The 60,948-nt window shown below is 40.6% G+C and overlaps 1 long non-coding RNA gene across 1 annotated transcript; it reads left to right on the forward strand.

Moving 5' to 3' along the window:
- The first annotated feature begins 33,838 nt into the window (after positions 1 to 33,838).
- LOC121075461 lies at positions 33,839 to 37,638 on the forward strand. Its single transcript, XR_005822974.1, has 3 exons — positions 33,839 to 34,604; positions 34,930 to 35,029; positions 37,602 to 37,638. It is a non-coding gene; the product is annotated as an uncharacterized LOC121075461 (long non-coding RNA).
- Positions 37,639 to 60,948: the final 23,310 nt, after the last annotated feature.

Raw genomic sequence — 60,948 nt, forward strand, 5'->3', positions numbered from 1 at the left:
TACTCTTTTATATAACTTTTTTGCAGGAAAAAGTCCTCCAGGGTTACTGGAAGAAAGCAGTCCTGAGCTAGATGTGTCCAGTGCAGAGACTGGGGACCATCTTTACAATGCTAGAGTGATTTTCAAAAGGGATAATGTAACCAAGCCAAAACACACATTTTCAAAATTTCTTTGCCTTGTATTCAGAAAGAAAAGGATCTTATTTCTATTAAATTAGATTTTTTTTATTATATAGTTTAGAAAATCAAAGGTTGTAATTGATTTGTACAGCAGATTGTAATAATACAATGGAATGCAAATAATTCACTATGGGATTTGTCCATTCTTTATGTCTAAAAAAAATTCTGAATTTCTGAGTTATCCTTACAAGATCCGTTAATTGTGTCCTTGGAGATTTTCTCTTAGGATTGATGCTGACTTCTGCAGGACATGTGATAACTTACTGATACAGCAGAAACAGAAACTTATTTAAGAAAGTACATAACATTTATTTTCCTCAGCTATTAGATCGTCAGTGCCCTTGCTTGTTTGTTTTATTGCAAAACTATTATTGCAAGCAGTGGAAATCTGTGCTTGTTCAGTTGTGCAGTGCAGACATTTTCTGTAGTGAATGGTGTCCTTTCTCCTTCTACCTGTTGATAATAACATTTTTATTTCAGTTTGTAACTGTATTTCTTTACCTTTATTTCTTGAATCCACTTCAATTGCCAATAAAGCCCACAGTCAGTAGCTGGAAAAGCTATTTTCACAGCAGAAAACATTCTGCCCAAACATGTTGTAAAATTAGGACAAATGCATTGAAATACTCGGATATGAAATTTGATGGTAGCACTTCAAGCTTCACTCTTTTCATTCCAGGCTCTGATAAAAGTGGCATTAATGGAAAATGTTTTCAGAGCAGTTTTCTTCCCTGTTTCAGTGGGAGCAGTGTCAGAGCCTGGAACAGGAGGCACAGGGAAGAGGGAGGTAATGCCTCTGCCCTGCTGGGCCTGTCACCTGCTGGCACCGAACGAGGCCGTTTAATGTGGGCCACGAGACATACGGAGTATTTACCAATATTTTTTGTCTCTCTTCAAAGAGCCTGCCAGATCTCAGGGTTTGTATGTGCCGTGCCACGTACCCACACAGAGAAATCCCCAAAGTGTACAGCTTTCTGAAGTTCTTTGATTTAGCCATGGGACTTGAGGCCAGGAAAGGAAAACGCCGATCTCCGGGGACTCAGGCTGGGGGAGGTCAAAGCCTTTTACAAGTCATGCACACCGTGAACTCACACAGAAGCTAACAGGTTTCAAGGGTCTCACCAGTGTAAGGGTGGTTTAAGCACTTCACAAAATTGGTCTCAAGATTGTTATAAGCTAATATATGATGCAAGCAATTTACCCCCCTGCAAAGACTCCAGCTGAAGGCTGGCAGTAGTAAACATAATTGTGTTTACCATTCCCAGTTTTGCAGAAGAGTTTGTTGATTTCCAGAACAGTTAAATTGATTTTATACCTTTATGAGCACACAAAATAGCAATTAGTCAATGGTGTATATTGGATTTTTGACAGGTATAAAATTATAGTGCCAATTATTTCACCCAAGTCAATGAACAACATTCATTTCAAACAGCAGAGGTTTTTGAACAATCTTTAGAACAGTGCTGACAGTAGAAATACAGCAGTTCACTAAATGTTTTAAAGGTATGACTGCCTTTAAACTGAATAGCAACTTTTGTTGTGTGTGTGTACCGTGTGTCCGGTACAATTTCTGCTATTATGGTGGCCAGTTCCTTACAAACATATACTTAAATTTGTTAAATCTTAACTATTTAACAGTAATGTAGTAGTATGTGAGGTCTCTTTGGTCTTCATACTTCCCAGAGGCATAATGGAAAGAGCACTGAGCTTCCTCCTTAAAAGAAATAAATTTGTATCATCTGAGCACAGAAGCTCTCTACACATTTGTAGCAGTTATTTGGTCTTTTGGGTAGCTGCAACATCACATTTTACTCCAAGGCAAGTGAAATTTCACACCTCCAGAAAGGTTGGTGACTGCATAAAGGTTTGGTCTAATTGATATTTAATTTCAATTATTTCATCTATCTGCTTGTCAAATGAGAAAATGACAAGTTCAACAAGCTCTGCAACTTGGCCCTGCCACTTGCTTGACTTGGGTTGTTGATGAAAGACAGCTTATTAACTATGCTCCATTATATTCAAGAGAAGATAGCATTTTTAAAACAGAAATGCATTATATAGGAAGCTTCTGAACTTATACACCTCTCAATATAACAGTTACATCAATTACAGTAATTTTGTAAATTACATATTTCAGAGATTGCCTTCAAAGTTTGCTTCTCTGAAAGCAGAATTTTAAAGGAACACGGTGTTCTTCATTGGTGTTATTCTTGTTCTAATAAAAGCATGCAAATAATAGAAACTTGTTATAAACATGATTCCTATGTAATTTGGAAGCCTGGCTGAAGTGAATTGGTTTTATTACTCATGGGGAAGGGATGCACAATTGGTCACGATGAGTACAGGAGGATATATTTTCAGAAAAAAAACGCCAGAGAAAGTTCCTGAGATCTTTCTGCTGCAAAGCTGTCCAAACACATGGCAATGAAACGTCCCCACAGTGCTGACAGCCCGAAGTGGAAAGGGAAATCCTGCCATGCTCATGGGATGGCTTTGTCTTACCTAGAGGGGGAAAGGTATAGGTGGTACTCCGGCGGTTTTAAGGATTTGATTGCTGAGGACTTTTATTCACCCTGGTGCTACAGCTCGTGGCTCTGGGGGGGTCTCCAGAGCAGGAGAATCTGGCTCTCGTGTGCAGCGGTGACATGCAGCAGCGTGGTGGCTTCTCTCCAGTGCCAGGCTGGGGGGCGGTGTATGTTCATACAAACATCCTTCGTGGAAAACACATTGCCCCTGCACTTTCTAATTTCAACATTTCAAGTGAGGAGTTTATAAACTCTTCCCTGACTCTGAACACGTCTCTATCACTATCTTATCATTTATTCTCCTATTTTTCTGTGCAATATAATCAATAAATCCATGGCTTCTAACAGCTTTTCTAGCACTTTAAAAAAATCTCTGTTTATCTTTTGAAAACTTCCATTCATTTCCAAACATTCTCAGCAACATTTGTTAGTGTTTCTCAGATTTCACTGTATTTTTTCAGCTCTGCTATGGAGCAGCATCTTCTGGCAGAGGCTGCAGGCAGCGCATCTGTGACTCCTGTGGACATGGGGGTCTGAGAGGAAGGTGAAATGTGCCAGTTCATAGACAAAATACATCGCAGGACAGTGGTACTTACAAAGTTGGCAGTCTTTGAACTCCAGCAATGCAAGGTACAAGGATGATTTTTTTTCCCCAGCTCTTTTTATTGTGATGCCAACTGAGATTGAAGAGCCTGTTCAGGCAAACCGTGATCCAGCTGCACATTTGCCTCAGGATACACATTTTACTTACCTGTGCATACAGCAGATTTAATTTGAAAGGTCTTCCCTTCCTAACATAGCTTTAATTAAATAGTAATTCCATTTCTTAGCTTTGTGACATAGGGATTAGGGGAGGAAGAAATGATCTGGCAAATATCTTTGGAAAAAATACAGAATATATATTTTTTTATTAATCGTTTATCTCCTAAGGTTAAGCTGGCTTTACCAGCATAAATGTTAAAAAGCAGAGAATTTCATTGCCTTTAAAAGTTTCATTTTTTTTATTACTGCAGCTTTGACTGATCAAGATTGAACTATCCCAACTAATGGCATCAATTCTTTTTTTTGTAAACAAACGAGGACATTAGAGGCATGATTTATCAGTATTCCAGAGAGTTTTCCTAGTCAGTGTTTCTAACCACATCGCCTGATTTTTATAAACTTCATTACATTATAATCAATGCATGTGTGAGGCTGAGGGAGATGAGAAGTATGATTTCTTATTCTTAACTGCCATAGTAAGCGTTTATTAAGGCACACTTTTCCTGGCTTGGCGTTACAAGACAGAAATATTGAAAAACAGCAGGCATCCCACAGGGCAGAGTTTGGTAATCAAGATTGCATTAATGCTAATGACAGTGGCTGCACAGCTTATTTCCTGAGAGGTAGAAGTTATTTTAACCAACAGCTTTTGTGATAGAGGTGGAAACTGGGAAAATTTAGGCTGCTTCAGGCTTGTGCACGGACTCTGGCATAGCATACGGGAAAAGAATCCACCCAGAAAGAGGAGCACTGCTGGGACAGCCTCGGGGTTATCAGACTTGGAGGATGCAACGCCATCTGCTTGGGGCGAGCATGGGTTTCCTGCCCTGTTGGCCAGCATTTAGGAGGATTTGTCCCCTCTGGGGCTGCCTGGGCTCCAGCACTGTGGTGAGAGCAGGGGTGCCCATGTCCCCTCGCCCCCATGGGGGCCACCTCTGGGCGCAGAGCAGGATGGAGGAGCACCACCCAGGAGCATCCTCCTGGCACGAAGCCTCTCCTGTTAGCGAGGTGCTGAGCTGAGCCCAGCTGAGCCCCCAGGTCTCATGCGTGCAGACAGGGAGGAATGCTTTCTGCAGCCCCTCCACGCAGAGCTCCTGTGCCCGCAGTCAGCACCTTTGATTGTTCTTCCCCGGTACACAGTACTGCTGTCTCTTGTCTCGTTTGTGATCCACAGTGATCCCAAGATCTTTTCTGCAGCACTGCTACTTAACCTTATTCTTATGTTCCTTATTCTGTATTTCTATTTTATGAGACTCTAAATGGAGGATTTTGCAATCATTTTGATTGAATTTTATGTTTTTCATGTTTTTTCTCTCTCTTTTTTTTTTTTTTTTCCCTCCCTTCAGGCTGTTTTTCATCTTTGGCAAGGTCACTTTGAATTCTGATCTTGTCTTTCAATGTATTTGCAGTCTCTCTTAGCCTGCTATCATTGGGAGATTTAATAAGCATACTCTCTGTTCCATCACCCAAATCACTAGTGAAAACGTGGAGTAGTGGTGGATGCTTTGCAAACCCTGCAGGCTTCTTCTGATAGGTGCTTGCACATCAGCAGTGGGCTGCTCGTAATTGCTCTTTGTGTGTCCTGAAGACAGGTTCCTGCTGCTTGCCTGTAACAACATGATGTGGAACAGGGTCAAGGTTCCCGTCACAGCTGCTCTGCCCACCCATCCTATTGCCTGGCCGCAGAAGGAGGCCAGGTGGGCTCAATGTGGTTTGTTTGCGACAAAGCCATGTCAGCTGTTGCTCATCCCTTGTTTTTGCTGGAGGCTTGTTAGCTGATTTTTCCTAGCTATTCCAGAAGCAGAGGCTGAGCTGGCTGATATATATAATGTCCCACGGCCTGCTAGTTTTGCTCTGTCTCAGCAGGGGGGTGTTGTTTGATTTTTCTTTGCAGCTGGGGCTCCTGAGCAGGCTTCCAGGGATAGCTAAGGCCCTAAGGCTGTATCATTGCTTACCCAAGTGCTAGGGATGGATTTTATCTGACCCAAGCTGAATGAAAGCATTTAACTTAGTTACCCTCTGAATTTTCCTTTCTGTATTGTTGTCCAATATTTAGTTGCTTTTGTTACCTATGCTAGCAGCTATGTGGTTGTAGTTTGCCCTTTAGTGAAGGGAAAAAAAAAGAGGACTTAAACTTTTCTTCTTTCTTGATAATTGGAGTTTTAATAATTTGATAAACCTTGTCAGGTGGGAATTTGGACTGAAGATACAAATGTGTGAATTAATGCTGTAATGGTAAATATAAGAGAAAGGCTAAGGTCCTTCACTTAACCATCATCTTTCTGGTTGAGAGAGGGAGTCTGTGCTTCTGCTAAGAAAACCCAGTGTCTTTTTATACATTTCACCTTCTCCGCACTTAATTTAGGGTAGTAGTTTGCTGAGTCTTCTTGAAATCTGTCGTTATTATTTTATGATTCTTTTACTCTTTCTTGAATGTTGGAAGTTGTGGGGCTGAATGGGGACCGGTGGCTGGAATGAGGAAACGCAATCATAACAGCTCCTGGTGGCTTCAGTTTGTGTCCTGTGCCAAGCCTGAATTTAGCACACAGTTGCACGTTCAGAGCTGCCGATGCCCTAGGTTGAGCCCCTTAGTTGTCTCTGCAGGGGAAGCTGGGCATCCCTTTAGCTGATGTGCCTCCGTGGCTGCCTGAGGGTGTCAGCTAAGGGGAATGCTCCTTTGCAGCGGCTTACGGTGTGGCTGGCCGGTGTGCCGCATGTCCCTGTGGCCAAGCAGCACCACGAGGAACTGCCAGGCTGCCAGGCAAGGCCTTGCAGGTCAGGAGGGTGAACAAGAAAAAGGTGCATGCAAAGCAGCTGAAAACTAAATCAGCAATGGCCAGCGGTGGCAATAATTGTTTGGAAATAAATGACATTCTGACTTGGGCTGCCATTTGACTGCTTCACTGGGAAGGTGATGCTTGATCTAATATAAGCTTTAGCAGCTATTGTTTTTCAGATCAACTTTTAGTTTTAATGAAGTGGAATAAATGAGATTGAATTAGTTATCATGCTAAAAAGAAGAAAGAACATGAAAGTAGTCACTTAATTTGACGGGTCAGGCAAAATATTTCACAAATTAGCAGCGCGTTTAACTCTAATGAGATGTGATGATTTAAATTTCTCTGTGTAATGCTATCAGCAGGAATGGGATTACACCAGACTCTGTTTGGCAGGATAACTTGGCTAAAACTGCAGTCTTAAGTTGTTCCAGAAGCATAATGGGATATAAAACCCAGGTGCGGAGATGCTTTTTTTCTGAATTAAAAATGAATCTGATCAGTCTGGGACATCTTAAAACATCTGGGTTTAAAATGGCTTGAAGCTGTATCTGAGCTTGGTGGGTGCAATGTTTGATTCCTGTTCATTTGCAGTGCTACCACTGCAACAGCAGTAAGGGAATTCAGGTTGTGCTGTTAAACGTTTCGTTAACTTGAGCAATTTTCAAGTGCAGCCACTGGGGGCTGTGTGTGGCTCCTGCATGAAACCTTATTACTTAGCTGTACTTTTGCGTTTACTGTGAAGAAGTTAGTCACTTAACTTTATTCTTACGGCTTTTGCCAAGACAAAGCATTGGTTTTCTGTTTCACTTAAAATATTCATTTGTTCATCGTGTGTATACAAAACAGTCTGTGGCAAGAAAAAATAAGACACCTGCTCCCCACCTATCCCTGCAAAAACGTTTTGAACCCTGGTGGCTTGGATCGTTTTGGACCACAGAGCTGAGGAGCACCCCTGCTGCTGCCCCTGGAGCAGGCTACGTGTGCGGGCTTCTCCCCGCCCGGTCTGTAAATCCGAGAAGTCCTCGGGGCTGATGTCAAGAGATGTGACTGAGCCAGGGCTGGTGAGGGGCCTGCCTCCAGCCCCGCACTGGGGGATGCCCCATGCAGGGGGGTCCTCACTGCCCTGTTCCCTCTGGGCTGGAATGGAGCCCAGTGGAATTGGACCTGGTGTGGTGTGTGTTTGTGCTGGGCTTCCTCACAGCCACCTGGTGGCTTCCGCTTCAGGAAGAGTGGCTTTCCTTTCATGTTCTGTGTCCCAGCAGGTGAATGTAAACGGCCTGTTCTTGTTTTCCTAACAGAACCAATTCAAGGCATTTCTCAGTCAATAGATATCATGAATAATTAAAGAAATTTTGCCTTTTTTTTTTTTTTTTCAGAAAGCACAGAGAATTTGAAATGGTTAGAAAAACACTTGAATCTAATTAAGGAACAATTCAGTGAAGAAAACCTTGACACTTATTTTTAGTATTTGATTCCATACCATACAAATTTAAATGTAAATTGTGCTTTGGAGAAGAATGCTTCCATGAAAAGCTGAGAGCATGTGTTGTATGCTTAGTGTTTTACAAATGGATTATCTCAGGCCTGGATTTGTAGTTCCGGCCTGTGGGCAAAATTCCACCTCAGTGCTTGCATTACTGTTAGTCATACAGCTGTATGTATATTCTCTGTTCTACATGTTGTTGATAGAATTGTGTGATTAAATAGGAAATATTTTTTTATGCAAGAGATTGTGATCAGTATATTTAGGTTTGAGTTTGGATATAAGATTTGAAATAGGCTGAGAACAGTAGGCTAAGAATTGTTTCAGTCACACATTGCTGGCAGGATTGGAGTGTCAGCGATCTTGACTATTCTAAAGCCAAGGGATTAGTGATGTCTTCAGCAGTCTTGAACAGTGGCCTGCAGGTGAGGTAACAGAATGCGAGCTGCCTCTGCTGTTAGCCCCAGCAGTGCCCGAGTCCAGCAGCTCACAGCCAGGCCAATGCAGTGCTGAGGTTTTTTGCTTTAAAAAAGGCATTATATGGTAATTGTATTATTCTCTGCTTTACTTAATTATGAACTGAAATGAGCGAGTTCTTCAGCTCCCTAAACACCTCAATGTATTTCACAGAACTTAAATCTCTGCAGTCAGTAAAATTGGATTCAGTTCACCAGCTCGGCAAGATTTATGCGGGGTGGCTCTGATGCTCTGATGAGATCCTTCATCCTTGTCTGGGGAAGATTTAAGGTTCTCTCCTCCCTGTGCCAGGTGGACCTGGCTGTGCTGCCTGAAGAGGTTCCCCTCTGTAGTGGGGGAGGCAGCTGGGCAGGTGGTGGGGCAGCTTTCTGGTGGGCTGTGAGTGGCAGCGACTTTGGTTTCAGCTGCAGTGATGGCTCGGAGAGCTGGAGGCTCTTGCTTGTGTCTGTGGTTCTCAGGTGGTCACCTCCTGATGGCTGCTGCTGTGCCCGGGGGATGGTGTGAGCCAAAGCACAGTGCGTCCTGCAGGATGGGTCCAGGTGCATGCTGTGGTGGATGCTGGGGACTCGGGTGGAAAACAGTGTCAGCCTGAACTCAGCTTCCTGCCTCTCTGGTTTAACTGTCCCCATGAGTTCTGTGATTATTGTTATTTTTTAAAGTGGAAGATACCTGTTCTTCTGAGAACTGTGGGAGCTGGAAAAACTTGAACAAACAAAACACTTAAAAATACACTGCTTTCAATGCTTCCAGATTTACGTGCCAAATTTCACTGGCAGCCTGACTACGGAGGCTTTGTAAGGATTCTTATAATTTTTTTGAAAACTGGCTTCACTTCTACAGGTTTCCCCCCCTTTTTAAGCAGTGCTTTAACCCAAGTTTGTACTTTCCTGCACAGCTACGAGAACTTTCTTGCATGTGAAGGCTGTGATTTGAGGACTGAACTCAATGCCCTCTGAGCTGGAAGCACGTTCTTCCCTGGCTCAAAGCAAAGCTGTGTTCCTCTGGCAGAATCATGTAGCTGATCTGTGGCAACACCACTTTCAGTGAGGTGTTATCTCTATTTTGCACTCCAGAGTAACTGGAAACATCAGACCTATAGCACACACGTGTGGCTGCAGTAAGCTTAATGAGTGTGAAGCTGGGGAAAAGCCTTTCTGAGCTTGTGACTTGCAAACTCTGCAACCCCTTCCCACATTTGCAATCAAATGAAGGGGTTGCCCCTCCTCTAAGAGATTTCCCTAATCAGAAATACACGGTTAGGCAGAGGGATTTAGGGAAGTGTTATACTCTGTGGTGTTATGGTAGAGGGCAGCTTTCTGCTTCAGGGTGGAGTGCCTGGTCCCAGCAAGAGCTGGAGATTTAACCCGGAATGGCCACTGCTGGGGGGCGGGAGCTGCGAGCCAGGAGCGCTGCATTCCTCCCCTCTCTAGGGTCCAGACATTGTGAAGCTTCTGCTCTCCGCAGTCTTGAAGTATTTAAGGATTGGACTATAAAGTCAGTTTGTTTCTGTTAATGAATATTTAACAAAGCCACACATCCTTATGTTGCCCTGCAAATGTGTGTTTGTCCTTATTTTTAATGTGTTTGTTATGCCTCAATTGTGTAGGTGTATAAGATTGTCTTCTACTTCCATAAACTTTAAATCCTGGTGTTTGGCTATCTATTTCTTCAGCTTTGTTGTTATACTCTGGTAATATTTCTAAAGGATGTGTTCTACATCCAGAAAATAAATTCAGTGGTGGAGGGCACTCATGTGAAACAGCCCTGCATCTGAGGTGTCAAAGGTAGATAAAATATGTATCAGCTACCGACAAGCATTAGATTTTGTCACTGTGTTAATGCTGGTTACATATCACTCAGATAGGAGAAACATTTGCTTCTTGATTTATGTTCACTGACAATGAAATGTCCAGGATGATTAATTACAGCCCTAAATGATAGTGCCCTTACTCGTACCTCCCTGGCCTGAATGATTGAAATTAATAAATATATTTGTATTGCCGTGGAATTTGCTATTAGCTGTTAAAATATTTGCACAATTGACATGCTGTGAAGGGATTTAGTTAAGACTTATTTTTGTAATTGGTAACTTGCTACTTTTTCATAGCAGTTTATTGCAGGGAAAGAAGTAGGGGATTTTGAAACTGATTATAAGGTTAAGGATAACAATTTTTCTGATAATACTTTCATCTTATTATGACATCTTTAGGAATTTGTGAGTCCCTAAATCATCACTTTCTGTAAGCATTTTAAAGGCTTTTACCTTTATATTTTGTCATAATTAAGTCTATAAATTACTTTGCGAATCTGTACTTTCAAAAGATCAGACCCAGGCACATACCTGGACTAAGTCATGTAGAGGAGATCACAGATAGCAAAGCGTTCAGAAATATCTCTGTTACTTGCAGACACAAGTCACCTACACTTACCCATCATTTGGGGAATTTTTTATTAAATTTGTTCTGATAAATCTTTGTGTGTGGGGAACAAAACAAAGAAAGCAATGACCCTTAGTCATATTTGACTTATCTGCTCAATGGAAATGCAATATTTTCTGTTTAGACTGGAACGACCATCTTTTCACTCTGAACCTTGTTTGCCCTGAGCCTGTGCTTCTTGTTTAGTTTTCCTTTAAATGTTTTGCTCAAATGTAATGCTTTATTTATTTATTTATTTATTTTATTTGAACTAAAACGCTTTTATAAAGTTTCTGGCTAGCTTCAGTTTTGACTTTAACTTCTCTGTGCCTCAGTACCCCGTGTGTAAACTGGAGATAATGCTGCTGCCTTACCTTGTCAGTTTAATTAATGTTGTGAAGCACTCAGATAGTGACAAATAGCAAAGAAAAGCCCAAAGGAAATGAAAAATTCTTTATTCAGAGTAGTGTTTGGACAGTATGCAGGAGATAAGGCCTCAGACATGCTGAAAAATGAGGCGAACACAAAATATTAAATACATGCTCATTAAGTAAAAGGGATCCATCCTATGTGCAGGAAGGCAGGAGCACATAGGAAAATGCTGATGATGCAATTAAAGATGTAAATAAACAAGATTCATGAGATGAATGAGGTGAGATCGGAAGCAATTTCTGCATTTCTGTAATCCTTATGTGACTTGCTGTAAAGAGTAAATGTATTAAAATGACCTTAAAATCAAAGCACTTATCAAAAATATTGACCTTTTCAACTGCAATTAGAAAAATATTTCTGTCAAGATCAATGTATTTTCTTATTACTTCTGAGTAATTTCTGATAGTGAAATATATTATGGGTTACAGGACCATATATCCTATGAGGGAAAATATTTTTTTCTGGATTTCATTTGTAAGGGAAAAAAAAGTAGACATGCATTATAGGTGGGGGTGATTTTTTTTATTAATGCAAGAAGCTTCCCCTGACATGCCTGGAAAGGTACGAGCTTCAAGATGAATTAGTTTTGCCACGCATACAATTTTGTCAGTGACATCAGGGAAATGATATTCAGTGCTTTGGGGCTTCCAGAAGGATTTCAGAAGTCAGAAGGAGAAGGAATGAGTGGCTGCCACATATATTAATTCATTACTTTTATTGTCTGCTGGAGCATCTACAAGCAGATAACAAGTTCCTTTAGATCTTATTGTAAGAAACCTCATATATTGGTGTGCTAGCTGAGACTGGGAGAGAACTTGAAGTGAAGGTCCTTTAAGAAAATGTAGCTAGTGCATGTTTGGCTCTTTTGTGTGTTAGAGGAAATACCAGACAAATGTTAAATATTTACTACCACCCCTCCCCAGCACTCTGCTAGGTCAGGTCTCAGTAACTTTCTCTGCACAGAAATTTTGCAGCCATCTACTCACTTGTTTGGCTATGTTAACCCAAACCAAATGTGTGGTTCACAAGAGCAGGCAGTTTAAGGGATAATTTCCTAAACAATAAACTGAATTGATTAGAAAGCTCCTGGCTTGCAGTCAAGACATTTACCACCTGTGACTTCTCTGAAGCACTGGTATGCTTTGTACATGCACGTGAGCCTTCTCCTATTTCTTCAGTGGTCCTTTCTGGGTGGCTTCCAGTTATGCTTGTCCAGTGTGATTGTTTATTCTGAGTGTAGGCCGCTTTGACATCGCGTTACGTTGTGCCACGTACAGTCTGACATCCCCTATGATCTCAGAGGATCTGAGGGTGGAGGGTCCTGTGGCAATAAAATAAATGTCTGTGGTTTTGTTTTTTTGACAGTAGCAAATGCCTGTGAACCTTCCATCATTCTTGCCGGCTCTTTCCTATTTGCATCAAGGAACATGAAAAGTGATAAATGCTGAGAGCAAGAACCCGTGTGATAGGAGTGTGGTATTGCTGTCACTGGAGAAAGAAAACTTTGCGTTTAGAGAATAGATCTGAAATGTTAACCAGAAAGCCCATATAAATCTATACCTGTTTAAAATGCCTAATTGTAAAGGCATTGTCACAGATGGCAAAGAAAATAATTTAGGTACTGTATATATGCATAGCAGTGTGTTCATTTACATGGCTTTCTGCAGTAATAGATTCTTACAGCACTTCTAGTTTCACTGGCTTTCGGTATTTGCAATCAGATCAAAATAAATTAATATAGCAGCCTCTGAATTGCCTTAAAGGAGAGATTTATGGCCCTTATTGAAATGAGAAAATCATTTAGGAGGGACTAACAAATAGTTGATTGTGGTGCCAAACATCTCTGGCAAATAGCAAATGCTTCTGATGTTTGTTGAATGAATTTTCTTCATCTCTTTAGATCTTGTGATCAGCCAGATCTGCTATTTCAATGGGATTTGTGAATGGGACAAAGTCTAAGCCAGCAGGCTTGTTTTCCTTTGATGCCTAGGAAATGCTGAATCTTTCCCTTATGCAGATATTCATCCTTTTGTATATAATTGTAGGGGAGAGAACTGGTTTCCAGGATTGCTGTAGTGGCTTCCTACAGCCAGATGCTGAGGCCTTGCTGCAGATGCATGAGGATGCTGGTGAAAAGGCGCGAGGTGAGCTCCTGAGCACGCCTCTCCCTGGGGATGTGCCTGGACAAATTGCTTAATTGGTTCTCAATGAATTTGCTGTGTGCTATTACTCTCCTTTCACATACATTCTTACAGGGGCGTTGAGAGCTGTAGCTGATCAGCTGTCTGTAAGTTGTCAGCACACCAGGGCTCTTGGCTCAGCAGCTCTGTAAATACAGAGTATTGTTAGGAGAGATCTTGCAGCGAGTCTGAAAGCAGCGGATGTATTAACTGTGCATCTCATTAGAGCTGCCTGGCTCTGGGTGCATTAACTCTTATCCCTTTCCTGAATAAGTGCACTGCCAGTTTTGGTGGCCCTTCCGAGAGGCCATTGTGATGGTGGCTTGTTTGAGCAAGGGTTTGTGCCAGGACTGGGTCCCTACTTCTGTGCACTGTCTGCTTTTACTTGTTGGCTTGCTTGGGGTTCCCAAAGATTGCCAGGAAAAAAATAAAAATAGAGAAGAAAATGAAGTGGCTGCATGCTCCAGAGAAGCACAGGACCAGTGGAGACGATGCAGTTTGTGTAGCTCCCTGGAGATGGGAATAAATTGATTTTCATGGCTACAGTGGAAAATTGTATTGAAAGAGGACTGGAAGAATGCGTCTTGCTTAATTCCTACCCAACAGAGTACTGTGAATTGCGAGCTAGGAAAGGAATTCAAGCTATTCTTGTAGATATTGCTTTTTGACTTTGTGTTCTCCAGCAAAGCATCACCTGCTGCTCTGCATCTATGGCACTGGACTTGGAGCAGCCAGGGCTTGCCCCCAGCTGTGTGCCAGCCTGCCCCTGTGGTCAGAAAATTTCAGGTGAAATCTAGCAAGCTGCGTGCTTGGATCGTCATCTTTCTATATTCTTTTCCTTAGGCTCTGTGAAATGGATGCTGTTATTTTCTTTAGTTGTACTTTTATGTTGTAAACTCTTCAAAGTAGATTATTTTCCTTATAATATGGATGCACGGTCACCCGTTAAGTCTCCAACAATGGGTTTTTGATTTCAGTTGTGGTCTCTTAGTGCCACTGTAATCCAGGTGCTGATACCAGTGGCTGTGGATGTGCCCCCTGCTGCCCCTCGAAAGCCCATCACACATCCTGCACGCCCCATGTGCTGCGAGGCTCTGCCTGGTGCAGGAGCCCTCACCCTGCGATTCTCGTGGCTATGGGGAGCTTGATGAGAAATGAATTCCCACAAAGGCTGTGGCAAGGCAATGGGTAACTCTTCCGTACAGTCAGCTTACCCGGCATATTTTTAGGCTTTCTGCCACGCTGTAAAATCTCATGTTTGTAGAGTACAGCGCGTTTCTTGCTTGCATGTGAACCTGTTGTGAGCTTGAACTGGGAGCTTGGAGGGAAGATACTGTGGTCAGCTGCTGCCCTGCTCTGTGTTCAGGAACTGTTGGGGAAGTAAGCCATGGATTCTGACTTTCACCAGGGTTTGAAAGCATAGGGGATGCATTTTCTAGTAACTTCTGTTTTCAGATTAAGCATTCTTGACAAGCAGCTCAGCACCCCGAGTTTTACAGTTCACTGCTGTTTGCTACAGACAGCTTCCCCGTCTCTCCCCGTGTTTATATTGACCCTTTCATTGATTTATTGTGATCGTTCTTCAAATTCCTTGTGCAAGAACCGACTACCTCTTGGCATTGAACATAGAAACCTTTCCATTACAGATAAGTTTCAGAATGGCAAATCCTGTAGGAGTTGGAAAATAACTAGTTACATCTCCTATAAGAGATTTTGTTCAAAATTAATTGAAAAGAGGAGGAAATGATTCTAGAGGTGTTATGATGGAATTTACTTTGACTTTTTAATTCTTCTCTGTCCCTGCTGTGTCAGTGAAACTGTACTTGCCATCTTTATGACTATCCTAGCTTGTTTGAGACACATGCCTATAAAATTCTTGGTGTGTTGTATAAGGAACATAACTCATGTTCTGAAAGTTTTTTTCATTCTCTGGTTCCTTTGTTACAAACCGGCATCACCTGTGGCTGTTTGTATGTGTGCATGCGCCTCAAGAGGGAGATGTGAATCCGGAGCCAAGCTCTAAGGGTGGAACTGCATCAAGGACGTAACTGAGACACGTGAGTGCCTCGTGTTGAGGAGGATGAGCGGTTACATTGCATGAAAGTAAGATCAACAGTACATTTGTATGACAGTCTTTAACTAATGTGCTAGGGGCTTGACATACTGCTGGTAACTAAATGCTATTATGAATTCTGTTAGTCTCTAATTACAAAATATGGTTCGGTGCTACTCACATTGCTTCAAATTGGCTGTGCTACAGGACATGTAAGGCTCCTGCCTGCTGAGACAACACTGAGCCCTTCAAATTGAACTTAAACAAATTTTTCTCATTGTTATTCACCAATACTCACAGTTACCCTATGCAAATTCATGAATGGGTATGAATTCTCCTGGCTCAGTATGATATTCATTGTTAGATTAGCACCTGCTCTTTTTACTTCAGGGAAATCATAGAAATTGTAACTCTCATGATTGATAACAAATATTCTTTTCTGAAAAAAAGAACCACAACACATTAAGATAAAAAAGATCCCTTTTATACCTAGTCAAAGGGTGCCCCACAGAATTTCTAGAACCTCTTTATTTCTTCAGGAATTTATTCTACAAGGAAGCTCTGTTAGCTGAAATTCTCAATTCTTTGCATGGCAAAAGAGGCCTAAACATCTCCCCAGGATGCTGGTAGAACAGACAGCAGTGAAGATGTGTGTGTGCTTGGTGCTCGTGTGCTGCAGGAGGCCAGGAGACAGGGTGGCTGTGCCTCCACAAATGTCATCTTGCGTAGTTTACACAGTGAGGATCTACAAATATCAATGCTTCTGCAGAGGTAAAATAGGCAAGTAATTTATACAAAATGTTCAGATTTCTCAACTCGCCTGCCTGCGATGGTACGTGTTCAGTTTGGATGTGATACTCTCCAGGCAGTGACAAGGATACTTGGGCTGTAGCTTGGAGGCCATTTGAGAGTTGTAAACCTGTGCAGTTTTGCTGCTTTTCACAGGTTTCTTCCACAAAGAGCATGTTCTAATTCCAGGTCTGCAGACGTGCACTGCTTTGCTGTGCAAATAAATTAGTAATAAATTTAAAGTCCGGTAATTACTGTCTCTATGGAGAATTCATTTAATAAAAAGTCTGAGGTGATAAAGCTCCTGGATCCCTCCCGTGCCTCAGTTTCCCTGCCTGTAAAACAGGCTTGCCCACCCACATGGAGAGAGGATCCTCCAAAGCCACTTTTAGAGTTTGCAAAAATCTAAGACTAAAATCCTGAACAAAATCAGATTCCTCCCTGCCCCGTGAGTTCTGCTGTAAAGGAGCTCTAGCAGAAGCCAGAAGAGCTTTGTGCTCAGAGTGCCCAAAGTGACAGAGGTCATCGCTTTCTGAGTCCACATCATCTTTACAGCCAAAACCCAGCTTCGGTATCTGAGCAGAAGGCCCATAGGGTTTTAGTCTGCATTGGAGAGTGTGAGTTGGTGTGCTTTTCTCATTTTCTTCCAAGTTTAACTGCCTTGTAGTTGAAACAATGTATAATTAAAATAACCTCCTGTCTTCATTAATTATCTATGCTTTAGATTGTTACTGCGGAAGAAATCAAAGGGACCTGGCTGTTAGTTCACTCGAAGTAAATTTTGGCATGAGAAAATATCAGTCATGGAACAAATACTTCCTAATTTAATTGTGCACCACAGCACGCAGGGAGAGGAATTTCCCCTATGAATGATGCATGTTTCCTTCCAGGTGACAGCAGGTCAGAAGTGGGGAGGCCCCGTTCTTGCAGGCACTTACTGGCTGAACATCGAGGTTTGCATGCACTTCTACAAGAGCAGGGTCCTGTAGGATACCACGCTCTTAAAACAGGCTTTTGGGAGGATTTAAACACCTGCAGGGCTTTCATGCTTGCAGCATCACTGTTGTCTTTGGCTGTTTCTGATGAGCAGGATAAATGCTGCTTACATAATTCAAAGAGGAAAACGTGCTTATCCCACTTCAAAGGGACTCTTGGCTATGGATGCCGAGTGGATGGGCATGACTCCTGGGACCTGCCGTGAGGATGCCAGCCTCCGAGGGAGTGCATGGCGCCTCCCACTGCCCAAATACACAGAGCAGTCCTGAGAGCATAATTTGATTTACTGTTTTTTTTTTTTTTTGCATGGATCTATTCAAAATATGTTCTCTAATGTGTCATAGGTTCATGGTAGCTAAAGGCTGAATTTACTTACAAAAACATTTCTCAGCATCCTAGCAGAGTAAAACAAAGGCTTTGTGGCACTGTCAGCAGTAGGTAGAAACTGCTGTCTGTTTCTGTCCATGAAAGGTTGAGTGCTAGACTGTTATTGGACTCCTTCTGGGTAAAACAATGAAAAATACGTATCCTAAATAGGCATGAAATCCATTATGGAAGAAAACCATCAGTGTTCTAGTGATTATTACTTTTTTTGTGGGGTGATGGAGGTTTTCTAGAAGTCGTTTATGAACACTAACATCTGCTGACTGTTATAGCACATCTGCAGGGGACAAATGTAAATAACTTGTCTTTTGGTACTCGAGAAAATTCAGCTGTACTTGTTTGGTTGTAATTGGTCTATATTGTTTGCCCCAGAAAGCAGTATTAAGACTGTTACATAATAAAAATATCTAGTTGGATTGTATAATGCAAATAATATTGAAGCCTTATTTACAGCTAACTATGCTTTGTTTTATTTGCATTCGCATTAATTCCTATTAGAATCCAGATTTTATATCTCTGGGAAGTTACAAATTCTGCTCTCTGCCAATCTCACTTTCCTGTGGAAAACCATCAGAGCTGACCTCTTCTGCCTTACCTCTCACTGCAAGGTCCTCCTCTCCGGCTGGTCTGCCCCTGAGCCATCCCAAGTGATGCTCACAGCACTGCTGCTGGCATTTGTTCACCTGCCTTACCCCAGGAGCAAACCCTCCCGCATCAGATTGGCACCCGCTTTGCTCTCCTGTGTGCATCCTCAGGCATGCCTCTAGAAAGTAGAAATTTTCTTTAAAATTTAACTATTTTTCAGGGTTTTAAAACTGCACAACGGGTGTCTTTATTTATGGGCTGAAATATCCCATTTCACTTCCCATCCAATGCTGCTTTATTTCACTTGTCACCTCAGTCACCATGTGGTGCAATTCATGGTTGCTTTTGTGAGCAAACAGTGATCATGCAGTTGAAGTGCTGGACTCTATTTGCTTTTGACATTTATATTTAATCCCCTTTAAATTCCCGCCTGTCACAGACAGGGCAAATCTGTATTTCTTTCTGGGGCTCTTTCCCAGGTGAAAAGCAGGGATAGTAGTGGTTTGTTCATCAGAAACGTTCTGTGAGCATAAGTAAGTCCATCTTTCTGAAGTGTTTGGGTGTTAGTGTGCTGGGCATGTGATGACTGATAGAGAAACACGTACATTTGGTCTATGTTTGAACGTTCTCCTAGTATAACGCACTGGCAGTTAAAGAAGTAACTGTGTGCTTGTGGTGACAAATGTAATGTATGGGTAACAAATGGTGCTCGAACTTTTCGTAAGAATAAACATAACTTATACCAGCCAATTAACTGTGTATGCAAACTAAAGGGGATTTAACAAAACATTCTAATGCATCTTTTAAGTGTAGACAACCTATCACATTAAAAAGCTTATGTCTCTTTGTTTTGTTTTCTCAGCCGAAAGCTTAGCACAGTCCCGTCCGTGACTGGTTTCCAGCTTGCTATCACAGCATAAGCAACAACAACATCAATGGTGAGATTCTTCAAGCTGAATAATAGAGGTATTTGTGGGCACAAAATAGGATGACTATATTTAATGAGCTAGAAACTGTGTACTGTGAATTTATTTCTAGAGCTATTTTAGTTATAGAGATACAACAACATTAAACTTCTCTCTACATTCCCTTGCTAATCTCAAGTAGCAATAAGTATGGTAATTAGCTTTCACAAAAATTAGGTATTCAAAGGGAGCTTAATTGCGTAACGTCAAGTGGATACAGGAGCTGATAACTCGCTCCCAAGGGACGGGGCAGGGCCAATATCTGGGCAGTGCCATATGGCCAGCAGCCCGCTGCCGAAGGTGCGCCGCCACCAGGGTGATGGTGTTTGGGTAGAGCCTGTGCAGAGAGGCTTAGGCAGTGCAGAGGATAAACAATAAAGTAGAGTTATTCCCTGTCGGGGATTTGGAGTCATAGCTCATTAAATTCCCTGGCATAATACAAGTTATTCTTTTATTGTGTGAGGCACAGGTACTGCTTTGTTTTGGGCTGATTGATGCGGCGCATGTAGCTTTTCCCAAGGTGCCTAATTGAAAGTACCTCGTCAAAGCTGCAAGGTGTGCTGACACTACCTTTGAAGTTATCATGTAACGTCAGAGCCTCCTGAGTTATTCTACTTTATTTTTGCTTCATATTCTGAATGATTATCATTAAATAGATTGATGTTTTCCTGGGGAGATTAATGCATGTAGTTGGATGAGATTTAATTTTAGGTTTTAAATGCAGTTATTGTGTTCTGGCTTTAATGGCAAACAACCAGATAGCTGACTCCTTCCCAAACTGTGCTTATCATCCCTGGAGAGGTCTAACGTGGATATCTATATTTTACTGTAAGACATAAAACTGAAGAAGGCCACAGCATTGCTATAATGACTCCATGGGATGTGACTGACTTCCATTGGCTCTGCAGCTTATTTATCATTATGGAGAGAGTGCATATAACCGTCTTCGTGGCCTGGGGAACTCCATTGCTCTAAGCTTAACGTGGACCCATCTACCCCTTGTTGGCAGAGTTTGACTGCACACCGTGGCTCTGAGATAGCAAGGCAGCTTAGTTTTCCTGTTACAGAAGCCGACTTTAACTCTCATATCATTTGCAAAGAACTTCAGTACTTGAAGTTCCCTGTGATCCCCTACATGGATGATGTTTTAATGTTTAAGTTGGAGGTGAACAATTAATTTATTAGACATAAAGCCCCCAACTCTTCTTAGTTTTTAGGTAATTTTGTGTAAATTCAGGTGATAATAAAATGGGTTTATGCAGTAATTATTGGAGCAAATTATCACCTGAGATAATAGTGAGCCATTTAAAATGAAAAGACCAAGGATCTACGTGCAAAAGGAAGATAACTCACTTTGCTTGAGATTTTATAACTTATTCAAGTCCCAATGGGCTTCCTGTATTCATAGGGAGTGTCATGCTGAGGATCTTTTGTGCCCTAGGAGTGAATTTTTCTTGAGCTGAATCTCTACCTGAACGTGCTTCTCTGCTAACTTTAGAGATAGGTAAGGTGTCACTGAATAGGAATTTTATATATATATATATTTTTGCTATAACAATTTGATATCCTTATCAGAAGTTCAAGAATCTTGCGGTTAACAATTTACATTCAGATAGTTTACACTCAGTTTACATAATTATATACTCTCTCTGGCTCCCAAGTAAACAATATCTGTGTCATCTAGATTTTTGATATTTAATTGGTCGATTTCCAGCTTTCCAGCTTAGGGAAAGTTCTAGATACAGACCAGCAAAATGATCTGTAAGCTATTCTGCTCAGAGAACACTTGAGTAAGACCAGAATTGGTTGCACACTTTCATCAGGTTTTCATAAGGTTCATGCCGTGGTTATCAGTTTCCATTCTCCACTCTCATGGCATGAATGATGTCCATTCCTTCCTTTTATTGTATAAAACAGTTTAGCATTCTTGCTTCTCTCCACCATTATCTGTTTTGAAATCACACAGTATCTCCAGTGTTGTTATGATCACCACTGGGTTTTTGGATTGTCCCACTCCTGTGGCAATTTCCCCCTTTGAACTGTGGCACCGTAGCCTGTTTCCAGTTAAATGTAAGGGACTTCTCTTTTATGAGTCACCTTGGCAGGTTGATTATGATTCTCCTCATCTCTCAGATGCCATCTGTCCCCTCTCCCCAACCCCGTACTTTTCCCTAATCCCTACCAACAGAGTTTAGATGGAGAAGAGTTTACAGAAAACCAATATTGGTAGACTTGTTGACAACACCAAATTGTTGACAATTCATTCTTTTTTTTGATGTTTTATTTATGTTAAAAGCTACCATAACTTAGACCTAAAATAAAGAGGAAATGACAGTTGAACTCTCAAGCAGACTAATCCAGCATTCCTAAGAAATGCTGCTTCAGATATAAGATTTGAACACTACTTAGAGGCAGGTAGACATAGAGTCTGTGTGGCTTCACAACAAAAGCATGTATGCCTATATATTCATGCACATGTACTTAGACTCTTATATATAAATGTGCTTTTGCTCCGAAGCCAGTTTCTGATCATTTCAGGATGTTACTATTTCTGTCATATTAAGTGATTAATTAACTGACAAAAGAGTCTATTCTATCTTCAACTTTTAATAATTCTTAAATGCTTGGATGGAGCTGATTCAAACCCTTTTATCAAGGATTTTCTTCAATGTTGTTGAGAAAGACAAACACATATCTCTGAACCAGCAGCTGTATTTTAAAATGTTATTGTTTTAGATGCAAAAAGCAGTAACAGTAACCATCTACTGAAGATGCAAATATCCAGTATTTTTGTATTCTGGATTTATATTGTACATAATATATAATTTAAAACTTAAATTGTCATTTAAGCTGCAGAGCACACATACAAGCTACTTAACACCTGGTTGGTTCCTTTGAGATCAATTGAAATAGTAAAATCGAACAAATTGCGTTTTGGGTCAAGACAGTGGTAGAACGAAGTTGACTATTGCTCAAGGATATAGCAATTTCAGCATCAATAATACATAACATGCAGCTATACGAATAAATCTCTTTTGGTATTCAATTCAGTGGTTCCTCATCCTTAGAAGATTAGTTTTGGAAATGCATTTTGCAGTGGTGTGTAAATTATTACCTTTGGAGAAGTATGGTATGCTTACCGGAGAACTACTTGGAAGGTTCAACAGTGTGTTTTTTCAGTAATGTATGAGAATCACTGATCCTGGATAAACGCAGCAGAGCCAGTTATCGTGACTGACATACTGTAGGGTAAAATGAATTCAAATTGCAAAAGAGTCCGTTACTCTGATAAAAAACAGTTTTGGGATCTTGTTGAACTGTGCAATAACTGGACAAAGTTCCACATTTCTCCTTCTGGTTTATGCTTATCTGAACAATAAAAAGGTGGAGGGTGAATTTACATTTTATTCATGTTGTATTTACTTGACATAAGCTGCTAAAACAAAAACACTTTCTTAGTGTTTTATTAAAGGATTCAAAACCTGTTTCCTGGGATTTTTGTCTGAAGAGATCTTTTAATGAATCACTTCTGAAAATACAATCAATCTTTTCTGAAACATCAGTATATAGTGGTCATATAATACAGTGTGGGGCAGGAACTGTAACCTCTCCCAGGCACAAATAAATCACAATCAATACTCTTAATGAAACTGAGTTCTGCTTGGCAATGTCTCCTGCGATAGGGGTGGCAATTACTCTTTCTACTTAATATCAGTATTTTTTGGTGACTGTGACGGTCGGGTGAGCAAAGCAAGGCTGTAGTGAGAGGTAATAACTGGAAGAAAGGCTCGTGTCACTTGGTACAATCGTGGGAATGGCTGCATTGGGTCAGACCACTGTTATACCCTGTGGCTTGAGAGGGGTAGGAGCCAGCAGAGAGAACATGGGGAGCAGGTGAAAAAAAGTCATTCAGTAATGCTGTTAAACAGCAAAGAAATTACCCTCCCTGCAGACTTTGCCTATCTGTAGTGACTGAAGCAGTGTCTGACACTGACAGCGTTTGACAAACAATTGTTCTGACAGGATTTGCCATCAAACTGAGGGCATTGCTGTATATTGCTTTTGATTAAATTCTTCTCTGCCAGCTGCCTCGTGTGGGTGACTGGCAGTGAGTGGGGGAGGCTGGTGACCTCCAGCCCCCTGGTGTCCCAGCACCTGGGGCTCCCAGAGCTGCTGGGGTCTGGTTCTCGTAAACCCTCCTGGTGCTTGCAGGCTCCCTCGCTCTGGAACAGCCCATTGGCTGGGGTGGTTGAGACTCCGGCTCTGCTTTGAAAAGTGCTTTGCAAATGTGGAAATACATTCTATTCTAAACTGGTTTCAAAACTGGGATTCTTTTTTCCTCTTTGAAATGTAGCAGTTTTTTCCTCAGCTCAGCAGCACTTGCAAGATACAGCAATACCAAGTCAGAGACATTTTACTGGCAGTGCTGCAGTGATGAACAGACTTTCATGGGGGTGTAGGAGAAAAGAGTTAAGCTTGTCACTAGTTGCCTTAAAATGTTGTGTACAGTGATAACATAGTCTTGCAGTGTAGTGGCTGCCTTCATTATTCCTTCCTTCAGTCTTTCAGAGACTCAGTCTTTTGTCAGCTGTGACTCCAGTACTTTCTCTCTCCATTCTAAACACTTAACATTGTAAGCCCCATCAGTGCTCTTCTGTCCCAAAATTCAGGATGCACCTACACTCATGCTACTTATCTAGGAGAATGTAACTCCTGTGTATTAGTTAATAACCTTCCTACTGATAAGATACCTATTTTTGTAAGGTCATAGAGCATTCATAGCATAGTAGTGTGATATATATTGGAGTTTTTCCACAATAGAGCTTGCAAGGCTGAATCATGACAACTTCTATGTGTAGAAGTGCCTCTTCTAAACTCTACTTGGGTATTTAAATAAGTGCCACTGCAATAATCAGATGCTATATGCACGGGTCTCAAAGGGCAGAGCTAGGACTGACAATCTTAAAAATAATTGCTTACCAGAAACGTTTTCAAACTCTAGTAAGCTAGAGATGATGTTTTCTCAGTCCCAAAATATTTATAGAGTTACTTGGACTAGAATACTAACGTGATTTTTTTTAACAGTGACTTCTAATGAGAAATTCCTGGCCTTATTATGGATACAAAATTAAGGATGTGGTAAAAATGTCTGTAGCTTTTAGTAACTCGTGAAGAGTTTCTTTCTACAAACAGAGAATGCCTAACTGATGAATCTAGCTCAGCTTACAGAGTAAGTGGAGGCATTAAGATATGACAAAGTGTGAACCTATTTCTATATGCAGATCTCCAGCAGAAATTGTAAGGCCACAATTAACATTGTGCTAATCTCTAGTTTTAGAAATATATTTTACAAAATGCATTAAAAATGCATGTTGAAATGCCAAGCATCTTTATGATGTTGTGTTCAAATGTACAAAGGTATGTATTCTTAAAAAACTGAAGGGCTAGCCAGGGTAGATTCAAAGCACATAAAAATAGTTTGGAAGTAGTATTGCAAAGCACAACAATCTGATTTATGAATAGGAGGAAATTAAAGTGATATGCCATGCCTAATTATTTTTGTTTTTGACTTAGAAATATCATAACTGTCATAAAAAAAAAATTGTCTTTTGATTGTAGTAATATGCATTGAAATAACACGTAGGAAAGTTAATCTTCTGAATCTTATGAAAAAGCTTATGAAATAAGTTTTTTTATTTTGTACTGAGGATACATTTCTTCTAAAAGTTCTCTTCTATCTGAAATACTTAATTTTGTGAAATGAGTGAAATGAAACAGTGGATCTCACGATGGCCTGATGAGGTGTTCCTCCGTACGAGGAGCAGGAAGGCAGGCAGTCCGACTCACGGAGCTCCGTGCTATGCCTGTAGCCTGAGCACAAACTCACTGCAAACGTCTGTCCCTGGGGACTCCCTGATGTTCTGCTATCTTTCCATCAGGGGAACAAGCTGTGGAAAAGATGAGGTAGTCTCATGTGGCAGAGGCTGGCCCTTAAACAGCTTTTGTTGTAGGTTTCCTCCATAGTCTTGAGCAAGTCACTACAGCCTGGTGTGCTCAGGATCTGCCCAACGGGATAATCTAGTAGCCCCTTGTTTTGCTCTTTTGAGGACAGTAGATGTAACAACCTACATGAGATATTGTAGAAACAAAGCTGACTCCCTCGGCAGCACTCACTGAGGTCTGACACCTGGCCTCACGGCAAAAGGGAAGTTTTAAATATTCCATTTTGTGCATCATTGCCCAACTCAAAATTGACTGATTTATATTCAACATGAAAACTGGATTTCAAAGTACCTTTAGAGAGGGTGGCTGGCCTGACAAGAAAATTATTCTGTGGTATCACTGCATAATGTAGCTAATGAATTAAATCTAAAAATCTAACAACCTAAGGTTAAATCTGTTTGAGATGTATAAAAATTCACATGACAATGAGCTTTTGTATTAAAGTACCATAACTCATTTTTTTCTTCAGCCAGAACATACATTACATCAGTGCATTCTGTATGTACAATTGTAAAGTGTTACACCACACATTTAATCTAAATACCAAACCATAATTATTTTCATATTTCTGTCATAAACCTTGTGTTTTATTTTTACAGTGTTCATATGATTCCTGACATGGATGCAATGATGGCCAATATTTGCTTCGTTAATAGAGGTTTAAGTGGAGATTAATAGAAATAGTCTGATTATTCATGTTGTTCAAGATGAAAAAAGCGTCATTCCAACCAATAGCAATAGGCACTATTATTTACCATTTATGTCGAAACGCTTGGTTATTTTGGTTGCTTGATACCTGTTGTAATGGTAGACCTTCCACTAACTTTTTTTTTGTGAAATTCCTGCTCTTAACTCATTAGTCTTGAAGAGCCTAGGTGGTATTTTTGTTAGTGTTTCACCTGGGCCACTACTGCTGTTCTTTTGGCTGCTCCCGCCTGCAATAGGCACTACCCTGCCCAACCCTCCGGCCGAGTGCCTGCGGGGCTGTTCCTGTCCCTGCTCAGGCACAGACCCCTAAGAAAATAATTTTCCTAGGTTCACACTTTATGCCCAATAAGTTTAATTTCAGAAGAATTTATTGCTTTGTTTTAATGGCTCATTAAAATACCATTTTGTTTGTGGCTTGTCTTCACTTAAGGCAATATTTGAGAAGTTTTCAGTAATAATATTTCATTTTTATAAATCATAAAAAACTATTTCAATCTACAAATTCTCTGTGGAGAAGGTACTGTGATTGCCAACAGCTTGGTGACTAACCAATGTTTAAATGTGCACTGGCATTTTTCAACAAACATTTCCTGAAGTGTTTATATACAAAACTTGAATCTTCAAGTGGGACAGTGGGATTAAGATGATAGGAAGTGGTAGTTCAGAATGATTCATTTTGGGCTATCAAATAAATCATCTCTGTTATTAAAAAAATAGATTTATTCATTGAACCTTAACAGCTTCTTCCAAAAGTTGTTCTAATTTATCAACTTAATACAAATATGCCCTTTTAAAAGTGCTAGTATTACTAATATTAAAAGAAATCACATGCATCAAAAGGCCAGGAAGCATTGGTAGCTTTTTGGATGCTGATATGTTTTTGTTGTAACAAACCACTGCACCTTCCAGGCTTTTAAGCTCACTGTTGGTGTGCGATTACCCTCGTGCTGTATCTACTTCAGGAATCCCATGGTGTCCATCACAGCAGTAGCTAAGCTGTTCCTCAGTAAGCAGCACGCTGATATTGCTGACTTGTACCCTTAACAGACACCCTTACTTTTTTATATCATTTTACATATGTGGTGGACTTGTGTGGAACTAATTAATTTTTTTTAATTAGAAGAGGACAAACATCACCCTTGCAAGCAGTACTTGCGGGAAGCTCTGGCCTCGCGTGTTCCTCCTGGGCGCAGGTTCCTCATTGCAGGTAGTGATGAGAGGGATGGGGGAACTGCTGCACAGCCTCTGCTCCCAGAAAATATAACCAAATATTTGTGAGTGGTTGATGATCATACAGACCACAACATGTAAACTGAGCAAATTATTTCCAGTTGTCGTAATTTACCTGTGAGTATTTTGAGGGTTGGCTAATTAAATTATGGACTGGATTGACTTGGCAGGCAAGATCATTTGTTTTTTTTTGAGCTGTTCTGAGGTTCTTTCTCATCTCCTGTCTTCTAAGTGATAACACTGGTTCGTATTTCTGAATTTTAGAATCTCTCCACTCTTGCAAGAGTTTGAACAGCTCCCTTGACTGTGCAGCACTTCTCTGCCTTGGTACTAGAGATGTAAAATTGAGTGAGTGAAAAAGTTAAAGCTGTCCTTCTGGGTGTGCTGCAGTTCTCTGGCTTCAGCGCTGTGCTCGCAGGTGTGGGGAGCTTTGGGTCTCAGCACCTCTACTTCACCAGCACTAGCTTTTAGCTCTGGGTTCAGACAGTGCAACCAGACTTGGCTCAGGCTCTACCTTCTGTACTTCAGGCACCGTCTCTCATATCCAGACAGCGTCTGCCCACCAAGTACCTTCTCCCCTTGCATCCTTATTCTGAGTGTCAGAAATGCCATGGGATAATTGCGGTGTCATTGAACCTCTTGCTTTCCGGCCGAGTTTCAGAAGTGGAAAATTAAATGTATTGAAAGCAATTGAGGCCATTGTGTCTTCCTGGTGAGCCATGGTAACTGTCAGAGGCAGGAATTAGTCTTGTCTGGATACAGAAGAACAGAAATGTTTATCTATTTCAGTGAGAGGTGAAATAGAATATTTAGGCTGAAGCTAAAGTATGCTAACAGGGTTGGCTGTAATGAGATTATATGTCTTATAAGCACTAATGATTATATTCCCATTACTAAAATATACGTAGGGAATGAAGACAATTATACTGCAATCACTGTGGGGCTATGAACTTGTTACAAAGTATACCCAGGAATCAGGCACATATTTTTATATGTTGACAGCTGTACTTTAGCTTTCACGCTGGCATATATCAGGAATCTCTCTCCTGAAATCAACAGAATTAGTGCAACTGGAAGTGAAGAGAGAAAAGCAGGCCAAGCAAATTAGTATCTTTGTAGGAGGGAAAGCAGGATGAAAGCATCCTTTTGCTAACAACCATTGACTTGGTAAAATATGGTTTGCTTGAAATATATTTTGCTGGAGTAAGCACTGTCACATAGGTCCTGGATTTCAGCGGGTATATAATCTTACTTCCAGCGTGATGTATGTAAATCACTAAACAACCATGTATACCCACTCAGCCCCAGCCCAGTGCATTCAGTGGTATGCTGAGATCCTCCCTGGGGTGCTGTGCAACACAAGATAATATTTCCTCATGCTTTCCTTTCTCTTGGCTGTCATCTCTGGTTTCTTATTTTATGATTTTCAGGACAGGAGGTATATTTTCCTTCTGTGGTTGTGAAGTTTATAGCATAATGAAGCCATGGTGTGTGGCTTGAGATGCAAATAACTGGTGACTACTTGGCAGCTAGATCTGTCCAGTTATACGGTTAAATGAGAGGACTTGTGCACACAGAGGAAATTGCTTCTGTGAAGGACGGTCTGGGAGCAATGTCCTTGGCCAAATGTTGAGCTACCAGGTTGGAGCATATTGCAACACTATTTTTTTGGATGCTATTTTTTCAGTAAAGAGTGTCATTCCCTCACTTTGAATCTTTGTATATATTAGATGAAATCACATTCAAACAAAGCTTTATTGATTTAAATGAAAGTAATAAACCTCTTTATTGGAACATGACATAAAGAGTATGTATGCTGTACTGTCTGTTGGCCCTGTGACTTGACTGCAGCTCTTTAGACAGGGCAAAAGGAAAAGCAAGTGAATAAAAACAGCCTTCCTGGTTAAATGTTCCTCTCCCAGCTTCACAGGCAGGGCTGTACTTTACCAAAAGAAACCCTGATGACAAAATAGTGACTCATAATACCGGTTGTGAAATTTTTCTAGATAGTGCTTCTGCAAGCTTTTAAGGTGTAATCAAATCTTTGTGTTCTATTTATGCTGTGATGCACTGATTTCTGTTTCATTTCTCTGTGAGGGGAAGAAAATCCTTGTTGCCGTCAAGAACATTTTTTCCTGGAAAATGTACATGCTAACACAACAATATAAAAAAGTGGCGTTGCTGGCTTCTTCTAGTGCCTTGGACGATTGTGGTCAAAGAGGATGTGAGAGAAAACTGGGAAACTTGTCTCAGTGTGTGGGGAGATGGCTTTTTTTTTAATTAGGAATTACATCCTTATAGGCGTTGCTTATTTATTATGTGTTTTTGAAAAATTTCTTTGAGTTGCTTCTTAACCAGCCTAACCTTGAGAAACTTGTTCACCTGGATGCTAGCTGCATGGGATATCTGTTGTAGTGACAAGTGCTCGCTTCCATGCTTTTGCAGATTAAAACATTCATTGCGTGTTCATAACGCTCCTGTCTTGCAGTTGTCCTCCTCTGAAATATCTCCAACCTGTTCTTCCAGGGCTTCATCTTTGTGTAGGTGCATGGACGTGATAAATGAGCTTCACCTGGAGGATGAACACAGCACTGAAGCTGAACTCTTCAGTTTAAATATCAGTGTTGCCAACGTGGCCTTCAGCAGGACATCTCCCCCTGAGAATGGCTTTACTCAGAGGCATTTTGATCATTACTTGTCAGTAAGTGTTTATGAAAAGAGTCTTCAAAAGGTCCTTTATTCTACTTGAGCTGTACAATAATTAATTTTATTTCACGTGATAGTTGTTTACTGTTCAATATCTTCAGTAAAGTTTCATTTCTAATTAATGTGCGTACCAGGAGGTTTCTCTTTATCTCTCAGAAGATATGTACTCAGACAATCCTGTTCTAGTAAGAAGTGCGCAAGTGTGTATGCAAAACAGAGAAGCCTCTGACTTTTATTAAATTTCTAGAGCAAGCCTTAGTGTTATAAGCTTTTGATCAGAAATGATCTTTTCTCAAACTCAATCCAATATCCCTGGGTGGCAGCTATTTCTTTACTTTTTTTTTAACCCTTCTTATTTTAGCTGGTAGTTTCTCATCAGTTTTCTCCTCTCGTTTCCTCCGTGTAGGAACTCAGGCACTGAGCAGTCGTGGTGCAGTTATGCTCTTAATTGTGAAATTGAGAAGGTGGCAGTGCCAGCTTGGGGTAGTTTGTTCTGTCCTGGAGTTTGGGCTGCAAAATGTCCGTGCCGCCTCTGGCTTAGACAGACCACAAGTGCATGCCCTGACTGAATATTTTGGAGAAACAAAGCCTTTCTGCCATACGGGACAGCTCTCCCACCCTCATCCCCTCTCAAGAGGCTGCTGGTGTGCCCTAGCACAAAGTCCCTGCTCAGCTTGCACTGTTTGAATCCTAGGTGCTGTGCAGCAACTGCTTCAGGACAAAGAACAGCTGGGTACATATTTAAAAATGTAAATTCCCTTTCTGCAATTAATCTAATTAATGTAGGCATAAATGAGTAAAATAATTTTATAAACAAACAACTCTTCTCCAACTCATTATAATAAGCTTCTAGAGATGTCTTCAAAAGCCTTACCTTGCACCTACACTGCCACATCATGTTTAGTGTAAGTGCACAGTCTCACCAGAAGGATGTAATCTTGCACAACACTTTCTTTTTATTCAACAGTTCTGCACATAGCCAGCTGTGGTGTTTGATCCTCCTGAACCAGGTGTTCAAAGGTCCTCGTGCAACTAGAGGGACAAGCAGATGGGTAGGTGCATGAGCTAAGTGCCTAGCTGCCATGGAAACTGATTGAAATTAGGAAATCAATTAAAGACAAAACCAGAAAAAAAAAGTGTTATCACTTTAGGAAACTCTTTGCTTGTCTACATCATTTCATTCTGTATAGCTTCTTCCATCTTAGGCATGCAGATATTTTAAGTTTTAATTTGTTACCATGTATTAGCTCAACAAAAGGAGTTCTAAATTACCCTGAATTACCTTGCATTAGCTACAGGCTGAGTGTATGCATAAACATGGAAATCCAGCTGCTTTATGAGGAGTTGCTCTGGCACAATAGCTTACTCTTATGTCTGAACTCTTAGAAAATTTAGCCTTGAGGGCTGACTTTTCAAATGAGATATGAAAAAAATAAATCATTTTCAGGCTGGGAAACTAGGCATCTGTGTCCTGTTAATGGCATAGCTGGACAATCTAGAGAAAACTCTGGATAAAAAAGAATTTTCTATATTTTGCTGATTTGAAATAAAGTTGTCAGAATGTGTCTAATGCTAATCATACTTGGCTGAAAGCAGGCGGTGTTTGTCTCAATACCTGTCTGGATGTGGTGCCTGAAAGACATTGAGTCCCAGCAGAGTTTTTCACCTTTAAGTTCCCATCTGCTCCCCCTGCTCTGTCCCACTGTGTCCTGTGCTCTTCCACTTGTTCCTCGCGCCCCTCAGTTGCGTTTTTCCTGTGCCTGTGGTCCCGCTGCTCAGCCCTGGAGCACCAAAATCAGGAGCAGCAGCAGCATGGTCTAAAGTATCTCCTGTGGGCAGATTAATAACCCTACCAGCATATATTTCTCTTTCAAACCAGCATTTTTAAGTTCATCAGTCCAGGAGCTGGAATGCTGGAAGGGCCCTGAAGGTGTTAAAAGGCCATACTCATTGCAGATCAGCGGCAATCAAATCCCAGCCAAAGTTCAACCTTTCAGCTTCTTTAATTGACATTTGGAATGGGATTTTCGGCCATCCTGAGAGATGAAGTTCCACTAAAAATCAATGGGACTTCTACAGTTCTAATGACTGAAACGCCTTCAGAAATCCCATCCTTAGGATTCTAAATTCCCATCTCATTTTCAGAAGTGCTTAGCAGCTTTGCCTAGGTTTTACTGCTGCTGGATATCACTTGGATCTCTCTAAATCTCCTCCATTAATGATCTTAAGAGCTGTGGGAGCTGTGCTGAGACACCTGCAACTATGGCTGACATTCGTGGATTTTTGGATTAATTTTTTAAAACAGTTGCCAAAAAAACCATGGTGTTTTTAAATTTTTTTGAGATTTTCATAGAGATAAAGCCTTGTATTATTCTTGCATTCCCCTTTGTCAAGCATTCAATTCCCTATTCGATCTACAGGATCTAAATAAATGAGTATGTTTGCCTGTCTTACCCAATGTCTAATTAAACATGAAGATTACAGATGTACTTGAACTGAAAAATGAATGCTGATATATTTTCATTGAGATCTGGATTTATAACGAAATGATTTATTACTTTCAAATTAGAAGCATTAGAAGAAGTTACAGTGTTTGTACTTGTGATTGCAACAAACTGCTTATATTTGCATCTCATGTTTTTTATACAAACACCATCCCTCTTTTGTAGAAAATTGCTCTGAGATGATGATGTTGCCCTTCTGAGATTTTTTTCCCTATACCTTTTTAACTGAGTGCAATGCCTAGGGGAGAAGCTGAGCATTAATCTATTGCTTTTCTGGTTCCAGTAGCTGAACTCAATCTGAGGCTTGAAATGCCTTTCTAAAAATAAGATTTGAGGTTGTTACAGCTGTTTTCTTGTCTATAGTTTTAATTTCTAATGGATTCTGTGAACTTGATTTAACATTAATATGAAGTTTGATGTTTTTCCTTTCAAGAATATTTTTCAATTGCTCCTTAGGCTTAGAATATCTGTGGAAGCCCTAAGTGATATTCGTCCCTCCCCAAAGTTGCTGATATGTGGACAGCAAAATGATAAACTTCTGCAGAAATCACTATTTATCTTCGTGGCAATGAGGTCACTTAGAATTATCCAATGAGCAAGTTGCTGTGCTGTATTTCAAGACACAAGACTGTCTGAGGAGAAGGACAGGAAGAGGCAAAACTTTGTGATATTTCATAAGTACAAAGGTATGTCACTGAGGAGGAATAATGGAGAAAGGCTTCCAGCTGGTAAGCAGATGCATGTATGGGGGTTCATGCTCTGCAACTGGCACGTTTAAGCAGGGAGGCATTGCTCAGCCATGTTTCATGGAACCTAAAACAAGAAGATATTGAAGGAAAAAAAAAAAGGATACAAACAGTGATGGGGAAAAAAAATATTTTGTGATTCACCTGGTATGAGGATCCCAGAATAGCTGTGTGTGAACAGAGTGCGGTGGCAGGTGAAGTTTATTTCCTGGAGATGAAGCAGAATTGCAAAAGAGGAAGAGAGGGCTGTGCTGTGTATTAGCAGGCAGAGCCCATGGTCAGAGTGTTTGCTGTTAGTATGAGTTTTTTTCTATTTTTCTTCAGGATGAGACATTGGGTGAACTACAAACTACAATCACTGTCACTAGAAGACTTTTCAGTCAGTTTTGTCTTGACTCATGCATGTTAGCTTCAGTACTGAGTAGATATTTGATAAATAAGTGAAAGCAAGAAAAAACTTCTTCATTTAGTTAAGACCTATGTAAATAATATCATATATTAGTGTGGGGGAAAATGTCACTTTTGCTCTGGATTTGCCATAATCTGGCATAAAAATAATATGCAATATAAATGTGTTTATACCTTAGAGTATCTTGTTAAACCATTTAAACTTAACTAATGTTTAGCTGTTTTGAAACTTTAATTAGCATTTAACAAGAAAGCAACAGTATAGCCAATTAGACATCTAAGCAATAACACACACACACACTTCTATTTTCTAGCAATTAATTGATAACTAGTTTACCGTGGGCTAATAATTAAATGAGAAAACATTCTGAGCAAATTGAAAGCACTGATGCAAATGAGTTCTGCATTTATTCTTTTCAAATTCACTGACCACATTATCTAATCTGTCGGGAACAGAGAAATCCTGAATTATGCTAAATATATACTCAAGCTGACTAACCAACCCTTAAAGCAACATTTGTCACTTTTTGGAAGCTTTAATTGCTCTGCTGAAGGAAAGTCCTAATGCAGTGCCAAGGCTGGCAGGTTAAATGTGGTGGGACCACTGGTATGAGGGCAGCTGGTGCTCTGTGCCCCCGTTGATCTGTTGCCTGGCTGGCGGATCAGCTCCTCTCTGCTTTTTCTGCTGGAGACAGCAACCCCAGGCACAAGCAGCAGGACGTGTGTGTGTCCTTCCCAAGACGAAAAAAATCTCAACCAAATCTGAAGACAAAGGGGTCACCATTTCAGCTACACTAGTGCTGGCAGCAGACAACCTCTGTGTTCTGCCAACTGAAAAATAAATGAAATGTTTGACAAAGAAGAATATGAGTTGGCAAAATCAGTTGGTACATTCTGTACATGAAAATTGAAGACATTTTTCTACTGAATACAGCAGTGATCACTGGGAATAGCTCCATACAAACAGGAAGCATCCCCATCACTTGTATTTGAAGTAGAGCAATCTCCAGAACACGGAGGAGAAAGTCTCATTTTGTCTTGAAGTTCATCTATTTATGATATCTTCTTCATCTGGACAGGCAGTAAGGTGAAATTGCCTGAGGTCTATTAAGCTTTAAACACAAGCCATCTGTTCAAACAAAACGTTCCCCAAAAGGTAGTGTTTCCCAATACCACCATTACCTCTGAGCATTGCAAAACTGCTGTGTCAATATGCAGGGCATAAGCAAGACCTGACCATTTCAATTGCTTTTCCAGCACAGTGAAACTGGAAAATAATAAGGCGACACCAGGTATTTTAAAAGACTTGAAAGAAATGAAGCAATGTTTTCAATTATTTATTGTTTTAAATATTTTAATTCTTTATTTTATTATTATTTATTTAGATAATTGTCTTATCTAAATTAGGAGGTGCTGTTTTACTAGTGTGACATCAGTACCTGGGACCTCATGGCAGTACTTCAGTAAGTATTGTGTAATACAATAACTTGTGTTCAAATTTTAATGTGCTGTGTTTTCACCCATGAGTGCTGATTAGCAGATTATGAAGAATTAAAAACATTTGCTGTGTTTGGTTCCTTACTGAAGACTCGAATCCTACTTTCCATGTATGCACAGCCTTAGGAAAGGAGCGGGTGGCAGACCCTGAGAACAAACCCTAGAAGCATCCATCAGAGCTGCAGCTCCTGTGAGCGAAGGTCACTGCTGTCCCCACCAGGTAACCTCCCTGGGGGGCAAGCACCCCATTTCGGGCTGCTCTGCTCCTCGAGACCCCATCCACATTTTGCTTTATGGACTCTCCTGACTGCTATAACTGTAATTTCTCTAGATGGATTTTTGTCAAGTCATTTATAGACAAGGTGAGTAATGACATGTCACTTCCTTCTTTATTTAAAAAGTAGTATTTACCAGTATCCACAGCAAGAGTTTCCTATTTGAAGCAGTCTCTCGAATTCTTTCTGAGCTGAGAAACAGATAATACTGAATGTAACAGACATTTTGGGATATTTCATGTCAAAGAAATATGGTAGAATTACAGAATAAGTATTGATTCACATTTATCACTGTTTCATAACATTTTTTTTATTAAACTTTATTTAATCCTTGCTTTCCAACTCATTACTTTGTCTCTGGTTGTGACAGACTTTTATGATTTATTATGACCTCTTAATAGATAGGCATTTTGAGTTACAGAAAGGTAGAGCCATATTAGTTCTTTCAATCTTCTCTAGTGCCAATATAGGATTACTTTGGGAAATGCTTGCTTAAAATGCTTCCAAAAGCTTTTTTCTAGTTTGAAATAACTCCCGTGATGGGGTGTACAGCAACTCAACTATCATTTGAAGAAGAGGTTACTGTAAGGGAGCTCAGGTACTCAGACTTTCCTCTTCCTCTGGAGCATCACGCCTCAGTGTTGGAGCATCTTCTGCCTTAGAATTGGGGGTTATGGACTTGTAATGTTCAGAAATAAGGGCAAAGCAGACCTCATCCTTACAAAATTTCATTCCCAACAGCTGTTGCTAACACAAATATCTCCACATCATATATATGCTGCTATAATTTGAAATTATAAGTAGTCCCTAAATTTACTGGTATTTACTGTACAGACATAAATAGAGCTAAAACTAACTGGAAAATAAAATAGAAGGAGGTTTATATCTCATGTAGATATCAGTGCTAACTTGAATTTGTTTTGGCCTGATTAAGTATTGCATATAATTATTCATCAAACTATATATTTAATGTTATTTATTAAATAGGAAATAATCTTAAGAAGTCACCAAAAGAGTTCCTGTCTGTAGTAAGTTTGAAAAATAAATAAATAAATAAATAAAAATCTGACACAACTATCCTGGATGCTTTGGGTAAAAAGATAATTATTCTTTTATGGGCAGACTGGAAGCTCTGAAATTTGGACACATGGTGAATTGCTATAATGATCACATAAGGAATATAACTGTTTTATTTGTGGAGTTTCTAGACTTTTTAACTTTTATTTATATGTCATAACTCATTTACTTGTGATTAGTTCAGATCTCCCTTCAGAGCTGTTGAGTGGATGCTGTGACTGCCACATGCGTGGCTATCTGGAGCGCAGCTTCACGGGGCTGGCATCTGGGGGCTCCCAGTCTACGTGCTGCAAATGAGCACAAAACACCCACTTTGATGCTAATGGCTTCTGGCTAATGCTATTTCATAGTGGGCTTGATTTGATCTGTCTTTGTAAAGCTGTAGTTGCTCTTAAAAATCCCCGAAGCTGACAGATCTTCAGAATCCTCAAGAACCACCTTTTGATCTTCTGGAGTTTCATCTGGTCCCGTTTGAAATCAAGGACAAGGAAGGCTTTGTGAAAGCTCCTGTTAAGAGCAAGATACTACAAGTGTCCCGGAGTAAGTGGCAGCACTCGGCAGCTTGAAGCCAATCGACAGAGAGCTCGCAGTGATTAATGGTCCCCAGTCTGCCCTGAGCCCCCAGTGTACCCTTGAGTGAAAGCAGGAAATTACTGCCGCCTTTCCTACAGAGTAATCTTCTTTAGCTCTTCATCTGTAAGCCTGCTTTGAGAGGAAGGGTGTTGTGTATCCTTTGCAGGAGTCTCTAATTGAAAGATGTTTTTTCTGGCAGACAGGGAAATTCAAGGAAAAAAAAAAAAACCTCTAGGTGGGCAAACTGAACTCTGTGGCTTAAGTTTAGAAAACAGATATTTATTTGGAATTTTTGAACCTGCAGAAAAAAACCCTTCAGGAAAAGTAGCACGGAGAAATACACATGTGGCAGTGTGATTTGCAGGCTGCCAACTTAATCATCTCATTCAATCAGTGGGATGATAATATGAGTATCACCTGAATACTCTCTGAATGCTGGCCACGTTGTGGTAAGCTGCCTTTTGTGAACCAACAGTAGTTTGATCGTCAGCACACTTGGCTTTGAGCCCTCAGCTCCCGGTGAATTACAGCACCTCACTGTCAGTGACAAAGACCTAGAAGACATTCATATTTTATGCTCTCATAACAGTAGGATGTCTGAGAAATGCACTGACTAAAGGAGTTATCAGACGATCAGCATCGTTTAAGACCCCTTTATGCCCTGGGAATATCATTAAAGTAGTTTAGTGCAATAGAGAAACTCTTTTCTGATGGGGACAAAGAGCGTGTTCTGAACACTGAGATTTACGACTAAAACATTTTCTAATCAAATGGCCATTTTCACTCATTAATTTAAGCAAATTTAACCAAAAGTCCCTTTAGTGCTTGAAGGCTTTCTATACCCTTTCTTCTATTCCATTACCAAAGTTTACAGGCCGTGCAGCGTTCTTTCAGAGAAGTACCTCAGACACGTTTCCCTGGCAGCATCCTGCTCTCACTGTGTGCTGTCTCGAGCTCCTCCAGCCTCTCCTGGCTCTGCTCCTGCCCTCTGCATCTCCCAAGTGCTGGTGTGGAGCACTCATGCAAAGCTGCCTTTTAGATGCAACTTCACATGTCTCTCCCTGTTGAGGACTACTCCATGGGTCCTGAGGTTTGTTTTTTTCTCATCAGTTGCTTCCTTGTTTTGTCTGACTGCTACAACTTTCTCTCTCTCTCTCTTTTTTGCATTTGCACCATGTGAAGCCCGATACCTGGTTGTAAGCTGAGAAAGCAACACGCTACCTGATGTTTGCAATCAATGTGTCTACGCTTTTCTTTTGGGTGGATCAGTGGGTAACTCAGATTTTTGCTCTATACTAAACCTAGACATTTTCCAAGATTCTCTGAAAATATTGATTAACCTTTTTGTTTGTGAGGCTATGGCTGTGAAATGCTGGTGTGGGTTTTTCTTTTTTATCATTATTTTATTATTATTATTTTATAAGCTTCTCTGCATTTTCCTGGAACCTGGCCAGACTGGAAGCTAACAGTGAGATGAACTTTGCTATGTCAACATTGACCCTGAGATCTACATACTGGATAGAAACCACTTTGTACATTTGCATCTGTTTTCTATTCAAACTATTCCAGCTATTCAAACATTCCAGCAGATTCTGCATTTCAACAAGTAATGTCTAAGGTATGTATGTACTCATAGCTATTCTTATAGGAATGCTTCATGAATTTGTCACTTTAGGTTGAAAGAATGAAGCAAACTTGCCGCAGCCCCGGGAGGGCTCATTGGATGTCTCATGTTTGCAGAACCGCTCCTCTTGCACATGGGAATTGTCTCCACTGGTCACTCCAGCATCTCTTACCACTTGCCAGGATTTCTCCTTTTCTTCCAGCAGGGTGCGTTGCAGTAGTACTGATTGCAGTAGTGCTGTTTCCTTGCAGCAGGTTTCCTTGATGCTAACCCCGCTTTTTCATTTTTGTGCATAAATAGTGTGGTTTTGTTTCTGTTTTGTAGTGGATTGTTTTCAGGAAAATCATTACTAAACATGTAAAGACCAGGCGGATCGTCCTTTCTATAAGATATGCAAAGCGTAATCTCCAGCTGAGATACAATTAGCTAAAGCCTCTGCTGTCTCAGACAAAAGGGGCTCTCAGCCCACCTGTGGAACACGTTCCTGGCGGAGCAGCAGCGCTGTGCCAGAGGTGGGAGGGCTGCCCCCTGCACTGCTGCTGGGGACGAGGGGACAGTGAGGGGGCTTCTCCTGGGCACTGCTCTGCTGCCCCTGGCTGCACCAGCAGCTGCTAGGTTGACTATTTACAAACCTAATGGTATTCCAAATGCCGCCAGTGGCTATTTACATTTAGAAAAAGGAAAAATGCTTTTCTGGTTCTTGTGAGAAATCTGCTTGCTAACAAAGTATTTTGTGAAACTTTCCAGTTTCTACATAAGCAGATATCCAGGGATGCCGTGTTTTACAGGAGATCAGTTGTCTACCTTAATCAGCGTCTTGGAATACCTCATCTCATGCAGCAGTCACGGAAGATGAAAGAAGGAGGAGCTGATCCTGTTGCGAGAGGTGTTTGAAATCTGGTGTTTCAGCATCTGTTTGTATCTCTGTCTTGACAGATGATTATCTTCTAAGAAAAAATTCCTGGGGTGGAAGCCATTCCCAGTTCTCCCTACGTCAGAAATTCTCTATAAGAGACTAAAATATCACCCTGATTTTAGGTGTTTTACTTGGTAAAGCAGCGTTTGTTGTCCTTGGCTTGTGAGTGAATCTCCATTGTGCCAAGGAGTCCCTGGGTGGGAACAGCACTGGTTCTGAATTGCTTGAACAAAGCCCATGTTGTGCACTTTGTTTCTCATACTCAGTGCCCGTGCATGGGATCTGAAGGCATATGCCAATAGAGCGAGCAAATTAAAAATGCAGTTAAAATCAGAGAGTTTGCAGCTCTTAAACAATTTAATCCTATGGCTTAGAAAACCCATGGTATAGCAAAGTCCGTGATAAAATATAGCTATTACGGCCTTTAAATCAGAGATTCCTGACAGTCTAGTAATAGGGCTATCATGCTCCCAGCAGCAGCAGCTAGGCACTGCCTGTCGCTGACCTGGGCCAGTGTGCAGATGGGTTCCTCAGAGGTGGCATACAGAGCAGGAGGAACGGGCACGCCAGTAAAGATGCTGGACTTCCACAGAAAGCTGAAGATGCAGAGCCTTGAACGGGGTAGTTGCAGGCAATGATATTGCAAACGTGTCGGGTAACAGCTGATGGCCGTGAGGGCTTTTTGCTTTGTAATTGGATGGGACTTAAGTTTTTGTTCTTGCTGTGTTGAATATTTCAATAAACATCCTCACTCTCCAGAATGGAGAGGGTCAAGGTCAGCTACTCCAGGAGATGTCATTAATAACTGTTTTTGTAGATTTTCTTGTGCTTTAAAGGCTTCAGAAGAGCCTGCATCTTAGGTATTCTGGCCTGGACCTTAGGAGCTGCTTTAATGCTGCGTACAGGGAAATTATTTGTGTGCTGGAATGATACATGTAGTCAGGCGCTCTGCCAGACTGAGGCCAACAGGAGCCGGACAGGGATAAGCCTCCATTTTTCTATCACCTTTTATGTTGTTTTTATCAGCTTCCAAAGTGAATCTCAGTGAAAATCTCCTGAATCTCCCCTGGCTAGCACAAACATATATTTATCCCGAGTTCCTGAGAATGTTTCTGCGTTGTTCACTTAAGAGCCTTATACGAGGTGCTTTTCTTCACTCCAAGGGTGCAATGAATTTCCAAAGGGTGGATTTTTAATGTGACTTTCAGATTTGTTTGCCCCATCCACCTTTTTTTGGTATGTTGCTTACCTATGTATTTAGAAATTTGTAATTATGTGCACTGTGGTACCTGTGCAGTTCCTAGAACTTGCTCACGCTAATCACGCTGAACTGTCCTTTGGTATTTGCTTTGCAAATTTTGGTGCACTATAAATTTTACTTTATGCAAACAGCCTTGGGAAATCCTTCACCAGTCTTTGAAGTCTAACTCATGCTCACACCCTGGGCTTCCCCATCCCCACCCTACGTGTTCCTGCCCTGCTTGTGCTGCTTGGTTCCCAGTACAACTTCCAGTATCCCCCTGAGCACCAGTTTGCAGGGGCAGGGGGTTGTTAGTGAAGCACAGGAGTCTACATGCAAAGGAAGGGTGATGTACCCACCTAAGCATGCGATCTTGCATTTGCACAAAGCAAAGCCTCTGTGTGAAAGGATGCTCTGGGGCTGCAAAGCAGGGGGTGCTTGGGAATGGCTGTGTGCAGCGGTGGAGCAGGCAACATCTGCAGCTGGCGTGTTTCACAGGTCAGCTTTGGAAAGCCATCTAAGCAAAACTGTTCACTCCATTTACATTGTACTTCTATTTCAAACAGTTCATTTAAAGTGACGTCAGGCATACATCAAGCAAATTGCTTAGAAGAACAAAACTGTCAGACAACTATAAATTAAAGCGAGTTATATCGGAGTTTATGGTTTCTGCAACTTGTAATATACCTTGCAGCTTTAGCATAGTAGTTGGGCTCATAGTAAGACAGCAGTTGACAGGATTATATTTTATTTTAAGAAGTATATATATTAAGAATTCTATTTGCTGCTTTCTTCTTCTTGTCCTTCAGTTTATGTCTTGGAAACAAATGGATATGAAACTTGGCCTTCCTTGTATCTCACTTGGCTCCCTTGCCGTTCACTCATTCTTTCCATTTTCCTGTCCGCGTTACGGCACCCAGCAGAGAGCTTCTGGTCCTTTACCACTGCCACTTCATAACTGACAGTTGGAGGTCAAGAGTGGGGGCTCTGATGGTACCACTGGGAACACCGGGCCAAGCCTCTTGGTGCAGGAACTAATCGACGGTCATTTCATGGACAAAAAGAAAAAAACAAACAAACAAAAAACAATGATCAGCTCAGACTTATTGGAGTTTATCTGATACTTCTTCACACAGTGATACCAAAAGAGTTGAATTGAAAGCTGCTTTACATCAAGCCCCCCAGGCTGCCATGGTGTTCCTTGGGGTGGTGGCTGGAACACAGCAGTGGGGCTGGGAGCTCCCTGCAGCCTCAGGTGCTCCCAAATCCAGGCTGACACTGGAGCACTGCCACAGGCACCCACCGGCCACCAGCATCTGGCAGTTTGTAACTAAACCAGAGCTTTGCTCGCTGCTGTACTGCTGCAGCCTGCCTCTGCGTGGAGCCGTGATGGTGGCACTGGTATGGTACGATAATATAGAGATACATTCTTATAGATTTTTTTTTTAATGTGTCTATTATATATAGTTCTTGTTTGGACTGAAAAATCGGCAAGCCCTGTATTGGATATGAATATAGCTTTTAGGATACAGCACGATGCAGCCCTGATATTAAATGTGTATCCCATTGTGTCCCCCAGTATAAAAAATATTTGCTCACACAGTCCTGTAGTCCTATGAGAAAATGCCCTGCAGAATATTCTGAATGATTCCGTGCACTCAGACTTCTGAATATAGATTTTCTTCTCTTTTATTTATTACTTTTTTCTTGTTCTTGAATCATGCTTGCGGTGGTCCTTCAATTACAGACTGTGGAGGTCACTAGAACGTGATTAAAAATGATAAATAAAAGATATTGTGGAGAAAAAAAAATCAATATAACACTGACTGAAAATATAGCGAAGGAGTAATACTGTGCCCTTGTGCTTGCAAGTTGTTATTGGCCAGCACCCTAGTGAAATCTCTTTCCTGCTGTAATTGTCTCCTTGGGTGGTGCCCATAATGGATTATTCGTGGGTTTTCTTGATAATATTTTAAACAACTATCATTAAATTTCCAGATGGTTAGAAATAAAAGGGCCTGAATTTCAGAGATGTTATATCTTCTATGATTAGGCTATGAGCTGTGGTAAATAACACATGGTTTAGGTGCTTACCCAATTTGCAGTGCAGGAATCACTGTCATCCCCCCAGAAATGTATGTGAACTTCTAATATTGTTTCCTGCAGGAAATGTTTAGATGCTCAAAACATTTCTGGGACTGAAAATGTCACTTCTTAAAAATTAAAGCAGTTCTGATCACTTTTATGATTTTTTGTCAGGGTTGTTTCTGAAGTTTTACTCATGTTTGGTGAATTTGGTTTTGTTTGTTTTGAAACAACTTTTTCTTTTGTAAATTTGAATTAATAACAGTTATAAAAATAGATTAAAGGTTCAAGAAATTCTCAGAATTTCTTAAGAATGCATTGTGCCTCATTTATTTGCAACGCTCCCTTACTTTTGCAGGGTGGACAGCTGGGATGACACAAAAGTCCCGTTCTTGCCAACACCTGGAGGACCTGACAATGGCTAAGATGAACTAGATCCTGCTGTATCTGAAGCATGTAGAGCCATAGCTAATATTTGTCTGGTCCTCCTGTACAGCCCAGACCAGGGTAAGTCAAATTTTCCCACTCAGGTGATTCAGGCCTGGTTTGGGACCAGCCCTGCAGCCCGCAGGCGGCCCTCTCCCTCCTGTGTGCTAGGCCGGGCCCTGGCGGCTGGCAGTGGAGGGCAGCTGAGGGGCGCACCCAGACCAAGTGCCACAAAATGGAGGCACAGGGAGGCCCCTCATCTCTGTCTGAGTTCTCAAGCAGTGTTGTAATAAGAACAAGCAGCAGCACAAGAGCAGCTAGTTCTTTGTCTTTGCTATTAGCCTGGCTCTGACATTCGGCTGTTCCCCAGAGCGGTGGTCCCCAAGCGAAGCTGCAGCAGATAGGACATTGTTTAACGGTGTTAACAGTTTGTGAATTGATCGAAAGAATCGGACAGAACCTGTTCCTTTACCCTGAGGGCTGCCCAGCTCTGCTGTTAGCAAGGAGCTGAGCTCTCCTAAGCGCTGTCTTGCTGCTTGGTACAAACAGGAGTGCTGCTGATGAATTAACAGCAGTGCTTTCCCTGACTGCTCTTACTCGTGAGGATATTTCCTTAGAAACTCAACAGTAAATCACTATTTGTGCATTCAGAAGTGGGAGAGACAAGCTCATATACATTCCTTATGTGTGGAGGGATCTGTCCAGGTACTCGCGTGCTCCCTCCATTACTGTAATACGTGCTTCATTTCACCAGCTTGTGCATCTCACAGAGAAACGGACCTATCAATTTATCTAGTCATTTATAGTTCTCCTTCCACTTCTGTATTATCTACTGTATTTCAACCATTTATGTACTGCACTAAAACCTTTTTTTTGTTCAGAAAATATTTTTGGTATATCCTTAAAACGTAAATTGCAGCTGATATAGAAGAACAACCTTCTCGGTAAACTTTCTCAGCCAGGAGTAAAAATATCTTTTTCAGGTGAGCTTTTTTTTTTTTTAAGCATCTTAGGGTAACTACCATCAGCAAAACCTGCAGTTATAGCAAGTACTTGGTAGGCCTGCATGTGAGGGTTACACAGCTTTTTATCCCCAGCCAAATGCTCCTGGCTATTCCCCGTCTGGGCAGGGTCTGGCATTCCTGGGTCAGCAGCAGAGCAGTACAGCCTCGGCTTCAGGCGGTCAGACCTGCTCCTGTGCTGTTAGGTTGGCCCTTGAAGTTTCGCATTCCAAATTTTTCCAGTACCGCCTCAGCATTATGCTGAGACTTGTCTCACTCCTGAGACAGGAAGAATTACAGAAAAGCTTCCAGAAGTTGAGCAAAAGATGTACAAAACTAGGGTCAAAGGGGTCCTAGTGAAAAAGTAGGAGCTGAAAACATTTGGGTCCTTAAACACAGCCTTGAGAGGAGAAGAATGCTCTGCCTAAACTTTGTTTTCTGTCTAGAATGTGCAGCCCTTAAGATGTTGTCTTTTCTGCAGCTCTGAATTATGAATGGCCTTAGCTTTTTCTACCTTGCAATTCAACAACAGAACCAGAAGAGTAAAGGGTGAGTGAGAAATCCCAATGGAAACGGGTAGAATTGTAGCATGTTTTCAAAAAAAAACAGTGCCAACAAAAAAACAAACCAACAAAAAAACCATTATAGTAAGCATATTTCTCTTGCGTTCATTAAGCTGTTTCTAATGAGACCAGCCACTGGCACAGTGCCTGTAGACAGGAGGGCTGCCTACCCTGGCCTTTAAAGGCTGGGCTCGTTCCCTGTGCCCCCATGTAGCACGCTGTTGCATGTGCACATGCGGATGCAGCACGAGTCCACCGAAGCGCCGTGCTTTGTTATGCTCTTTGGAGAGCTGTGCTGGAGAGGATTCACTGAAGGAAAGTCAACGTAAGCTTCTTACCCTTAAAAAAGGCATCCTTCATGATAGGAATGAAATCAGTGTTAGCCTTCTGTCTTTTTCTTTAAGCTCTCCTGCCTGCTGCTGAGAATACCTCCAGGATAAAAGATGTGCTTAAGATGAAGCAGGGAGAAGCAGTACATAAAAAGCATTAAAACTCACAAAGCTCAGCAAGAGGCAAGGGATCTTTTATCCCATTCAAAGTGTTTCACTAAGTGAAAAAGTGACAAACTTCTGGTTCATTCCGGCGCCGTCCCTAATGAGATTGCCAAATGGGCTGGAGCGTTCATGAGCCAGTCAGCTGGATCAATTTGTGTTTGGCTGCTTCGTAAAACGCAGTGACAATAAACTTGCTGTTACAGAGACAATTCCCAGGGAAGCTATTTAAAAATTGCAGGCTCTGTTCAGAGTGCCCAGCTTTACGCTAAAGGAAGTCCTTTGACTTCCATGGAGCTGCTTGTGCTTTCCCCTGTTGTAAATCTGAGGAGGCTATAAGATTTTCCCTGGCTGTGGGATTGTTGCCACTTCACCTTTGGGCAGAAACTCTGTTAAACAGCAGATACAGGATGGACAGTGGGAGTGGTAAAATGCACAAAGACATTTTCACCCATAAGCATGCTTGCTTGTCTTTCTGCCACCTTGTTATTTCAAACCTGGTGTTTACAATTATTCCCATAGCATCCACCAGACTGCATGAAAACTGAGCTTAAAAATGCAACATATGATGAGGTGCACACTATGGAAAATGCTGAATGTAGTAGCAGCTTGGCTAAAATACAGAGGTGTGCCCAGGTAACAGTTTTTTCTTTTCTGAGTGTATAAAAGCCCGAAACGATCTGTTTCCTAGTGATTCTCCAGGAAGGCAAACCAAAGGCTGCCTGTCGTCTTTTTGCATCCCTGATTAGGTCTACTAGAAAGCAATTATGGCTGATATAAAGTGGCAGGAAGAGATTGCTTTTGTTTTTTGACAGTAAATAGGTAAAATAAGGACTAAAGAAATACAATATCTAATTATTCAATTTTTGTGTGCAGTGAAGTTTAAAGCATTTTGCGACTTTCTGGACTGGCATTGTCAGCTACTTCTTTCTGAGACAAAATGAAATGTAGATTTCTAATGCTGATTCGGTTCATGTGAAAGTAGTAAGTTGTTAACGTTCATACTGGGTCTGGAAATGAACCCAGTAAGCTGGCCATCAGCCAGGAGCTGTATCCAAACATAATGAGTGTTACAGGAGAAAACCCTAGAACTGCAGGAAATGGGGAAAGGTTAGAAATGGTCACCATAGTAATAGAATGTACTTAGGCTTTAATTGAAATAAAACTTGTATTAAACTAAGGGAAATTTATCAGTCTCTTATACTAATATTTAACTAGAGAAATGGATTTGTTCAGAAATGTGTGTAATTCAGGTCCCTCTGACAACCTTCTGCTTCTCTTTCAAAGCTGACTGTTTCAAAAGCTTTAAAAATTGTGTTTAATATAATGCTTTTCGCGTAAAAGTTTTCCACAGATGTAAAAAAGACATATGTGAGGCCATCCAATTTTAAGTAAAACAAGTATTAACACTCTGCTTGTGAATATTTTATGTGAAAATACATGGAGTTAATTTTTAAAAGTGGTAGCCTGGGAAGAGGTTCCTGCTAGGTGACCATTATGAGAATGTTGGCTACTGTGCATAAGGGTAAGTATAGCTGTTTTTACCAGTTTATTCAAGGTTTTAATATGACAATGAAAGTTTTAAATTATAGAAGGTTCTTTTGTGGTGTCTTAAGACTACATGTATTGTTCATAATGTTTAAAATTTTCCTGTTTTTGGCAGGAAAGTTCTCACTAGTTAAAGACTAATACAGGATATATGGAATATCTTTTTTTATTTTTTTAATTCAGTGCAATTCAGATGGAAATTAACTCATTGGTTAATTTCTGCTCTCTGTGGGAGGTTTGGCATTTCCTTCTTACTGAACATCTTGGTGTTTTTAGTCAATTTTGATCTTTCTGGCACCTGGGAAGAGTTGGTCCTAGGAAGAGGTGCTCTGCACCTTGCTGATTATAATTTAAACATGAAAGATTAAGGATACAACTTCTGTAAGTGGTTCTTACATGTTACAGATTTTAATACTTACTGTGTATTATCTGGAAGTGGATATATATGACGTCTTTCAAAATCGATCACGTTTTATGGCCCCTCCTGAAATGTCAGTATGTCTTCTCCAAGTACCACTTTATCATTACTTCGTACATTTTTAAAATCAAAAGGAATTGCTGTGATAATATAGTCAGATCTCGTGCGTAATACAGGCCATACGATGCCTCTACATTTCATCACCTTTTTTTCCTGGTGCTGTAGTGTATAGAATCACAGAATCCTGGAATGGCTTGGCTCGGAAGGGACCTTAAAGACCACCTAGTTCCACCCCCCTGCCGTGACTCAGCTCAGTGAGTAGGTTTCAGTTTTTTGCATTTTTGCCATGGTGTGTTATCATGGCTATTTCTGTCCCATGCTCAGCTGAGGTCACTGCTCAGATGTTTGATATTTACCGGTGTTTTGACACCAAAGGGCCCTGATCATCCAAAGCATTGAACTATTTGCTTAGCTTCTGTTCCAAGAGCAGTCCTATTGACATCAACGTATGAATTTAAGCTTATAATTAAGTGCATGGAGTCAAAGGTAAGCAATCAAATATGTCATAAATGGTGAACAATTACTCAAGAATTAATCATGGTTCAATAAAATCATGGTAAAAAAAAAGATCTGCATATAACTACTCATTTTAATCATGGTCTGAGGTATAAAGCAGTTCTTTCTTTTCTCTGTCCCATAAGGAAAAGTCCATTCTGTTTTTCCACTTTGTATAAAAATAAATGTAGTTCTTCACTGGCTTGATAAGAATGAAATTATAATTCAATTTTCCTTAGGCTTTCTCTGTGCTATGCTATGGGTGTATAGGTGTAAAACTCATAGCTGTTTGGTTTACATTTATACCTCTCACATTGTCTGTTGCCTTCTGGAATTGTTTTACTGGAGTGTGTCTGTTGGTGTGCAATTATTCAGACCTGTTCCAATCTGAAGAGGGGAGAAGGGAGAAAATAATTCCTATGAAGTGTATGATCAGAAGTAATTTTCTTTTTGCAGAACTCCAGCAAAAAAGGAAACTCTGCATGTTCCAATATTTCCATTATCTTAGAAGATCACTCTCTAGTGGCAGTTGTCAAATAAATTGTTAAAAGTATAGTGATATTCCACATCTGATTTTGATTCTTTTTCATCACAATTTACTGCTTATTTCCCCCGTATTTTACTCTCACTTGCAAGACTTAGTGGAACAATTTTTTTCTTAAATAATAGTTGAATTGTCTATGATGTGGTGTGTGTCAAAGAAAATGAAAGCTACAGGGAAAGTTTTGATCTCAAGAGCTACCTTCACTCACTGGGATTACCTCCTGGCATGTGCTACTTATGTAGAGAAGACATAGCTCAATATATCCTGAGAGCCTTTCAGGTGGGCAGTTTTCTGAAGATGAGCAGAATCAGGGAATATCAAGAAGAAATGCTCTGAGCCATTGCTTTGAACTCATTGATCTCAGATTCCATTTCATTAATTTATTTTATTAATTGTTATTAATTATTTTATTAATTCTTGTTAATGTGGTCTTCCATTAATACTCAGCCTTCTCATAACAACTTTCTTGCAAGGATAACTTCTTGTTTTTACAGTGCTGAACCTCAGTAATTGGTAAAGGTCGCGTTTACAGGAAACCAATTGGGAAAGTTGCCTGACTTTTCAGGTTTTGCTGTGGCTGTGAGCTGATTACTGTGTGTGTAGATACTGTTTTTATTTACACCATCTAAGTCTGGAATTATGCTACTAATCTTCAGGGAGTTACTGCAGACATTCACCTTTTTAACATAGAACTGGAATTGTTCTGAAGTTCCAATAAACATGGAAAGGTAACTAATTTCTTTCCCACAGAGGGAAATACAAAACACCTGCAACACCAAGTATGTTGCAGAAATGATTCAAGGTAAAAAGCAGATATTTTTATACCTCTCTTTATATCAATACTACTTTAAAACTCCAATGATGCTCAGCCAAATATACCTCAGAGAAAGTAAATATAAGTAATTATTAAACATATTTTCCCTGTCTGTCTGTGGTTTTAATTGACACACTCAGCCTATGACTTCTGTTTAGTATGATAATGGAAACCTGTACTAGTCAACGTGAGTGAGGCTGAGAAAGCTTCTTTCCTTGACAATATTTAAAGATGCATAAATAAAATTGTTAACTGACATTTAAAAGGAATCATCAAGAATTCCCAGCACAACTAGAGACCTGGAGAAGTGTTGACCACAATTAAGGTAGGATGCCAGGGGAGTAGAAGCTGGAAGAGAGAACCTGTTTCTTAAGCAGGTAAGTTTTTTTCTTGTACAAACTCTGGAATGAATTTAAACAGTAATATTTAAACCAGGATAACCTTGGTGTGGAGATACTTCTTCTGGGAGGAGATTTAGATTGAACTAAAAGTTACTGTATTGATCAACTTCTCTGTGATGGCCAGGTCCACCAAACTTATTTTCAAAGGCATGTTTTGTACCCAGTACAATTAGCAGAAATATTTGTTTAATTATTGGAAGAGGAGTAAAGTACCTATGGCACTTGCGCAAATACTGCTGGGTGCTTTATGAAACATTTAAAGTGAACAGAGCATCGATAACTGAGTTTTATGAGCATTAATGTTGGATCTCTTTATTACAGGAGCCTTTGGCACTACTAGTTTGACAGTAATCACATATGAATACAGTCGTCATCTTGTTACATGCTAAGTGTTTCAGATTTATGCCAGTGTCAATATGGGCATTTCAGCTTGCAACCTTATTTCATATTCCCTTTGTCCACTGCTAGTTGGTGAAACGTGTGATGCTCATATTAACTGATCTAGTCACTTCATCACCCTTAAGCATTGATCTGTCTATAACCTTTCTAATAATATTTAATGTCATTCTTGAAGGTTGTAACAGAAACCTACATTTTGGCCTTATTTCAGTTTAGTAAAACTGCTAACACGTTTTTATCTGTTGCTAATACTTTTTTAAAGGGGAAGATGAGCAAAAAAAAATAATTCTCTTATCCGAGTTGTCTTAAGTATTTTACTTGCTGTTGAATATTTCAGTAAAAAGAGCTTCTTGTACTGGAATCAAAGACTATTTTGAAGATACTGGTCATCTTTTAAGACATAAAATGTATTAAAGCAGGACTTCATGATCCAAGCATTTATGGAGCAGATTCTGATCCCTTTTGATGAGTGAGAAGGGGAAGTTGCTACATTCCTCTTTCTCCAGGCTTACCCTGGAGCAGAAAGCTACTGCAGGCTTGCAGATCTCTTTCTGGGATCAGAATCTTTCTCAGCACTAGAGTAAGAAGGCAGTGTGCAAGTGAAAGGCTCACAGGTAATTGCTCAGATCTAGGGCACACTTTTCATGAGTGCATAGCCTGTGAGAATTGCCTTAATTCATCTCTGTCTCTGCCATCCAAACCCTATTCAGAATTGCTGTGCTAACCTGAAATTGAGTTAACTTGACAGGCAGAGAGTAGCATTGTTATTGGCTGAATATCATTAATTTTGATGTGACATATTTCTTACTAATGGGAACATTTATATTATCTGTATTTGCAAAAAGCAGGAGGAAAAAAATCTACTACAACAGTATCAATATTTCAAGGGGAGGCAATGCAGTAGGGAACACTGTGGCTTCTGTAACATTGCTTTTATTGATTGTTATAGATATAAAAAGATGAAAACATTTTCACCTTTCTTCTCTACTTTTTCATTCAGAGACTGTTAATGTATGTGAAGAAAATTAACATAATGAGGAAAAAATATGAAAAAACAACTGTAGTGCCATGAATAATCCTGAAATTATATATAAATGTACATATTTGGGCAAAGTAAGTACTATATAATATAAAGACATCAACAGGAAAATAGAGCTTAAAGCAGACTTAGGGACAGTAATAAAACCGACGAACGCTTACACAGGAGTGATTTGCATTTGTTGTGGGTTGGATGTGCAGGCCTGGCTTGCTCAGCTTCTTGTGTGCTGTGAAAAACTGAACTGGTTTGTGTGGAGTGATGCTGGATGGCGTATGTCTGAATATAACAGAATTTGGCCCTACAACTGCAGCAAACACGTGGAACAAAGTAAGATCTTTGCTTGTGGTGCCCCAGCAGGGATGGGGTTAGGTGGTGTTGGAGGAGTGCTGCCCCACTGGTGTGCAGGGCCTGCAGTGCTGTCTGTGGGCTCTGTGGTTGGGCTCCTCTCTTGGTCGCCTCTCCCCCAGGAAACCCGAGGGCATTCTGCACCAAAGGGCTTTTCTGTTAACTCTGGTAATAGATGTGCTCCATGGTCTTTACTCTTGTAAATGAGAGCAGGAGATGACCTGCGAAACTGATGAAGGTGCTGGCGAGTGGAAAATGGGACCAGAATTAGAGTTGGGCTGGAAGGTTAAAAGGAGCAGCTGGTAGGAAGCGATAAGCCATGCTCTCTGTCCTGTGAGACTGGCCTTCAGTATAAAAGAAAGGAAACTTCAATACTGAAAGAAAGTGAAAAAGGGAAAAAAAAAAAAAAAAAAAAAAATGGTGCTGGGTAATATTACTACAAGTAACACCTTTGGTGCTCACTGCAGCAGGTGGTGAGCCAGTGCTGGAAGCTGGAAAATGGCTTTCTACAGGGCTGGGTAACGTGTTGAGCATTATGTGTCTGATATTCAGAGCTGGTGCACCTGCTCCTAGATCATCTTTGGGTTAGCTCTTCTTTAAATAAAATATTAAACTTTAAGCAAGGAGAGTAATGAAGTAAATAACATAAAATGGAGGAGCAGGGATCCAGGTGTCATAGAGGTATGGCACAGTACAGCAGCTCTCTTTCCTCTGCGTCCCTCAAAGAAAAGTTGGGTTTTATTGAATGAAAGTTATGGAGAAGAAGATGGGTTCATAGGTAGCATTAAACCTTAGAAGGAAAGGGGACTGAAATATTATTATTTATAAAACTCCTGGTATTTGACTTCTGTATTGATAACAGGGAAAAAAATAACATCATACAGCCAATCACATATGTGATACATTCTTTGTTCTGATTTTGCAAAGTGTAAGAGGGGAATAATTCAGTCCTCCATGTGATGTTTCAGCATGTATTTTCACCTCAGGTTTTGAGATTTTCAATTACATTTTGCTAGTATGAGAGACATTTATTGCAACTTAACACCCCTCCATGCCCCCCATGCACCCTTTGTATCACCTTTTCACAAGGAGAAATGCTAAACTTGAACTTGCAATCTCCTAAGAATAGCATGGAAGCTTTCCATGTGAGAGGAATGAAAAGTGTTTTCAGGGCTATGTGGAGTGTAAATAGTTGCCACAATGGTGATTGAGAGGAATGTTATTTTATGAAGGGAAAAACCCATTTCTCAACAGAACTAAAATTAATCTGTGCCAGTAGAAAAAGACACAATGAAGTTCTCCGTTGTAGTTTGCTCCCAGAAAAACTAATTTTCTAGTAAAAATTTGTGGACGAAAAAGCTATAGACCTAAAGTCCTTTAGATGGCAGTCTCCACAGATGTCAGAAGAATCAAAATCTTCAAGCAGATCTAGAAAATCTGGGAAAACTTCACTCTCTGCCATAGGTCAGCCCGTAAGTGCTACAGATCTTTGCCCCCGCTGTCTCTTTTCAAGTCTTTCCTTCAGCTTAGGATCTTTAAATGTTTTATCAGATTTCAGTCTACATATAAGATGTTGTGTATCTTTAAGTCTGTTTATAAGACAGTAAAAAGGCTGAAGTATATATTGATGACCTTAAGTAATTCAGCCACAATTTTATTTAAAATATCCAGGCACAAGCTTCATCATTGTCCTGACATGAATACCTGATTATTTTTTATTCTTCAGCATAGCCTGCAGCCCTGTGGTTTACGAACATATTTACATATGAATAATAAAAGTTTTTCATAATGTTCACCAAGAGGAAATATTGGGTGGGATCTCGTGGAATACCAACTGTATAATTGCATTAGTGGGAGTGTGGTTTGGGGACCTATAGAGGAGAGAGATCGTGGCATGGTGTGAGCTTGGGGTCTGTGGTTTAAATTCATGCAAGTTAGGTACCAAGCTGCTCCCTTGTAGGCACCTACAACAAAAGCCCTCTGGTTCCTGGGGGTGAGGAGCTGCACTTTTCCTTGCTAACTCTGTGTTTCTAGAAGTTAATCTGTCTCGATGTTTGAAGCCTGACTTCAGGCACTTCAATTTTTTCTTTCATGCCCAAATCCAATATTTTAAGTCTGTGTCAAGAGCAGAGTCTTCTGGACTTGCCTCAAAAAAAAAATGTAGGCTTGGCAATGAGAGTGTGAATTGTAGCAAGATTTCATTTTTTCCTTTCCAAATGTTGTACCTGTGATTCTCAGATATAATCCTTAACATTAGCCACATTTGTTATTACTGGATGTGTATGTCTGAAGCTCTCTTCTGTGACACAGGGCGGGTTGATAAGGCTGAGCATGGTGTAGCTGGTGCTCAGCTGACTGATGCTTTGGGCTCCTCAGATCTACCCTTATGATGGATTGTGTGCATTAAAAGCCTATTTGTGACACCACTCTTGTCAAAGATTATCTTGTGTTGTAAAAGCCTTCTAAGGATTATGTGTGCTTTATTTTTCCAGTGACAGCTTACCTAACTTTGCTTTCATTAAAAAATATGATTCTGTAAAGTGCTTGGGAATAATGTTTTTAAGAGACTGTAGTTATTACAGAAAATTTCAAAGTGGAAATATTTAGCCAATTATTAAATTAAAGTTGATTATTAATCCCAGAGAGATAATTACCAAAGTTTGAGGCAATTTATCTTCTATTTGAAATAGATTTTCACTTCTATTCACAATAGGTCTAAGTTTTATTTGTCACTTAGATCCACGGCTGTTACTGCAAAGAATTGCATTATCGTGCAAAGTACAAAATGTTTCTTTGAAGCTGACCATAAATACAATGGCAACATGTTAGCTGAATTCTTCATAAAAGCATACTGTCTTTAAGGAGTAATCTGTCCCTTCTTGCATCATAGGCAAATTTCCTTTGAGTAAGTAGTACTATCACAGCAGCAAGGAAGAACACTATGTAGCAACTAAACTGAAATTTTACTCCCAAAAAGCATAGGTTATATTGAACTTTATATTTACATACAGTAGTGTAATAAAATGCTTATAGTGATACTTAAAAGCTATAATGGCAAAAGACAATATAAGTCATGTCAGCTCTTCGACAGAGTTAATATTCTGTCTGCAAGTATGTATGTTTTTTTTTTTTTTTTTTTGTGTGTAGTGGTTGTGGGTATTTAAACCCTTAAATCTAGAAAACGAGTGCATCAGTAATGGGTGAATTAAATGTACATCAATGCATTAATCTAGATTTTGTCTGCTGTACTGGGGTATGCTAAATACAAAGGATCTGTGAATGTTATGAATGTTTATGCTTAAACATGGTTACAAATCATCTGTGAAATAGCTTTTTTAGATATTTGAATCATAAATTCCAACTTAATTACTCTGGAAATGAAAGTGATAGCAATGCACTTCAACACTAAATGGTTATGGGAGGGCTGGAGCCTGCAGATACCCAGCGGAGTGCAGCACCTGTGAGAATTTCTTGTCAGCTGCATGCTTTTTTGATGAGGACTGTTGAGGGAATCAAGGTTATTTTCACTTTAATACTTTTCTAGAGGATGAAAATATATCCATGTTTTCCTAAAAGATGAGGTGTTAAATGCATCCATTGCAGAGAGGATGAATGCTCCCTGCTTCCCTTTCTCCTCATGAAAGGATCAGCTTGACAGGAGAATGCTGCTGCTTGTGTTCAGTCACTTTTCATCTTGGAATTCAAAGAGCATTATTTATAATCTCCTTTTCAGAAAATCGTAAAAATGCTTAATTTTCTTTTCAGCTTAATTTTATTCAGTGTACTTATAGAAATGGTCAGGATGCTCAACGTGGTCCCCAACACCACCAACCCCCCAAGATACTTCAGCATAGAAACATTTCCTCCAGGAGCTGAAACACATGCTGTTCATTAACTCATACCGAACAAACCCACAGGGCTTCCCTTCATTGATAGCCTTTATGAGAAATCGTTCTCTGTGTTTGGATGGCAGTGATATGGAATACCAAGATGTACCAATTTTTTCCAATACTGATTGGAGAAAAAATGGGAAAGAAAAATTTAGCTAAAAGGTAGAATTTAAACGAATTCTGGCCTAAGTATGTCTGCAAAGACTGCCATAGCACCTCGGCTCCAGCCCTTTCGTCACTTTGCTTGCATAAGATAAAAACCTCAATTGTAACATAAGCATCACTGAAGAATTTCTGCTGTCATTAAATAAGCCTCAAGGAAGCTTTTTGCCTATGGCTAATGTCCAGGTATGAATTTTTTCTTTTTTTTTTTCTTCCTCCTCCAGAAGCTGCAATCAAGAAAACAATCCAATTACGTCCTTATATGTGAATTACGCTTCGAATGTTGATTTCATGTATGGCTGCTTCAGGAGTCCCTGAGCAAGCAGCAGGACAGCAGCCTGGTCCCTCCTGCAGCCTAGTACGGACAGCACATGCCGAGAAGCAGCATCTCGTCTCCTACGGTAGGTGAGCCAAGCCATCCCATTGGAGCCGAGGGGATAACCAACGGCCCCACGGGCACCCTGACTGCAGGAGGGTGTCCGGGAGGGCTGCAAATCCCAGTAGGACCAGCAAAGTCCAGATCTCACTCTGGTTTGGATGCAAGAGTCCCTGTGCCCCCTGACTGCCGGGGCAGAGAGCAGCATTTCTGCCTAAAGGGTCAAGAGGGAACTGGCTGTGGGGCTGGGCATAGGCGTACCTGGAAACTTGTGTTCTCCAAGAGTGATTCAATACTGATCCCCTTTCACATGATCAACAGGCACGGCTCAGACAGGCAGCAGCTGAACCAAGCTGACTGCCCAGCCGGACTCTGCTTTTAGAGCCACGCTGCTTCTGCAGTCCGGGGCACCGATGGTGCTTAGCAGTCCCGGTGGTAGTGAGCAGGCATTAACTAATTAAACCTTCCCTCTTCTGTAGGAGGGAGGTAAATATTTATTGTCTCGTTTCAGAGTTAAGGCAACATGAGATAAGACAGCATAATGATAAATGATGAACAAGAACCGCTGCGGTGCCTGGCCAAGAGCGAGGCCAAGCACAGAACTGGCACAGCTCCTGCCGAGGCTGAGCAGTGCAGGATCAGGTCTTACTCTCCTAATTACATACTGTCTGATGTTTTAAGTCCTTTTTTATCTGTCGCAAACAAGATTTGTGTAACATAGTAACTGTTATTTTGGTAAATTGCAGGTTTTTTTTTTTGACTTTGCTGCTAATTTCTGCTATAGAAAGAGTTCTTGGACCTTCACCAGATGTGATAAAGTTTGCACATGATATGGTTTGAAGAAATCCTTACCGGAGTCATTCCGATCCCCGTAAGAGAGGCGCAGGTCCAGGTACAGCAGGAAGCTGTTTGTATTTTCTGTACAAACAGACACACCGCACCCGCTGGGGAGAAGCCGTGAGATTGCTTTGAGGGAGCCCTCAGCTTGCGGGCTTTTTCTCTCCAAAACAGCAATTGTATTACCATTAATAAACTCTCCTTGCAAATCTAGGCTGAAATAAGGCTAGAATTTCATTCATCAGTGCTTACTGCTTAAGGCAGTGCTGCCTTCTTATGGTCTCCCCACAGACACGTAGTGCTTTCCTGGGGATAGAATATTGAGCAGAAATTGCTTCCAATCTTCTGTAGGACCGAGGCATGGGAATGGGTTTGTGCTTTGGCTGCTTTCATACTGCCAGCTTATGAAAAATAACAAAGCAAGCAGCCAAGTTGAGGAAACAAATAGGATATTATATAGTTTATTCATATGTGCTGCCTTCCATCCCATTTGTCACCATTTCATCCCACCTGCTGCTGAAAAAGATTCTGTGGCTGAGAGATGCCTTCAAGGCGTCGTTGACGCGCTCATGCTACAAGTGAATATCAATATCTGCGTTGAATAGCCTAAATGTATTTTAAACAAGACATTTCCAAATTATTGCGGTGTGGCTGTGTATGGGGCTCTGCAGAACACCAATTAAGAGTCTGTCAGCATTTGCAGCATGATCTATTGTGAAAATTTATTCCAAGTAGAAATTTGGCATGCAACAACCAAGACTAGGAATTCTCCCCTTCCATTTTTCTCTTCCTCTTTTGTCCTGGAAAACAATATCTGATGCTCTAACTGCTAAATTATTTAGATTAAAAAATGTTCTATGTGAGTAAAGCAAAGAGATGGGTGTTTCAGAGCTGTACAATGGCTCTATGACTCTCTGACACAGCCTAGTGAGACAGCATGCAGAAGAGAATTTTGAGCATAGAAAGTTTCACATGAAGTAGATGCACAACATTTGGAGGAATAGAAGTATCTGCAGCTAGAGAAGAGCACCAAAGGTGGTGTTCCTCCTACAGTTATCAGACCTTCATGCTTTTCATGTGGGAGAGATGCTATTTGGTGAAATGCAGTCTGAGTTTGATCATCAGGCTAGCCACAGGTGGTACTAACCCACACAGCAGCCATTTCATTGTGTGCTTCCCCTAATGGTGTTTATTGCTGTGTTTTCTGTTGAGGTCTGCACTGTCTAGCTCGTGATCTATTGTAGGATGAAAATTGTTGTACAGAAACGTATGCCTAATTTAGCACATGTGAGCTCTCTAAAGTCACTGAGGGTTCAGTGCTCTTCAGTCCTGTGATAGCTGTGAAGGTGCCATATTTCTGGAAGTCTGGGAGAACTGAGTTGTATGGAGGCAGGCAGACCCTTCTTCAGGCTGCTGAATCTCTCTGGAAATACTAACGGCTGTGGCTAGAGTGAGAGGAGTTAATTTAACAGATGAACCAACTCCGCTTAGGAAAAGCAAAGAAGTGCCAGAGAAGGAGAAGCACAGCTTTATATGAGGTAAGGGAAGTGACTTTCTACTTGTTTTATATATGTATATAGTTATTCTGATTTGGAGTTACAGAGAAAATCATAATGGAGAAAAAATTCTGAACAAGGTGAGCTGTATTTTTCTCAAAGCAGCCAAGGGGTCTATCAGAGAGTAAATTGTGGAATCACAGAATATCCTGAGTTGGAAGAGACCAAAAGGAGCATCAAGTCCAACTCCTCGACCAACTTTCTTTTGGATGATTAAAGGAAATATGATCTGGCACACAACCTGCCCTTTTCATTCTTTCTAATACTGAGCATTGCAAGCTGGAAAGACTTTTCCGCCTTATGAGCTCTGCTTTGCCAGCTCCGTTAGCCACCTCTGTGGGCAGTTTGCAAACTGCAGATCACTGGTTAGTGTAAGATGTTCCTCAAGTATTTGTCCAGGTTCTCATCACTGGTAAGTACTGATAAAAACAGCTGCAAGCAATGAAAGGAGCTGGCAAAACGTGCTGTGATGTGGTTGCTGGCATGCGAGGACTAGCGCAGCAGGGCTTTCCTGAGCTACTGGACGTCATTCAGAGGATGAGAATTTTGAGATTATAATTCCTGAAATCTAGTCATTGAACCACAAGGAAAAAGGAAATCCTGAAGAGCATTGGCCTGCAGCAAGGTAGGATAAACATATTTTAAATAAATCAAGTACTTTACTGCAACAGCAGCAAAATGGAAGGGTGCTAGGTTTGAAGAGAGGGAGTACAGGTGCAACTGTAGCTTGTAAAGTGGGATATTTTAATGGCCTACAGTTCATCTGCAGCAAGTGTTTTATCTATTATAGTAGTGTTGTTAAGGTTATTATACACCTCAGAATTGAGTTTTGTTCTGAAATCTGCAGTGCAGAGTCTGATTTCATCCATATTCAAAATTAATTCACTTACTGACATTTCTGCTTTTAGAAGTGGCACATATTTTTGGGAATACTTCTGTAAAAGAGAAAGGAGTTTGTGTGAAATGAGAAACTTATGTTAAAAATACAATTCCCCTTGCTTTACACACCAAATTCTTGTTTTGTTTGCTAGCAATCATATGCATTGTAGTCAATAAATACCATAATCAGCAGAGGACTACAGTTCCTGATGTCTGGTTTCATCACTTCTCTTGTGGTAATTGACGTTCATTACCAAAATTATAATGGCTGTGGAGGACCCTCATGTTTGTTTTTTTTGCAGGTATTTTTTTACATATCTGCAATGCCTACTGCTTACAAAGAGCCTTTACACACGTATTCCTTTGGAGACTTGAGGTATGCAAAGGACGTAGCCGCAGTTTGTGCTGGGATAATTTGGATTTCTGTTTTCTGTGATTTATGCTTGTCGACTTCAAATGCTTGCCCCACCAAAAAGCTGCATCATAAAGCTATTAATGTCAGGAGCTCTTCTTTTATATGGCTCTCAAATCACATAGAGGAATGCAGAATGCTGCAAAAGCAAAATGCTGAAAATAAATTGCTCTGCGTTCCCTGACGCACCCAAGGTCTGTGAAGTGGACATTGCAGACATGTTGCTAGTGCCCACATACACACTGTTCTGGATGATCATTAATCTCGTCTCAAATTGGCTTTGAAAAGTTGTAAAATAATTCTTTTGTGTTTTTCTTTCTGATGTTCCTCATATCTCATCTCATCGTGTGAAGGTAATAGATCAGAACTCTCCCGATTGCGATGGCTGTAGACCCAGGTTAACCTTTACTCTCTGGAAGCCATTTCATGAAGATTTAAAAATGCATTTTAATAAAAGGGAGCTATTAATCTCCTGGCCATTTGTCTCTCAGATTTGTCATGCTAAAAGCTGGTATTTTACCATATGAACACTGTCTGCCTGGGGACAATTTGCATCCCACATTTCTGGGAGGACAAAGGTAGATGTCTTGTTTAAACAGGGGCAGACACTGAGGTGCAACTTAAAGCTGGTGTGCTTCAGGGATTGCACTAGTCTCAGGGACACAATTCTTTGAATAGCTCTTTTCTCTGCATTTGTGCTGCTGAAAAACCAAAATTCCTTATAGCATGTCTTTTAGTCATTTCTGTGTGGGGAAAATGTAAAACAGTAGGTGGTCACAGAGGAAATAAGGATTTTGTGGAAAAAGTGATATGGGTTTTAATGCCATTCACGCTTATTATTTTTATGATTTAAATTTCAGATTGAATAAACAAAAATTGTGAAGGAAGGTATTTTTTTCATTTATTGTAGGGATATGTAAGGTTTCTCCCTTTAGGGTTGTGGTAAACATCTAGATGAATTTATTACACTTAATGATTTGAAAAGTATTTCCTGCATCTAAAAGGGCAAAGGAAAAAAGAAAATGGAGACAACGGCAATATAGCACTTAGTTATGCAAATGCTCGTGCAGTGTATCTAAATGCTATCATTTGAGACCTATAGTTAGAAAAGGTGTTTATGGGTGTCCTTAATCCAATGCTACCTTCCACCTGTGACCTTGGTGAAGTCCACAATTTCACATCATTAAAAAACTGTTCTCATATATATATATATGTAGAGAGAGAGAGAGAGAGAGAGAGATAGATATGTATATATTCATGCTTGATTTGTTTTTCTTTTCTTTCTTGCTTTATTATTTTTTTCCACTGAAGGAAAGTTTTTGTTCCTTCCAGTATTTGTTCAGGGCAATGTTAAATGTGCAATATGCAAGTGCAGAGGGTATAATTAGAAGTAATGGAAAGGAAGAGCAAATCGACTTCAGACTGCTCTCACTGTGAGGGCTATTAGGAAAGCAGTGAGTCTCTCCCGTTGTGCTTCTCTCTCTTGACTGAACACAGCACTAGAGGCAGAAGAGCTAAATCGTGTCCTTGTGCCTTGGAAGGCAGGGCCGAGGGGACAGCGTGGCAGAAAGATGGGCCAAATGCTCTCACAGATCTGCAAGAGGCTGAAATGAGAGGAGGCAGCTATTAGCCTCCCACAGTAAAAGTAGTCATCATCACTTCTTTCTGACCGCCCTGGTGGTGGTGTGGAGGT

Source organism: Cygnus olor, chromosome 10, assembly GCF_009769625.2.
Source record: "Cygnus olor isolate bCygOlo1 chromosome 10, bCygOlo1.pri.v2, whole genome shotgun sequence".
Lineage (NCBI taxonomy): Eukaryota > Metazoa > Chordata > Aves > Anseriformes > Anatidae > Cygnus > Cygnus olor.